This window comes from Manihot esculenta, chromosome 5, assembly GCF_001659605.2.
Source record: "Manihot esculenta cultivar AM560-2 chromosome 5, M.esculenta_v8, whole genome shotgun sequence".
Classification (NCBI taxonomy): domain Eukaryota; kingdom Viridiplantae; phylum Streptophyta; class Magnoliopsida; order Malpighiales; family Euphorbiaceae; genus Manihot; species Manihot esculenta.
Genome location: NC_035165.2, coordinates 29447733 through 29500655, shown reverse-complemented (window position 1 = coordinate 29500655; position 52923 = coordinate 29447733). Strand labels below are relative to the sequence as shown.

General features: G+C 35.7%; 3 protein-coding genes and 1 long non-coding RNA gene across 4 annotated transcripts in view; 3 read left to right on the top strand and 1 right to left on the bottom strand.

Moving 5' to 3' along the window:
* Positions 1–2597, top strand: part of LOC110615432 — a 3600-nt gene extending 1003 nt beyond the window's left edge. Inside the window, 1 exon segment of the mRNA XM_021757271.1 lies at positions 1874–2597. Coding sequence (XP_021612963.1) covers positions 1874–2412 — 539 coding nt within the window. The 3' untranslated portion in view covers positions 2413–2597.
* Positions 2598–25197: 22600 nt separating this feature from the next.
* LOC110615579 (protein MRG2) lies at positions 25198–30467 on the top strand. The gene is made up of 10 exons (XM_021757529.2): positions 25198–25499; positions 25940–25993; positions 26137–26150; positions 26939–27078; positions 27778–27818; positions 27997–28101; positions 28507–28586; positions 28947–29116; positions 29656–29740; positions 30120–30467. Exons 1-10 carry the CDS (start codon positions 25341–25343, stop codon positions 30208–30210), a joined length of 939 nt encoding a protein of 312 aa, XP_021613221.1. The 5' UTR covers positions 25198–25340; the 3' UTR covers positions 30211–30467.
* A 2466-nt stretch (positions 30468–32933) lies between these two features.
* LOC122723622 lies at positions 32934–49076 on the top strand. Its single transcript, XR_006350608.1, has 3 exons — positions 32934–33101; positions 33230–33541; positions 48551–49076. It is a non-coding gene; the product is annotated as an uncharacterized LOC122723622 (long non-coding RNA).
* Positions 49077–49853: 777 nt separating this feature from the next.
* On the bottom strand, positions 49854–51149 carry LOC110615580 (transcription factor MYB44). The gene has a single exon (XM_021757530.2). The coding sequence runs from the start codon at positions 50981–50983 to the stop codon at positions 50114–50116; it is 870 nt and encodes a 289-aa protein (XP_021613222.1). The 5' UTR covers positions 50984–51149; the 3' UTR covers positions 49854–50113.
* Between the last annotated feature and the right edge of the window lie 1774 nt (positions 51150–52923).

Genomic DNA, 52923 nt, shown 5'->3' with positions numbered 1-52923 from the left:
ATGGGAGACTATAAAGCTAGTTAAACAAAAAGGGAATTTAGATAATATTACTTGGGAGGGAGTTGTTGAGCAATTTTTTAAATCATGTATAAATTAAAAAATAATATTTTCGAATTATGTGTGTCAACGCAGCGTATTCGACGGAAATTGACACCTATAGTGTCGAATTTCATATTGTTCGACACCATGGGTGGCAAACACTACGTATGAGTGTCGAACAAGCTGATCCGTGCCACGGGAGCAGTGTAATCTGCTCCCGTGGCTGCCAGCAAAACTCTTCGGCATTATAAGTGCCGAAGAGTTGATTAAAACCGTGCATGCATACAGGTTGAACTTTTCTGCACTATAAGTGCCGAAAAGTTGATTAAAGTTTGCATGCGCAAAAATTTGTTAGATATTAAAAAATATTAAATTTTATTTTCTTAATTATATTTATTTTAAAAATATTAAATTTTATTAGATATTAAAAAATATTTATAAAAACTTAAATATAAAATAAAATTAATACTAATCAATTTATATATTTTGATAATATACAAAAAATAAATAAATAAATTTAAAATAATAAAAAAATACAACGGATGAAATAATTTAAAAAATTAAATTACTATATTTTAAAAAAATTATTACATTTTATTTTCTTAATTATATTTATTTTAAAAATATTAAATTTTATTACATATTAATAAATATTTATAAAAACTTAAACATAAAATAAAATTAATACTAATCAATTTATATATTATTATAATATACAAAAAAATTAAATAATAATTTTAAAATAATCAACAAAATTGGACGGATGAAATATTTTCAAAAATTAAATTATTATATTAATAAAAAAATTATTTCATTTTATTTTCTTAATTACTATTTATTTTAAAAATATTAAATTTTATTATATATTAAAAAATATTTACAAAAACTTAAACATAAAATAAAATTAATACTAAATAATTTGATTTTTTAAAATTTTATTATATATTAATTTTAAATTAATTTTTTAAAATTAATACTAAATTATTTTAAATAATTTTTTAAAATAATTTAATTGATTAGTATTAATTTTATTTTATGTTTAAGTTTTTATAAATATTTTTTAATATCTAATAAAATTTAATATTTTTAGAATAAATATAATTAAAAAAATAAAATTTAATATTTTTTAATATTGGAGGAATCAACTATTCGGCACTATAAGTGCCGAAAAATTCAATCTGCATGCAAGGCCGTACTTTAATCAACAAGCTCAACAACACAGTATTTACCACTTATAATGTCGAACAATATGAAATTTGACATTATGGATTCGAATTTCCTTATTCGATAGTATGATTGTCGAACATGCTGTATTGATACACAGAATTCAAAAATATTTTAAGATCTTGTATGAATTTATAATTATTTTTTAATTTATGCTTTGAAAAATTACTCGAATTCGTCAGCCATGCTTCATATTTGGAATTTTGTATGTTATACTTTACAACAATTAGTGGTCTATGACTATGATGTTGCTATTGTTAAACTTCACAGAAATAGCATTATATATAATAGGTTATCTTTTGAATTAGATATTACGCTTGCAATTACGCAGGCAGAAAAGCCGAAAGCCACAAACCATGGGCGATGGAGAGACGAATTCTAAGAAGTCTCTGTCACAACTTTTTGGTCTTTTGTTCATAGATTGCGTTCTTCCCACACCCATGGACTCACGTCGTCCTACCCTTCAAAAGGGCAACTGGCGGCGGCACCCTACAGGCCCTTTCCTTCAATTTGCCTCACGTGCTTTATTTATGGCAACAAATCATGTATTACTAGTCAATTCTCAAAAACACCACCTTGCTGTTGCATGCAAATTCCTATATATAAATAGATTGCTACCCCATCACAAAATATAACAAAATCTCTCCCTACAAGCTCTTATATAATTTTCAACCAATGGCTCTTAGTTCTGTTTCTCTCTTTCTTCTCCTACTCCTGATCTCTTCGTTTTTAATCTCTGAAGCTCGTCCTCTGAATGTTGCCGAGTCACACGCCTTTGGCGACAAAGAGACTGAGGTTTTATTTGATGGGTTCTACATTAAAAGTGGAGGTCCTAGCTCTGGAGGAAAAGGGCACCAGTTTCCTAGTGCTCAAAGTCTTGGAGGGATCAAGAACTCTGGTCCATCAACTCCTGGTCAGGGACACTTCTACACCACTGGTTCTTCTCGAACTCTTGGTGGGATTAAGCACTCTGGTCCATCCACTCCTGGTCAGGGTCACTATTACGCCTCTAGTGCTCCTCGAACCCTCGGAGGGATCAAGCACTCAGGTCCAAGTCCTGGCCAGGGGAACTAATACACAGCTAGTGCTTCTCGAACGTACGGAGGGATCCACCACTCTGGTCCGAGCCCTCATGGTCCAGGAAACTGAGTGCTATTATTGTCGCCAGACGTACGAGATGATTCTTGAAATACATCATGATCTTCCTGCTAGTCATTCATTATAATTTTTTACTTTTATATTTTTTGAAAAATAAGGGAAGAATTTTATTTGTTTATTTGATTTATTGATTTGTATGATCAGGAGCAAAATAATTATAGAGATAGATGGTTATTAATGTCGTGGCTCAATCTAGTTAGATTTGGAATTTAATTAAGTAATTAAGTTTATTGTCCAAATATTTTTATATTAATAAAATTAATTAATATGTTGTGTTATCCTTACGGTTTGTTCTTTTTTTTATTGAAATTTATGTTATAAAATATATCTATATATATATAATTAAAAATATTTTTAAATTATAAAATTTAAATTAAACTCTGTTCGTGCTGTATCAATTCATTTAAAAGTTAAATACTTTCAATACATATTTATTTCATTTATAAGAATTAAACATGAGAATTAAACTTTGCGTGCGGTATCAATTCATTTAAAAATTAAATATTTTTAATATGTATTTATGCTATTTATAAAAATTAAACTTTTCGTATTACTTATAAAAGAGTATAATATTTTATCACTCATTCAAACACAATTTTTTATATATATATTTTTAATCTACCTAATTAAATAAGTTTAACTACAATTTTGACCAAAGAATACGCAACAAGACACATGAGTAAGCATCGGGCGAGAAGTGCCAATTGGCAAAGGTTGTATTGAGTTGCATAAAAAGACGCAATTGAGATTCCGCGAGGCAGGAATGAATGATGTAAGGTCTCAAGCTTAGAAATTGAAGCTTGGGTGTCTTTATATGTTGGCTGGCTTGTCAAAATCTACCTATCATTGGCTTTTTCTGTTTGACATATGTGGTACGTGGAATGTGGTTTACCAAATTATACTTTGAGAATCCCACTCATGTGATGTACGTAAGGTTTGGTTTTTATCTTTCTTTTTTTTTTAAAAAAAATTTCAGTTTGAATTCAAAAGTTTGTGCAATTGTAATATACAGTATAATATTATATCAATTTCGAAATTTCGAGTTTGATTTCTCTTTTTATAGTTTATTTTAAAATTTTAAATATTGTAAATATAGTAAAAAAAGTACTATATCACTATATTATCAAAATTTATTGATATGTAGTTTGATTTAAATAATAATATGTACTATAATTGAACATTTTTCCTTTGAAATTTATTAAAAAATTGAAAATTTATTTGTTGTTCTTGAAAAATTAAATTATTTTTTAGAACATTGTGATAATTTTGATTTAAATGGGATAAATCAAATTGGCTCCACTAATTTGAAAATTAAATATAAAATTTATAGATGGTCAAAAAGAAACCTCAAGCATAAATTAATTAGTGCAACATCTCCACTATCACTAAAACTTGACCATCCTATTATAAAATTCATAATTTGGAACGCACCCCATGCGCCTGCCAGCTCCACAGGACTTATTATTCTACACTATTTTCAATATTATATTGTGAGCCAAAAATTAAACGATTTAACCTTTAAAAATAATTTATTTAAAAAATTAATTAATTGAAAATATTTTTCTAATAAAAAATTAAATCAATTTCAAAACTTTAAAGGTTTTATTTACTCTTCTGCATATAAATTTATTAATATAATTTTACTGAAAAATTCGTATGTACAATTCTTTTAAAAAAAAAAAGAAGACTTTTCTTATGTTTTTCTATTACGCAAGCGATTACAGAGATGCATTGAAAAAGCGATAAAGTTACTAAGCGAAAATCGTTCCGACAAACAATAGAGATTATAAAAAATTTGATACTTAAGCCTTTTTCAGTTGTATAGTTTGTAAAAATGGATCCTTTCCCTCGCCTGACGTGAGCTGCTCGCTTCTTTCGGCGGCCAAATGGGTGACGGCTGACAGGAGGTTTCCTTCTATTTGCTTCCCAGTCAAATCTAGGTCTGCAATTCGTAATCCTTGTAAATAGGACATCAATTAGGGCTAATTGCTCTGAACAAGTAACTAACAACCGGAAATAACTGTACTGTTTCCATAAAATAAAGGCTAGTTAACCCAAACGCGGATTGATTAAATAATACTCGATATTTATGTATTTTTATTTTAATTTAATTTTTTTTAATTTTAATTTAATGGACACAATTTTTATATTTGATGCAATTTCAATTAATCTATAAATTTTTAATTTTGATAGTTTAATGGATATATCATATATATTATTATTATTATTATTATTTAATTAGTAATTAATAGAAAAAAACTCAATATTATTTTACATTTAATTTAAATATTTAAATTTTAAATAAATTAATTTAATTTTTTATTAAATCTGCTATTTACATTTTATTTTATATTAATAATTATAAATATTTTATAACAAATATATAATTTAATTTTAAATAATAATATATATAAAATAATTAAAAATAATATAACTATTATAAATTTTTAATAATTATTAATATAAAACAAAATATCTACCAGCCAAATTATCAACGATATAATTAATGGTTAAATTATTATTATCTTTAAAATTAATATATTATTTAATTATATTTAATTATAATTAAATATGAATTGATATTATTTTTATATATGAAATTAATTTATATTTATTATATTTAGCATTTTAATTTTTAAAAATTTATTAAAATATAAATATTAAATCAACTCATTCAAAATTCAGACATAAATCTTTAACGTGATTTGGTTATTAGTTAATAATAATAATAATAATAATAATAATAAAGTTTTTCGAATAAAAAAATTTCAAACATCTGCTTTTTAAAATTTTGCACAATAAAAACCGTCCTTTCATATTTCCTTCGATTTTAGCAATTTATCTTATCAGTTTTGATTAAAATATTTTTAATTCACGTGAATATCACGTAAAATTATTTTTTTTTAATTTATTAGATAAAAAAAAATCAAAAAATTTATATTAATTTATATTTATATTCAAAACTTTAAATTTTGAATAATAAAATTAAAATTTTTTTCATTTTATCTTAATTATAACTAACAAGAATAAATTAAATTTAAAAAAATTAGTGGCAAATTATAATATAATCTCTAAAGTTTTATATTAATAAACATATAATCCTTTAATTTAAATTTTATGTTGAAAATATATTTATTTTATATTTATCATATGGAATATTAAATAATATTTATTACAAATAAAATTTTCACTATATAAAATATTACATGCAAATACTATAAATTAAAATATTTTATTAAAAATTTATACTCACCGTTATAAATTATTATATAATTTTTTTAATATATAAAAAAATTATATTTTATATTAATAATAAAAAATAAAATATTATATTATATGTTTTAGTATGTAGTGTTATAATGTTGTGATTTTTATAAAATCTTAAATATGTTAATCAAGTCTCTTGTATATTATTTGAAATATTTAATATTTTTATTTTGTTCACTTGATGTATATTAATTTATTGGCTGATCCGATAAAAATTTATATTTCATATTAATAATATTAAATAAAATAAAATATTATATATTTTATACTATAATTTTTTATATTTTAAATTTTTATTAATCTACAATATATATATAAATGAGAATGAAAAATAAATAATGAGATTAATAAAAAAATGCATTGTTGAAAAAAAAATATGTATTTTGAGGACTATTTTATTAACCAAATAAAATTTTAGGTATTATATTATAATTTTTTAATAACTTTTCAGATTTAATTTAGTTATCTTAAAAAAAATTTAATTTTATTATCTAAAATTTAAAGTTTTAAATATAAATAGAAACTAATATAAATTTTTTAATTTTTTTATCTAATAAATTTTTTAAAAAATAATTTTACTTGGCATGTTACTTGAATTAAAAATATTTTAATCAAAATTAATCAAAATATAAATACGCACATACGTTAGAATTTTTTAAATCATTTGACTTAACCAAAAAAAAGTTTATTTTACTTATAATTTTAATTCAAGTATTAAAATTTTAAATAAATTGATTTAATATTTATTTTTAATATAATTTTGATAATTTTTAAAAATTAAAATATGAGAGGTTATGCAGTTTAAACCTTTAATGTAGATGGATTTTTGTTGTGTAATAATAATTATAAAATTTTATAAGAGGTATATTACTTTTTATTATTTTACATCAAATAATATATATTTTATACAATCTTATTATTTTATATATATTATTATTTTTCATTAAATAATATATATTTTATAAAATTTATATAATTATTCTTACAAAATAAAATCTATAATTATCTAATATATAAATTACATATTTAATAATTAAATTTTTTATCTTTATTTTTAATTTAATTTTAAAAATTTATCAAAATTACATAAAAGGCAAGTTGAATCAATTCATTTAAAAATTAAATATTCGAATTAAAATATAAAACATATTTTTCAAGTCTACCTTCTCACACCCATGCACTGATCAAGAAGTCTGGTCCAAGCCATGGTGACTGAGAGATACTAAACCAGGTGGTTTTAGAGTGCCTCAACAATTTTCTTTTTTTTTTTTAATAAATATTTCTAGCTAGCTTCAGCTCCACGTACAAATATTTCTTTTATGAATAGACACTTGTGATTGTAGCTTAACTAGAGCCACATTAGGATTCACGGGCATCTCCCGGCGGTAATTGTATTTAATTAAAGGGAAAATTATTGTTTAATTCATAAAATATAATATAATGTAATTAATAGATTTATCTATTTATTTTTAGAATTCAATACTTTTATCTTTAAAGTTTAATTCTATTAAAATTAAAGATCTCTTTATAAAAAATGCTGTTATTGACTGAAAAAAATGACCGAACTACTCTTTCTAAAACTCAACACTTTAGTTCCTGAAATTTAATTTCTATAAATTTATAGTTTCCCCATAAGAATTGTAGAAAAAAAAATGTTTTCATCTTTAAAATATTACATGATTAACAGATTTGTCTTTCTATATTTTGAATTCAACACTTTAGTCTCTAAAATTTAATTTTATTAAAATTTAAGAAAGAAAATCTCAAATTCAATTTTCATAAACAAATAAAAATTTCAATAAATTTAAGACTTAAATTCAGACAAGATAATAAAAATTAAAATATATAAAATTTAAATTATTAAAAGTAAAATGTTAAAATTCAATAGAAATTATATTTATGATGCCGCTCGCTGTCGATCATTTTTCTTTATTTAAAAAATTTATTAAAATATTTATGATATTTTAAAAAGTCTACTAATTAATTTTTCTGTTAATTTTAGTCGTTAAGTATTATAAAAAAGATCTAAAATAATCTTAATATGAAGAGACTAATTAGTAAATTTTTAATAATTTGATGGACTAATTAAATTTTTTTTTTAAATTATAGGAACGAAATAATAAAATATTTAGTGATAAAATTAATAGAAAACTTAATTAGTAAACGTTTTAAAATGTAAGGGATATTTTAATATATTTTTTAAAATTAAAAAATTAAATAGTAAATTTTTTCATATTATACAAATTAAATAGTAATTTTTTATTTTATTATTATAAGGATATTTTTAAAATTATATTTATTTTCTTACTTTAATTTAAAAATAAAAGTATTGAAGTATAAAAATAAAAAAATAAATTGGTAAATCAAAAATTAATTAGACATTAGTTTGAATTCAAAAATAAATTAATTTACCTGTCAGTTCTCTCTCTAGGGTTTGATGTTTTAAATTTTAATATTTTTAGATTTTTTCACTTACCATCTCAAGTTGTAGGTTCAATGTAATAGAATAGTTTAATGGCCCAAATTAGAATTAGATGAATCTAATTCGATTAAATTTTGTTATGAATTCTTTATTTTAATAAAAATTATTTTAAAAAAGTAACATTTTTTTATTGTTTTATTTATTAACTAACTTAACATAAATATAATAAATTAATTTATTAAATAACACAATGATTCAAGATTTTAATACAGAGACATTAGCAGTCTGTTAGAGTGAAATAAATATCAAACTAATAATTATTTTTACTATTTTAATTACATAATGTAAATAATTTTTTTAAGATTGATTTTCAAGACTGATTGTTGCAAATATAAAAATAACGTGTGCGTATATATACAGTTTATTCCTTTAGCAATCTCATGAAAATGTGTAAAAAAAAATTTATTAAATGTTTTTTATATAAATATAATAATTAATACTCTATCTATTTCGTAACTTTTATTCATTAAATATTTTTGCATACATTAAAAAGATAATAATTATTTTATAGTTTATTAACATAAAAAAATTTAAATTTTTTAACTGCTTCGTAATTTAATTCAAATGTTTAAAAATTGATAAAATTTTTAAAATTATAAACTTTATTGTAAATTTAAATTAAAGAAAGTGTGTTGATAATGTAACCGTGTAAGTGGATTATTTTATTATATTTATATGATATATAAATAAAAAATTATTATAAAAATAATAAAATATTTTATAATTTAATTTAAATATTTAAAATTGATACAATTTAATAAAAAAAATTTATTTTTTTTTCATCATCATTTAATTTAATTTTGTAACGACCCGAAAATCGGATCGCTACCGGAACTAGAATCCAGGTCGGCTTAAGGCCGCCGGGACCCGTAGCAAGCCTGACATGCAACCTGAAAACCTGTTTAATCCCATACATGATCAACAACATATATAAAAATTAAAACTTTTCTTTCATTCATACACCAAACTCAACCTGTGCATGCACTGAACATCATCATAAATCATAAACATTGGTCCCTCAGTGGGACCTCATCAATGCCCCCAAAGGGTGGCATAACATGAGTTGAGTTGGTTTACATAAACATTACAAAACCTCTAAGATCATGTATTAAAAGGGATATCATACACATAGGGTCAAACACAATCTCTAATCCTTAATATCATTACATTACATAACTATTTATAACTTTACAATTTCATCATGTCCACATTCTATCTATTACATATAACGACTTCAATACTCTTGCGGACCTCCTGGTCTACCCTGTACCTGCATACCTGGGGTTAAGGGGAAAGGGGTGAGCTACAAGAGCCCAGTGAGCAGAATAATAAAACATTTAAAACACATGCTATCATGAAATGCATCACATCACAACTAATCATATCAAGGATGAACTTGTCACCATTTAGCCCTCTACATATTCCAATCATGCCAGGAGCGTAGTGTAGGCCACACCTGGTCTTTCTCTTATGCATAACATAACATACATAATCCATGGTGCCGGGGGCGTAGTGCAGGCCACGTCCGGTCTTTCTCTTACATAGTGCCAGGGGCGTAGTGCAGGCCACACCTGGACTTCCATACTATATCATCATGTCATAACATATGAGGGCTAATGAATCATTCAACATTCATCCACATCAACAACATATTATGCAATGCAGCATATTCGTGATTTCTAATGCAAACAACCTAAAATATCACATGGCATCCGTGATGCATGAACATGCTCAAAACTGATTTATTTTACTTGAAACATAAGGAGTTAGTCTACTCACCTCTGGCTAGCTCTGACACTGACAGAAGCAGCTGACTCACTGCTGAGGTCCTCGGTTCCTCGGGTCCGAACCTACACAGGTGGACTCAAATGAGGGACCAAACGACTAGAACATAGCTCTAAAAACATTCCCCAAAAAACCCCCTAAAACACCTTAAAACAACCATGCAAAAAGATGCAAAGGAAGGCTGGACAGGGCACTTTCGGCGGCAGGTTCGGCGGCCGAAAGTCCCTCCAGAGCCGAAAGTCAGGCAGGTTCGGCGGCACCTTCGGCGGCCGAAACTCCCAGACAGAGGCGAAACTCATGCATGTTCGGCGGCACTTTCGGCGGTCGAAACTCCCAGACAGAGACGAAAGTCTCCTTTCGGGGGCAAGCTTCGGCAGCCGAAGGCTGCTTCCACAAGAGGGTTTGGCGGCCGAAAGTCCTTTCGGCTGCCGAACCTGGTTTCTCCCAAAGGGCAGAAACTTGGTTCAAACATGTACAATGCCTCCAAACTCATACCATCATGCATTTAGCTCAACCAAAACATGCATACAAGCTCCTAGGGGTCTCAAACTACCTTAAACCCCAACTACAACACATCAAACATACATTTACAAGTCACATTGCTCAAAAACTCATCAAAAACCCATAAACTCAACATAAGCTTACTCATGCATTTTCTACCCCATGAACTTGCATAAAACTTGTTTAAAACATAATGTAAGCTAGAGATCGACCCTTACCTCTTGAAGATCGAGAGTAGAGGCGATCTAACTTGGAGTTGAGAGAGATTTAGCTCCTTGGGTCTCCAAGTTCAAAACTTGCTCAAAACTTGAAAATCTTCAAAAGAAGGTAAAAACTTGTGAAAATCTTGAAAGATCTGAAGGAAAAGCTCAAAGATTGGTGAGGAACGGCGGAGAACTCACCTTGGCCGACAATGGGGAGAAAAGCTCGCCCGTTTTCGGCTAAGGGACCCTTTTATAGTGGCCGGCCAGGCCACGTTCGGGGGCCGAACGTCCCTCCGCATGCATGCCATGTTCGGCGGCCGAACTTGAGGTTCGGCGGTCGAACCTGGACTTCCCTCACTTATGCCTTCGGGGGCCTAAGGCACACCCGAAATGCCTGCATGTTCGACGGCCGAACTTTGAGTTTCGGCGGCCGAACCTGAGTTTTTCTCCAAGGTTGTTTTCATGCAAAAACTCATTTCCTTTTCACTTAAAACCATGAAAAACATTAAAACATTTTATGAAAACATGTTTCTACCCTACTAGGGCTTCCGACATCCGAGATTCCACCGAACGGTAGGAATTCCGATACCGGAGTCTAGCCGGGTATTACATTCTCCCCCCTTAAGAACATTCGTCCCCGAATGTTCCTCAACTAGCACATGCAAGGCATACAACATAACATACACATAACACATGAAACATATAAGAAACTAACCTTAGAAAAGATAAGGGTATTGCTGGAGCATGGACTCCCGTGTCTCCCAAGTGCACTCTTCCATATTGTGGTGGTTCCACAGGACTTTCACCATCGGGATTTCCTTGTTTCTTAGCTTTCTGATCTGGGTGTCTAGGATCCGCACTGGCTGCTCAACATAGGTGAGATCTTCTTGGATCTCCATATCAGGCTCACTAAGAACCTTGCCCGGATCTGACACGAACTTCCTCAATATTGAAACATGGAAAACCGGATGGATTCTTGCCATTGAAGCAGGTAAATCTAGCTTGTACGACACATTCCCAATCTTTTGCAAGACTTCAAAGGGTCCAATGTATCGTGGGGCTAGTTTACCTTTCTTTCCGAACCGAACCACTCCTTTCATAGGGGACACTTTGAGCAATACCAGATCCCCCTCCTGAAACTCTATCTGCCTTCTGCGGATGTCTGCATAACTCTTCTGTCTGCTTGCAGCAGTCTTGATTCTTTCTCTGATTATGGGTCCTACCCTGCTGGTAATCTCTACTAGCTCAGGCCCTGCCAAGGCCTTCTCTCCAACTTCCTCCCAGCAAACAGGTGATCTGCACCTCCTTCCATATAAAGCTTCGTATGGAGCCATCCCGATGCTAGCATGATGGCTGTTATTGTAGGCAAACTCCACCAAGGGTAGATGCTGCCTCCAAGAACCGCCAAAATCCAGCACACACATTCTAAGCATATCCTCTATCGTCTGGATGGTCCTTTCAGATTGTCCGTCTGTCTGTGGATGGAAGGCAGTACTAAAATCCAACCTGGTACCCATGGCGTTCTGCAGACTTCGCCAAAATCTGGAGGTGAACTGGGGTCCTCTATCCGACACTATTGAAACAAGAACCCCATGCAGCCTGACGATCTCATCAACATATACCTGCGCCAACTTGTCCACAGAATAGCCACTCCTGACAGGGATGAAGTGAGCAGATTTGGTGAGTCTGTCCACAATCACCCATATGGAGTCCAATCTGTTGGACGCTGCTGGTAACCCCACTACGAAGTCCATAGCTATATTCTCCCATTTCCACTCTGGAATAGGTAGCGGGTTAAGCATTCCAGCCGGCTTCTGATGTTCCAGCTTCACCCTCTGACACACTTCGCAGGCTGACACAAACTGTGCCACTTCTTTCTTCATCGCTGACCACCAATAAACCTTCCTTATATCTTGATACATCTTGGTGGCTCCGGGGTGAATGCTGTATCTTGCATTATGAGCCTCCCTCATAATGTCTCCTTTTAGCCCTATGTCATCTGGTACACATAGTCGACTCCCATAGCGGAGGATCCCCTTACTGTCGAATCTAAACTCATTATCTTTGCCTGACTGAACAGTCCTGGCAATCTTCACTAACTCTGGGTCCTCATGCTGTTTCTAAGCCACCTGCTCCAGAAACACGGGTGCCACTCTCATCTGGGCCACTAAAGCACCTGTACCAGACAACTCTAACTGTAGACCTTCATCAATAAGCTTGTAAAACTCCTTCACCACTGGTCTCCTCTCTGCTAATATGTGGGATAAACTGCCTAGTGACTTCCGGCTTAGGGCGTCTGCCACAACATTCGCCTTACCCGGATGATACTGAATCTTGCAATCGTAGTCACTCAGCAGCTCTACCCATCTCCTCTGTCTCAAGTTCAAATCTCTTTGACTCATGATGTACTGCAGGCTCTTATGATCTGTAAATGTAACAGCCCGGAAACTGAACTGCCACCGGCACTAGGATCCAGATCGACTTAAGGTCGCCGGGACCCGTAGTAAGCCTGCTATCCTGTCTGTATACCTGTGACATCCCATACATGATCATACATTTTCGGTAAAAACATAAAACTTTTCTTCGTTCCAAGGCTTAACCTGTGCATGCACTCTCTCTGTTCTCTACTCATCCCTACTAGAGCTCCTCATGGCTCTAGGCGGATCACACTCATCATGTTAAGCCTGGTTTTGCTCATAAACATACAATAATATATGTAAACATAAACTGATCATGTGAAAAGAACAAGGGATTACAACTCTTTTAGTCAAGCACCATTCTATACTTTACATAAACTTTATCTCTTTACATTTACATGTCCACACTAGCTATTACACCACTCTGTACTCTTCCTGTACTCTGCTGAGTTCTCTCTGACCTCTGAACCTGCACAACTGGAGTTAGGGGAGAGGGATGAGCTACTATAGCCCAGTGAGTAGAATAGGAATAAACTAACAGGTGATAAAACATGCTCTCATGGAATGCATCACATAATCACATCACCTCGGCCGGACGGATCAAAACTCCCTCTATCTCATCTGGGGTACCGGAGTACCATGTGCCTGGTCCCCGTAGGGCTGTTCCAGGTCTTTGTGCCTGGTCCCCGTAGGGCTGTTCCAGGTCTTTCCTCTGAGGGCTAATGAATCCTCACGAAGTCCGTGCCGTCTCACATAAGCAATGTACAAGGAGCCATGCCAAGTACAAGGATACATGCAATGCGTCATATTCGTGTACTCTAATGCACTCACCCTATTGCATAGTCATGATGCATGAAGCATGATAAAATATTCAGTTCTCATATTAAAACATTAAGTTAAGTTCCACTCACCTTTAGTTCTCTCTGAACTGACTCTGCAGGTTCTGACACTGGACTCACTGCTGACCTCCCTGATTCCTCTGGTCCGTACCTACACAGGTGGACTCAAATGAGGGACCAAACTCACTCAAGAACATCTCTAAGAAACTCCCCAAAACCCCTCTAAACAATCCTAAAACCATCACATAAAACATGCAAAAGAAAGCTGGACATGACACTTTCGGCGGCAGGTTCGGCGGCCGAAACCCCACTCCAGAGACGAAACTCATGCATGTTCGGCGGCACCTTCGGCGGCCAAAGGTCTTGTCCAGAGACGAAACTCACACACTTTCGGCGGCCGAACTCCCTCTTTCGGCGACCGAAAGTCCCTTTCTAAACAGAAAGCCTAGCTTTCGGGGGCAACCTTTGGCAGCCGAACCTGGTTTTGCCCGAAGGACAGAACCCTGCTTTGTTTCATGCAAACTTTGCCCAAAAACCTACAAACATGCATATCAACTACTCCCAACTAGCATAGACACATATATATGCACAAGGGGTCTAAAACTACCCTAAAACCCCAAACAAACATAGCACATAACACTTAAACATGTTGGAACACCACAAATCATCAAAACCCTCACCTAAACCTAAACATGCAGACTACCCATACAAACTTCATAAAACCTTTCAAAATCATCAAAGAAGCTCAGGATCTTCACTTACCTCGTACACCACTTGAGGATGAAGGATCCTAACGTGGAGATATGAAGAAAAGCTCTTCCAAAGCTCCAAGCTTCAAACCTTGGTTCTTTTGCTCAAAACCTTCAGAAGTCACCAAAACTCTTAAAACTCTTGAAAGCTTTGATGAAAATCATGGAAAACATGAAAGTCAACGTGGGAGAGGCTGAAACTCACCTCTGGCTGCAAGTGGAGGAGAAATAACCTCCTTCCACCGACCCTTAGCCCTTTTATAGATGGCTGGCCAGACCACCTTCGGCAGCCGAACGTGAAGCCGCAACCATGCAATGTTCGGCGGCCGAAAGTGACCTTCGGCGGCCGAACCTTTGCATTTCTCCCTTGTTGCCTTTCTTTCTTTTTAACACTTCAAAACATGAAAACAAGTGAAAATACCTTGGAAAACATATGCATTACCCTTCTCGAGGGTTCCGACACCCGAGATTCCACCGGACTACAGGAATTCCGATGCCGGACTCGAGCCGGGTATTACAGTAAAGATCTCACATTTTACCCCATAGAGGTAGTGCCTCCACATCTTGAGCGCAAAGATTACTGTTGCCATATCTAGGTCATGTGTGGGGTAATTCAACTCATGCTTCTTCAGCTGCCTGGAAGCATAAGCAATCACCCTCTCATTCTGCATTAGTACACAACCCAGTCCCACACGGGACGCATCACAATAGACTGTAAAGTCCTCATCACTAGATGGCAGAGCTAACACTGGTGCTGAAGTCAACCTCTTCTTAAGCTCTTCAAAACTCTCTTCGCATTGGTCGGTCCACACAAACTTCTGATTCTTCCTGGTTAACCTGGTCAGAGGAGCTGCAATCTTTGAGAAGTCCTGAACGAACCTCCTGTAGTAACCTGACAAACCCAAGAAACTTCTAATCTCTGTCACTGAAGTGGGTCTAGGCCAGTTAGCCACAGTTTCTATTTTCTTGGGGTCCACCTCTATTCCATTTTCTGACACTACATGCCCCAAGAATGAATTGCTTCTCAGCCAGAACTCACACTTAGAGAACTTGGCATACAAGCCATGTTCCCTCAAGGTCTGCAGAACCAATCTCAGATGATGGGCATGCTCCTCTGCATTCCTGGAATACACTAAGATATCATCTATGAAGACAATAACAAAGCGATCCAGGTACTGGCTAAACACTCTGTTCATGAGATCCATGAATGCTGCAGGGGCGTTGGTTAACCCGAACGGCATTACAAGGAACTCAAAATGCCCATATCTGGTCCTGAATGATGTCTTTGGCACATCATCTTCTCTGATTCTCAACTGATGGTACCCCGATCTCAGATCTATTTTGGAGAAACAACCTGCTCCGGCTAGCTGGTCAAATAGATCGTCGATCCTTGGCAATGGGTACCTATTCTTGGTAGTGACTTTGTTCAACTGCCTGTAGTCGATACAAAGTCTAAGGGATCCATCCTTCTTTCTCACAAACAAAACTGGTGCACCCCAAGGTGAGGTACTCGGTCGGATGAAGCCCTTTTCTACCAGCTCTTGCAACTGTTCTTTTAACTCTTTCAACTCAGCTGGAGCCATCCTGTAGGAAGGGATAGAGATCGGTCGGGTTCCAGGCATCAATTCTATCTCGAACTCTATCTCCCTAGCAGGCGGTAAACCTGGTAGCTCGTCTGGGAAGATGTCTAGAAATTCTCTAACCACTGGCACTGAGGCGGGTTCTCTAACCTGACTGCTAAGCTCTCTCACATGAGCCAAATACCCCTGACATCCCTTCCTAAGCAACCTACGAGCCTGAAGAGCTGATATCAGACCTCTAGGTGTACCCCTCCTGTCTCCCCTGAAGACAACCTCTGACCCATCCTGACCTCTGAACCTGACTACCTTGTCCCTGCAGTCCAAGGTAGCACTATGGGTAGATAACCAGTCCATCCCTAGAATGACGTCAAAATCTGTCAAATCCAGAACCACAAGGTCGGCGGACAAGCATCTTCCCTCAACAAACACAGGACTGCACTGGCAGACTGACTCTGCCACTGATGGATCACTCTTGGGTCCACTGACCCAGAGATGACACTCTAACCCAGAGATTATCAACCCCAACCTCTCAACGGCTCTCGGCGCAATAAAAGAATGAGATGCACCAGGGTCCATCAAGGCATACACATCTGAACAACCAATGACTAAGTTACCTACCACCACGGTGTTAGATGCATCTGCCTCCTGCTGTGTCATTGTGAAGATCCGTGCTGGAGCTAATGGACCTTCACCTCTGAAACCCGCTGAAGAAGAGGCTGCCCCTCTCCCTCTACCTCTGCCACTGGCCTGAGTCGTGGCTGGAGCTGCTGGCTGAGCCACACTGCCAGAAGCTGTCTGCTGAGACTGTGCTCCAAAAGCTGCCCTAGGACACTCCCGAGCCATGTGTCCCTCTTGCCCGCATTTGAAGCAGGCTGCTGTCCTAGCCCGGCAAACTCCCCTGTGTGGCCTACCACACTTTGCACAAACTGCATTATTTGCACCAGAGCTCGAGTCACTCCCTAGTCCCAGACTGGACTTAACCTTGTTCCAGAACTTGTTCTTCTTAGACTTCCTGGGACCTCTGTCCCACTTCTTGCTACCTGAAGCTGCTGCACTCATTGAAGAAGAGCCTGGGGTCTTAGAACCAGAAGGCTGTGCCACTGACTGTTTAACTGTCCCCTGAACGATGGCACTGGCCTCCATTTTTCGGGCCATATCCACTATGGCATGGAAGCTCTCCCTATCTGCTGACTGGATCAAGGAGGAATATCTGGAGTGGAGTTTCATGATATACCTCCTTGACCTTTTCTGGTCTGAGTCAAGGTTTTGCCCTGCAAATGGCAACAACTCCAAGAATCTGTCTGTGAACTCCTCTACACCCATCTCATCAGTCTGCCTCAACTGCTCAAACTCTATCATCTTCAGCTCCCTTGAACTATCTGGGAAGGCCCATCCTGCAAACTCGTTTGCAAATTCCTCCCAAGACATGCTATCCACTTTCGGGTTCACATAATTCTTGAACCACTCTCGTGCCTTCTTGCACTTGAGTGTGAACCCAGCCATCTGAATGGCTCTACTATCATCAGCCCCAATCTCATCTGTGATCACTCTGACCCTCTCAAGATACACAAACGGGTCATCCCCTTTTTCATACTGGGGAGCACCCAACTTCATGTAGTCGGTCATCTTGACCTTGCTCCCACTGGCTGAGCTAGGTCTAGAAGGTTGAGCAACTGGGGCTGCTGGTTCTGTAGGTGGTGGAGGTGGTGCAACATTTTCTGAGGTAGGGTTTGCTGGATTTGGATAGTAAGGTGGGGGTGGATACATTGGATACTGTGGGTATGGTGGATAATAAGGTGGGTATGGCATCTGTGTGGGATAAGGGCTAAAGCTATGGTAATCCGAGGTGCCTCCCATCGAATACCCAGGGTTTTGTGAGAAGGGTGGGTAGTAAGGTGGCTGAATAAATCCCGAGGCCTGAGTGCCTCCTTGGGATTCTCCCATTCCTTCTTCTGACATGCTAACTCCCAGACTGCCATCCCTCCTCTGCTCTACATCCATATCATCCCCCATGTCCTCTGACATACCTCCCTGAACTGTTCCTCTCACTGATCTGCTCCTACCCAGATCCAAAGACCTTCTAGGGTCTCTTACTGCTCTTTCTCTGTTAGACCTACTAGACATTGCCCTAGGCAATGCTGGAGGACGGGCGCTCGTGCCCTCATCCTCAGGTGGTACTCCAGTCAATCTTGTTGATCGACGAGTCCCTCTCATCCTGTTTTCTGAAAAAAAACAGTACACATCACAAGCAAACATTAGCATCATATGGTTCATATGGGCACACATGAACCCGCATCACACATCATAGCATATCATTCACATCATAGCATTAATGCACATGTATATAATCATGGCATTTCACATCATCATACAAGACAGGACTCCACATCCTATCCTAGTGGACATGATCTTCCTATTGTGCTTGACCTTCTATAACATATATGAGCCCGACACTCTAGGTCCGACCATATGAACCTAGGGCTCTGATACCATTCTGTAACGACCTGAAAATCGGACCGCTACCTGCGCTAGGATCCAGGTCGGCTTAAGGCCGCCGGGACCCGTAGCAAGCCTGACATGCAACCTGAAAACCTGTTTAATCCCATACATGATCAATAATATACATAAAAATTAAAACTTTTCTTTCATTCATACACCAAACTCAACCTGTGCATGCACTGAACATCATCATAAATCATAAACATTGGTCCCTCAGTGGGACCTCATCAATGCCCCCAAAGGGTGGCATAACATGAGTTGAGTTGGTTTATATAAGCATTACAAAACCTCTAAGATCATGTATTAAAAGGGATACCATACACATAGGGTCAAGCACAATCTCTAATCCTTAATATCATTACATTACATAACTATTTATAACTTTACAATTTCATCATGTCCACATTCTATCTATTACATATAACGACTTCAATACTCTTGCGGACCTCCTGGTCTACCCTGTGCCTGCATACCTGGGGTTAAGGGGAAAGGGGTGAGCTACAAGAGCCCAGTGAGCAGAATAATAAAACATTTAAAACACATGCTATCATGAAATGCATCACATCACAACTAATTATATCAAGGATGAACTTGTCACCATTTAGCCCTCTACATATTCCAATCATGCCAGGGGCGTAGTGCAGGCCACACCTGGTCTTTCTCTTATGCATAACATAACATACATAATCCATGGTGCCCGGGGGCGTAGTGCAGGCCACGTCCGATCTTTCTCTTACATAGTGCCAGGGGCGTAGTGCAGGCCACACCTGGACTTCCATACTATATCATCATGTCATAACATATGAGGGCTAATGGATCATTCAACATTCATCCACATCAACAACATATTATGCAATGCAGCATATTTGTGATTTCTAATGCAAACAACCTAAAATATCACATGGCATTAGTGATTCATGAACATGCTCAAAACTGATTTATTTTACTTGAAACATAAGGAGTTATTCTACTCACCTCTGGCTAGCTCTGACACTGACAGAAGCAGCTGACTCACTGCTGAGGTCCTCGGTTCCTCGGGTCCGAACCTACACAGGTGGACTCAAATGAGGGACCAAACGACTAGAACATAGCTCTAAAAACATCCCCCAAAAAACCCCCTAAAACACCTTAAAACAACCATGCAAAAACATGCAAAGGAAGGCTGGACAGGGCACTTTCGACGGCAGGTTCGGTGGCCGAAAGTCCCTCCAGAGCCGAAAGTCAGGCAGGTTCGGCGGCACCTTCGGCGGCCGAAACTCCCAGACAGAGGCGAAACTCATGCATGTTCGGCGGCACTTTCGGCGGCCGAAACTCCCAGACAGAGACGAAAGTCTCCTTTCGGGGGCAAGCTTCGGCAGCCGAAGGCTGCTTCCATAAGAGGGTTCGGTAGCCGAAAGTCCTTTCGGCTGCCGAACCTGGTTTCTCCCAAAGGGCAGAAACTTGGTTCAAACATGCACAATGCCTCCAAACTCATACCATCATGCATTTAGCTCAACCAAAACATGCATACAAGCTCCTAGGGGTCTCAAACTACCTTAAACCCCAACTACAACACATCAAACATACATTTACAAGTCACATTGCTCAAAAACTCATCAAAAACCCATACACTCAACATAAGCTTACTCATGCATTTTCTACCCCATGAACTTGCATAAAACTTGTTTAAAACACAATGTAAGCTAGAGATCGACCCTTACCTCTTGAAGATCGAGAGTAGAGGCGATCTAACTTGGAGTTGGGAGAGATTTAGCTCCTTGGGTCTCCAAGTTCAAAACTTGCTCAAAACTTGAAAATCTTCAAAAGAAGGTAAAAACTTGTGAAAATCTTGAAAGATCTGAAGGAAAAACTCAAAGATTGGTGAGGAACGGCGGAAAACTCACCTTGGCCGACAATGGGGAGAAAAGCTCGCCCGTTTTCGGCTAAGGGACCTTTTTATAGTGGCTGGCCAGGCCACGTTCGGGGGCCGAACGTCCCTCCGCATGCGTGCCATGTTCGGCGGCCGAACCTGAACTTCCCTCACTTATGCCTTCGGGGGCCTAAGGCACACCCGAAATGCCTGCATGTTCGGCGGCCGAACTTTGAGTTTCGATGGCCGAACCTGAGTTTTCCTCCAAGGTTGTTTTCATGCAAAAACTCATTTCCTTTTCACTTAAAACCATGAAAAACATTAAAACATTTTATGAAAACATGTTTCTACCCTACTAGGGCTTCCGACATCCGAGATTTCACCGGACGGTAGGAATTCCGATACCGGAGTCTAGCCGGGTATTACAAATTTAATGTAAAATTTCACGCTATTTACTATTAATTCAAACATAAATTATAATAAATTTCATATTTATTAATTTTTACTTTTTAAATACTCTGTTAGATACATATCATAAAATTAAAATTAGTTTCATAAAAATAAAATTAGTTTCATCATTTGTAATTGTGTTATTAATATCGTGGTATTGTCTAATTGTACACGTCAACGCTCAAGAGACGAGCACAAACACTCTACATTTGAGAGCAGCCATGATTTTAGTTTTCCATACGAAGCATGTAGAGATGAAATATAAAAATAGAGTTTTAAAAATTTAGCCATGAAGGAAAATATTTTAGATTTTAATTGAGTTAAATTATATAAAATTTTAAAATTTTAAATTAAATTATAAAATAATAAAAATTTTAAATTTTTTTATTAACAATATTTTCTCTATATATTATATAAATATAATAAAATAATTTACGTAGTGTTGCCATATCAATGAAATATACATTTTTTAATTTAAATTTTAAAATTAAATATAAGTGTAAACAAAATTTATAATTTTAGATAATTTTATTAATTTTAAAATTTAAATTAAATTAAAAAATAATGAAAAGTTTTGAATATTTAAAATTAATTGTCTTTATTTTATTTAAATAAAATTTTTTTATATTAACTTTCCAATTATACCATTTTTATTTTAAAAATAAAATTCTTCTATTCTAATTATACTATCTTTATTTTAAAATGAGGGCAATCAAATTATTACTGATAACATACTGTTTGAACAAAATACTGATTTGAATTCTCATATAAAAATAAATAGACAATTAATAGGAATTATATTAAAAATATGAAAAAAAACTAGAGCCATAATATTTATATATAAAATATTAAATTAAAAAATAAAATTAAAACTTAATTAATCAATTAAAAAACTTAAACAATAATTAAGATAATTAATTTAATAATGAAGAAAATTCTAATGAAAATTATTTGTTATTTAAATTTAAAATAACATAGTAATCAATTTTAAAAAAATCAAGGCATGCAAAAACGTTTATTATTACTATAATAACTCAAGTTTTAAATAATTATTATTATAAATAAACGTTAATTATTACACTAGAATGTTAATAAATCTGTAACGACTCGGAGATCAGACCGCTACCGGCGCTAGAATTTAGATCGACTTAAGGTCGCCGGAACTCGTAGCAAGCCTACTATATACTCTGTATATCTGATAAAATCCCATACATGATCATACATTTCCATAAAAATTTTAAACTTTACATCTACTAAACTTGACATGTGCATGCACTATAGCTGTAAACATAAAACGCCATGCTAGAGCCCTCATCAAATGCTCTAGATGGGTCAACATTACATACATCAAGCTTGGTTCTTATCATAACATTATAAAACATAATACTGATCATGTACAAAGGGAAACAATCATACTCTAGGGACAAGCACAATACTATCCTCAATATACATTACATTACATCACTCTTTCTATAATACATGTCCACTATGATACTATTATATACTCTTTGCCCTTGCTGCTATCCTGTCTTATCTCTGGCCCTGCAAACCTGGGGGTTAGGGAGAGGAGTGAGCTAATAGAACCCAGTGAGCAGAACAATAAAAACATTTAAATATCATATGTCATCATGAAATGCGTCACATCACAAGTAAATCACATCACGGATGGACTGACCCAAAAATCCCTCTACTCTGTGCCCAGCCCTCGAAGGAGCTCCTCAGGACTTCTGTTACATACATAAGCTCTATGCCCGACCCTCGGTGGGGCTCCTTAGGACTTCTTTACATAAAAACATAATAACTAGAGGGCTAAAGGGTCGTCCTGTTGTCCATCCACACCCACAATAAATAATGCAATGCGTCATATTCGTGAATACTAATGCAACACAACCTATTATATACATGGCATTCATGATGCATGAGTTATGCTGAAGTCTTTCATTATTTTAAAACATAGTTCAGTTCAACTCACCTCTAGCAGATGCTGGACTAACTCTGAACCAGCTAACTCTGTGGGCCTCCTCGGTTCCTCGGGTCCGATCCTACAAAGGTGGACTCAAATGAGGGACCAAACATTCTCTAACATAACTCTAAACATCTCCCCAAAAATTCCCCTAAAACACCTTAAAACAATCATAAAAAACATGCAAAAGAAGGCTGAACAGGGCACTTTCGGCGGCAGATTCGGCGGCTGAAAGTCCCTCCAGAGCCAAAACTCGCCAACCTTCGGGGGCAGGTTCGGAGGCCGAAACTCCCCTCCAGAGCCGAAAGTTCAAACTTTTGGAGGCGAGTTTAGGCGGCCAAAACAGCCTCCTCAAGGGGTTCGGCGGCCGAACCTTGCTTCGGCAGCCGAACCTGGGTTCTTTAAGAAGGCATAACCTGATTCAACCTCAAGTTTCCAGCCTCCAAAACCTCTCCAAACACTCACAACAAGCATCCAACCTCTCAAAAACATGCATATACCCTTAACCATGCAAAAAGGGGCTTAAACCTAGCCTAAACCCCAACAAACATCATCATGGCAACACAAATAGCACATGATCAACATAAACCTTAACCTCTAGATCTACTCTCTTAAAACTCTCAAAACATACTTAAAACATAAGGGGAGGTGAGGATCCATGCTTACCTCTTGAAGATCTAGAGGATTGATGGTCCAAACTCGGAGATGTAAAGGAAAATCAATCCGAAGTCTCTAAGCCTCAAAACTTTGCTTCTTTGCTCAAAATCTTCAAAACCAAACTAAAAACTTATTAAAACTTGTAAGATTTGAAGAAAAACATGAAATCAACTAGAGGAAAGTAAAAACTCACCTGTGATCGAAAAGAGAGAGAAAACTCATCCCTTTTCCGGTCAAAGAACCTTTTATAGGTGGCCGGCCTAACCACCTTCGGTGGCCAAAGCTTGCTTCCACACCTCCACCACGTTCGGCAGCCGAACATGGGGTTCGGTCCTTCGGCGGCCGAACCTGACTTTCGGCGGCCGAACTTGGCAATTTCCTCATTGGTCTTTTCTTTTCAAAACTCAAATTTTCTTAATCAAACCAATAAAAATATGTAAAAACATTTTGAAAAACCTTTATTCTACCTTTCTAGAAAACTCCAACATCCTAGAATTCCGGATTCCGACGGAGATTCCGCTGGAAAGTAGGAATTCCAATACCGGAGTCTAGCCGGGTATTATAAAATCTGTTTTAAATAAAAATTTTTTCTATTAAACTTTTAATTATACCATTTTATTTTAAAAATGAGAGCAATTAAATCATTATTAAAAAATTAATTAAAAAAAATTCTAATGAAAATTATTTATTATTTAAATTTAAAAGGATAAAGAAAGAAGTAACATTAATTATAGTAAACGTTAACTTACTATTAATAATAAAGAGTTTTAAATAATTATTTTTATAAATAAATGTTAATTATTTAATTTAAATGTTAATAAATGTGTTTTAAATAATTATTATTGTAAATAAAAGTTAATTATTATATATGAATGTTAATTAGAAACATGGTGGCTTTGCAACTATTATAATTACACGTGTAAAATAATTGGGAGAGTAAGAAAATTAAATATAAAAAAATGAAAATTGGAATTAAAATAATTAATTACAATAATTATTATTTCGCAAATTATTAGAAATTATTATTAAAATAGGTGTAAAACTATTTAAAAAATTAATAAAGAAAATTAGAATAAAAATTTTAACAATGATAATCTTATTGTTTAAAATTTAAATTAATAAAATAATTGAAATTATAATTAAAATACTAAATTAAAAATAAATAAAAATTACGTCTTATTATGATATATAGCACGAGTATTCTGCTAGTTAATGATAATAAAGAGATGCAGAAAATAATATGAGACTTAATAAATATTAATTTATAATTTTAAAATATTTTTATAAATTATTTAATTTTATAAAAATTATCAGATTAATATCTTAACTTGTTTAATTTATATATTTTAATTAATAATATATATAACATTTTTCATTAAGAATTTTCATTTAAAAATTAATAATTTTACAAAATATTTAAATTCTAATTTTTAAATGAAAAAATATAAAAAAAACTGTGGCATGATTATGGTTAAAAAAAAAACAAAAATTGTGAATGGTGGTTGACTTATAAACCCCAAAAATTTATAGTTATCGGTCCTCTTCTTCATTAGAATCTTTTATTCGCAGTTCCGCATGTCTATTGAAGTAAATGGAAATGAAGCTCAACCGCCAATAACAACTATTGCATATGATCTCAAATACCCAAATAGTCTGATCTTCACCAGATCATACCAAAATGGAAAGCTCCCAAAACGACTCTGCCACCATCTCCGACGATTCCACCATCAAGGCTGACGCCGACTTCAAAACCGAAACAGCTAAGGAATTTCCTTGCTCTTACGAAGAAAGTGAAAAGGTCCTCGCTTACCACAATCAACAAATTTATATAGCCAAGGTACTTTATATATTGAAGCTGCATAAGTGATGCATTTAGTTTGATTAATTTGTTTCCTAGAGGATTTCAATCTAAAATTTGGTTATTTTTTATCACTAATTCAAAGATTGTGGCATTTCTATGATTGTGCTTGCAAAATTTTGGTTTCATTCTGTGCAATTTGAAGTAATTAATCTATGTCTTCAATCCCTTCTAAATTTTCCTTATCATCAATGTTTTAGAGTATCCTCTTTCAAATATTATCATCGCATAATTGATGCAGCTCAAAAAACAATTATTTGATCACGATTTCTCTACGTTTCTCCAAAAATGAACATAAACATTTTATGGGCAGTTGCTAAATTGCCAAGTAACCTTATGCTTGTCTGTGGTTCATGTATTTAGCAAATTTTTTGTTGCTCAGTGTATCTTACATACTTCTCTTATCATTTTTATGCAAGGTGGTGAAAGCTAAATACGAATTCAATAGATGGAAGTATTATGTTCATTACCCTGTAAGTGAATGATACTGTTTTGATTTCTTCCTTTTGCTTATTGGAAATTTTACCCTGTCTGTGTTTTCACTTAACAATGCTTTAAAGACATTGTTTTACCTTCTGTAATAGCATTTTGATTGCATAATCTCATATTTTTGCAGGGTTGGAATAAAAAGTGAGTAGCATGTATCATGTAATTGAAACTTATTTTTGTTTGAGAAAGGCAGGAGGATGTTGGAGCTATAGAAGTCTTGATCAATTTATTTACTGTGTTCTCCTTCTCACTTCATATTTGGTGCTCAAAGTACTTTATGGATTTTACAGTTTGGATTTGAGGCCCCCCTCCCCCTTTTAAAGTTTGAGTTTGTAACTCTTGCTATTTCTTTTTACCCATTTATTTGTGTTACATTATATTTATAATTTAGTCAATGAATGGATTTGGTGGAGAAAAACATTTTTTCATCAGGTTTTAATTTAATTACATAAGCTCCTAGTGAAGATAATACCATTATGCATTCTATTGGAAGATGACATTCATTTTATGTTGTTCATTTTTGTTTTCTCAAATAAGCTTACTAATGAGTATATATGAATATAAAATTATCAGTGTGCTTTGCTTTTTACCCTCTATTACAGCTCACTGGTCTTATTTTATGATTTTATGCTTTCTGAAATTCACTTTTTTAAAATGACTTGCCCTTGAAGTGCATTTGGATCTTTGTATTTCAGTTAATTTTCGTCACAAAATTGTGTCTTGCTTGATTTGCATATATCTAATACTTATGCACCCATGTTAGGTAATATTAGTACCATCCCACCTGAATTTGGAGACATGTAGACTTGTAATTGAAAGGTTCAGCTGGGAAAGGAATATAACTAAGCTTCTCTAATTTGGTGGCTTATTCTGCTAGTTGCAAACTCTGATAATTTTTTTTTATTTCTGGTTCTCTATTTCTCCAATAGTTGGGATGAATGGGTTGGAGTGGAACGTCTGATGAAATATACTGAAGCGAATATACAGAAATACCTCAACAAAAAGAAAGACTTGGAAAAAATCACAAAGGCAGCGCGCGCATCACAGATTAAATCAAAAAGTTCCAATGGTTAGAATGATTCATCTGAATAATTTAGTATATGTAGAATCTTAGATATCCACTCATTATATTTTCATTGAAATATCCTTCTATAATTTTTTTTCTTGAATGTAGTTTTTTGTTTGACTGAGAAATGAAAAGGTATAAAGTAATATTGAAGCATTGAAGCAGAAATTCTAATCCGTTTCTGAATTCAGAATGAGATTAGACTTGAAATGATCTGGTGAAGAGACTATAGATTTTTCCTTTTCATAAATGTTGAGGAAATAGGTAGAGAAGGGCTCAACTACAGCTATAAACTCCCTTTGATATTGAACTGGAAGCGAATAAATAGGCTATGATATTTATCCTTATGATTGTCGTGCGATTGATGGAGGAATTTGAGGTGATCTCAAGTGTTTTCTTTGATTGTCTGTGTAAGACTAATTGATTAGAGCATGTTTGAAATCTTAATTAAAATTTAAAATTTAACATCTTACTATGCATACACTGATGATCATGCATACATCCACAAAAGTGGTCTTACTGAAGCCTGACCCTACAAAGAAGGGGGAATCACTTTAATTTGATTCCTTACTGAATCCTTCTACTATAGAATTTTCATTATGGCTATCTTACATTTCAAACTTTTTTTTTTTTAACAAATATGCCCAATCCCTTTTCTACATTCTTGAGTTGGTATTAAAGTTATCTGGGGCATATATACAGTTCCGAGGAGCAAGAAGAGGAAATTTGACCCTTTCAACAAGGTATATGAAAGCTTATCTCCACCTAATACATAGTTAGCATGTCAATGTTAATCGATACACATCGCATGAATGCAAAACGCAAATAATTAGATATTTGTCTTTAATCTTGGCTTTTTAAATTTGATTTGTACTCATAATTTGTCATCTCTTTGTTTGGTTTGTTGTTTTCAACTATTAGGAAAAAGATGTTATGCCGTGGGAAAAGTTGGTATCTCTCCAAATTCCACCAATGCTTAAGAAGCAACTTGTTGATGATTGTGAATTTATCACTCATCTGGGCAAGGTAATTATGTATGTGCTGTTTCCTATTTTGATGGTACATTGAATCTTTTGTTGGTTCAACCGTGCAAATGGGCAATATTACAATGTTGTCTTTTCGCTGTTTAGTTTTACCTTCTTTTAATATCTCCATGCATGTACCTGTATATGGGAATGAGTACCAAATCAAGTAACGCGATTGTATATTATTTTAACTAGTTCAATGTGCTATTTGTAGTCCAATTGACTACAAAGCTGGTGTAATTATTTATATTCTAAATGAATACAAGGACGAATGGTTCAAATTGGTTAATTTCCATTTCAATAGTTAGAGTGCTTCTGATCGATTTTTTGTGTCTTCAATTAAACAATTAGATTCATATACCGTGCATAACAGATTTCATTGTTTGATGTGTTCCTTCTCTGTCAGCTTGTTAAACTTCCTCGTTGCCCTAATGTGGATAACATCATGAAGAAATATCTTGACTATAGATTAAAGAAAGATGGCTCGTAAGTTCTTATCATGCTCTTTTTTCACTTCCAATATTTTTATCCTTGTTGCTATTGTTTGAGATAGAATTTGGCAGACTCCAACTTTAGGATTGCTCATATACAAATTTAACCCCCTTCTCCATCACCATTATTGCTCTTTTTTTTTTCTTTTCTAAGAAAAAAGGTTTCCTTATATTATAAATTTCAAATTAACTTTATGTAACTAGCATAAAAAGTTGGCCCAGCATTGAGCTAAAATGACTAAAATTTCTTTTATTGGATTTCTTATCTAGAAGAAGAAAATTATCTTTGAATTCATGTACTTGATAATATTATTAATTACTGATGTTCTAATGTTTGATGATTTGGTGGATTTAGGATATCTGAAGCAGTTGGGGAAATTACAAAAGGTTTATGTTCTTATTTCAACAAGGCATTGCCGGTGATGCTTCTCTATAAAAATGAGCGCAAACAATACACCAATGCAATTAAAGAAAATGTTTCTCCCTCGACAATATATGGTGCTGAGCATCTGTTACGCCTGTTTGGTACGTTTATTCTCTGGTGACATAAAAAAAATAGTTTTCATTGTAAAAACATATCATGTTTCCTTTATACATATTTAACAAGCAGTCAGCTGCTTATTATTATTTTTTTCTCAGATGGAAGTTTAACGTCCAGTTGTAAGCAACATTAACGTCACTAGATGATAAGCACTAATTTATCCATAGAAGTACTTGATATTTTGTGTGTGCCAGATTTTCTTGTTTCCCAACTGCAATTTGGATATTTTTGGCGGATTTATCCCTTATTTGACAATAAATACCTTGCATATAAGTTATATTATAGGTCAGTCATAACATATTGTCTATCTATTTTAAATTAGAAAATGGACTAATTCAGGACAACTGGTGCTTGTTTAATCTGTGATGCTGACTTTCATTTGATTCCAGCTATTGCCTCAACTAGATTAGATATTGAGTAGCATGCTATTGAAGATGACTTAGTTTAGTAGTTATAAACATGTGCATATTATTGAAGATCTATAGCAACTTCCTTGCTAAATACATTTTTCTGATGCTTGCAGTTAAGTTGCCGGAGTTATTAGCATATGCAAACATTGAAGAGGATACACTGATAGAGTTGCAGCAAAAATTAGTCGACTTTCTCAAGTACGACTTAAGACTCTTGAGTATGAATAATATTTTTGTCAGATAGGCATTTTGATCTGAATAAATATAAGTAGTTAAAGATTCACTTGGAATAATGGCTATTTGACAAGCAAATGATCGTTGGATTTGAAATCTAACCTTTATATGCCCTTGTTTGCCATGGCAAAGAACTGTAATTGAGAACAACACATCTAGGGGAACAAAATGTTTTTGAGATTGTTAAGTGACTTGTATCCGGTTTCTAGTGATAGCATAACTCAGGCTATTGGGAAATTAGGTTGAAAGTTGCCAGAACTCAGAAGAATAGTACTTTTTATCATGTCTCCAGTATGTTAAAACAACATTATGTTTGGGTAATTTCATTGTATTGGTTATGCAGGTTTCTGCAGAAAAATCAGAGTGCATTTTTCCTGTCTACTTATCATGTAGCGGAAAATACTGAAACAAGTACGACTAGAGAAGATGATTAGGTTGGGATTTTAAAGGCTGGAGTTTGTACATACTACACCATAGAATTACATCTGTAAGCATATTTCTTCTAGTCATTTCGATCTATCTCCTTTGAGACTCTCTATGATTTGCCATGCACCTTGAAACCCTTTGAAGAACTGTAACCAAGAACCAAATAGTTGGTGGTTGAAATCTGCCTAAAATAGGAACATAAATTACTTTAGGAATTGAAAAGGGGGACTTGAATTGCCATGATATGTCTCTTAATATGCTATTATGTTGCTCACCTCTTTTTAGGGTAAATGTTCACTAGCTATCATTCGAGTTTTGATATTTGTTCTATTTACATCATTCAATTTTAATTTTTATAAATAAAATCACTATAGGTTTTGAGGTTATTAAAATAAAATATTTTCTTTTTACTTGAATAAAAGATGTTATTTTATTTTCAATAAGAAAAAAAATATATATCATTTTTAAACATCTCTTTCCATTATTTTTTGCTTATTGTATTTTTCTTTTTTTTTTTCTTCATTTTTTAAAGTTATATTAATTGATTATTGTTTATTAGTATAATTATTGGATTTGAAATAAAAAATTTTATTTTGTAAATTAGTATTAAGTTTTTTTATAGTTTTTATTATTTACTATTTATCAAATTAGTCAATTCAAATTGTTTAACAAAATTAATTTAAGGTTTCAATTTTTTATTGATAAAAAATTTGAATATCTTAATAATAAAAAAATATGAAAAGTTTTCCATCAAACTGGTGCAGATTGAGCTTAATACACCTATGTTATGCTTAATAATTAATATTGAAAACCCAATCACAAAATTAGTACCAAGATTTTATTTTTTTTTAAAAAAATTTATTTTTAATTAATAATAAAATAAAAAAATTATTCACATTAAATCAATTGGGAAGAAAGTAAACAAATTAGCATTATCCATACAATTCAATAATTAGTATTGAAAATTTTTTGTTCCTTTTATTTCTATGAAACGTTTGCATTCTAATATGCAGATTAATAATTAACTTTTAATTTTGGCTTTTTTTCAAATTTTGTTTTATTTTGGAAAGAAGGGGATTGCTTTCTAAAATTTGAAATGGTATAAATGTATCATATAATTTAATTGAATTTTTCAATAATTAAAAATTTGTTAAAATAAAATCATTTTATTAATGAATAATTATAATTAATTTTAAAAAAATTAGTTACAGGTTAGATTGACTTTTCTATTTTGTTCATCTCTTGCTTAGCGAGACATAGAGAGTCGGAATCAAAATCAAAATATTAAAAATTTAAAACAAAAAAAATCCGATTTTAACCTTATTTATTTATATAAAATAATTTGTATTTAAAAATATTTTTTATAAAAAATATTTATGTGAAATATATGTTTCACCAAAATAATTTATTTTTTATTATTTAATTTTTATTTTAAAAATAAAAAATATTAACAAATTTATATAGTGATTGATAAAATTTTCAAGGAGATAATCAATTTTTTAAAAATACTTTAAAATTTTTATTCAAAAAATTTTCTATTAACTAGTTTTTCAAAATATTTTAAGTATCACCATTAAAAAATATGAAAAAATATTTTCACAAAAATATTTTCCGTGTAATAAATTCAACCCAATTTCAGTTCCATTTACTGAACACGGCAAACTTCTAATAATTATTCTGTTTTGATTTTTTTTTTTTCTGGGACACGGACTCCAACATTTTTTAATATTTCATTTAAACATTCCAAATAAATAAATATTTTGATATGATATCTATCAAGAAATTAACATGATAAATTAAAATTATATTATATAAATAATTTTTGAATAAAAAAATTTCAGACACATATTTACATATATTCCTTTCTTAATGAATATAATTTTTAAAAACTACTTTTTATGAAGAGTATGCCTTCCAAAAAGCAACGAATAAATAAAAATTAGAATATACACTCAAATTTACTCAAATACTTTTATTAAAATGTAATTATTATATTATTTATTATAATTATAATATATTATGACTATTCCATCCATGGTAATATTGTACTTTTTCCTTAATTATGAAACTCTTTATTGTTTTTTAATGTAAATAATAAATATAATTATACATTCTTTAATCTATTTAAAAATTTACCTTTTTAAAGTCACTTTCATAGATAATATAAATTATAGGTTATATTTATTTCGTTATTTCATTATTAAATATCAGTTAAATTTAATAATATTTAATAATAAAGTAAAGTTATGATAAAAACTCCCACACATATGTATAGAGGAGCACTGGAGCTTAATGGATGGGCTGGGCTGGGCTGGGCTGGGCTGAGCTGCATAGTTGTGGCCCAACTTGTTAGAGTTTCATAGTCTTCCTAGTGATTAATATTCTTGCACAATAAAACAGTAATTAATGTTATATAAATAAGGCACTCGTGGGTTTAATCCAGAGCTACTTATTTTAACTTATAAATTACTCAAAACAGTTTAGGATAATTTATTTATTTATATAATATATATATATATATATATTTTTTTTTAATTTATAAGTGCTGGTTATAAGCTGAAAATAACATGGAAAAAATCAACTTATAAACTGATTTGATTAAAAACTCTAATTTAATCTTAAAACTTCATCATGTAGCTCATTTAATATTCTTTTTTAGTAATGTTAATAATAAATTTGCTTATAATTTATTTAATACTAAACAATTCAATTATTTATAAGTCACTTATAAATATTTAATCAATTTTTTTTAATCTTCTCTCTAACGTTTTCAAAGAGAATTTTTCTCTCTTTTTTAGATTGTCATTGGTGAGACACTCGGCCTCTTGGTCTGCTGTGTAGCGGTTTCCCCTGCTCCTTCTTCCCTTGTCCTAGATGTGGGTCTCCTCTCCTCTTGTGGGTGAGGTGGCTTGTGTATAAGTAATTTCTTTCTCTGTTTTTGGCGTAGATTTGAGGTTCATTGGGGAGGGCTTCGTTCGATCTACCATTCCTGTGTTGTATTTTTTATGGTTTCCTTCTTTTTTGCAGGATCGAAGGGTCGTTTACGTTCTTCTTTTGAAGGAGTTGGATGAACTATGGATGGTTTTGCTTTGGTTATACCAGTCCCAAAAGAAGTGAACCCCTTTTTGGTTCAGATCTATGGTTGCATGTGCATGTGGCTGTTGTTTCATGGAGCTATGGGTTGTCTTCTCTTCTGAGCTTCAGTTTGCCTTCATATGGTCTTATTGCTACTACCGGAGATCCTTTTCAAAACCTCAGTATAGGTTATTTTCTTAGGCAACCGGTGATTCCAAAGGAGCAAGACATTGGTAGAGTCTTTGCAATTAGGTCTTGACTCAGGTTTGATTTTTTAAATCACTAGGTCTAACTTTTATTTATAATTTTAACTTAATTTTAAATATTTATATCAATTATAGTATGTGGTCAAATTTAAATTAAAAAACTAGCATAAACATTATCATTTTAACTATTGTTGTTGATATAACGTAAATTCTTATAATAAAAAAAGCATTTTCTTTTTTTTTTTTTTTTAGTTATAATCAAAATCTAAATGTTTTATTTAATTTTAAAATAATTAATTTTATTCTAAATTAATAAAAAATTATATTTTATTTTTTAGCAGAATAAAAAATTTAATATTTATTATACTTCGTATAGTAAAAAAATAAAAATTTTATTCTCTCCCTAAATACTTTTTTATAATATTTTTATGAAAAATTTTATGAAAATAGATAGAATTTTAATTCTCAAATAAGAAATTAATGTAAAATATCAATAATAACATGTTAATATTGATAGTTAACAAACAAGCAAACGTATATATTGTTCGGTGATGTTGGGTAAAGAGAAAAAACAAAAGAGAAAATAGACAGTGATAGCAGAAACAGAAAGCGGCATGGGCAGGGTGAGCAGTTTTTTTTTTTTAAATTAAAATAATTGATAATTGAATAAATTTAAAATTTTCATTAAATTTTATTTTTTTGATTTAATTTAATTTTAATTTTAAAAATTTTCAATTACTTTATTTGAGTAAAGTTTTAACTAAAAATTTTTTAATAAAATTGAGCCAAAGATAATTTTGTATAAATGAATATATTAACTTAAACGTTTTTTTTTTAAATATAAATTTTAGTTTAAAAATTATTATTTTTTTATTTATATTATTTAATAATTATTATTAGTAAAAGATTAATAGTGAAACACCTCAATTCAATTTTAAAATACTAAAATAAAATTTAAAATTTAGGTTTTATTTAATCGAAAATAATTCAGTTAGTGAATTCAGAATTTCAATAAGTATGAAAATTATTTCTTCTTTATTGATATTTTTTCTGAACTTTTCAAAAAGTCTAAAGTTTTTTTTTTTAATGGAGGAGAAATAATTACCTTAACTTAATTAAGTTATTTTTTTATGAGTGAATTCTTAGAAAGTAACGCATCTAAATTAAATAAAACATTAAAATCTATTAAAACTCTAATCAATTAAATAAAATAAAATAAATTTAATTTGCTGTTTATAAATTTTTAAAATTTTATTTTTAATCTATTTAATTTAATTTTAAACTAAATTAACTCCACAATAAACATGGTATAAAAAAACATTTGATTAAAAAGAGAAAAGGTGTATACGCGATTCTCTTCATTGACCTATCTCTCTTTCTATCTCTTTCTCTCTCTCTTTGCTCGTTCTCCATCCACCCTTCTCTCACTTCTCTTTTTCATTTTTATTTATTATTTCACTGTTTAATTTTTATTTTTTACTATAAACTATAATTAATTTAAATATTTAAAAGTGGATTTAAAAATTTAAAGAAAAACTACTTATTAAACAATATTAATGTTTTATTTATTTTCATACTTTTTAATATTTGACCTAAAAATAATAAGAAATTTTCAGCGAACCATTTTATAGAGTTCATTTGATTAAATAGATAAACACTGATATTCTGAGATCCAATAGAGAGTAGATTCAAGGTATATATTTATAAATTTGGTCTGGATGACTCATACCTTCTTTCCTTTATTCTTCTTCCTTTTATTCTCTATTGACGTGTAATCGCCGTTCTGCTATAGTACAATCTGTCATTATCACGCAAGGTCATACGTACGGATGTACTGCGTCATTTTCCATCGTTAGACGGCCATTTAATTTCTCCGGTGCTATGCGGTCATGATCCCGGATATATAGGGTCTATAGCCCTACTCCATCAAGTCAATTGAGCTGGATCTTCTGCTGACGGGCTCGAGTCCTACTCTATCTTGCTTATTTGCATAAAGTCAAGGCTACGTGCTAACGGATGGACCCGCGTATCGGGCCTTGATGGGGCTAGGGTCCAGCCTTTCTACATGGACTTAGCTGAGACTAGGATATTCGAGACCCAATAGTTATCAAGTGCCATTTTACCCACTCGTTAATTATTTCATTATTAATGAGAGGTAAATCTCAAAACTCCAATTATAACTGCGCGGCTCTAGGAGTGCTTTTGTCAAAACATCTTCTCTCTGCCTTTACCCGTTTCAAATTCACCTTTTGCTTTCACTCACGATTCTTCCTCTTGCATTGCCTCTGCTATCTTGCTCTCTTTCTTCTCTGTAATCTCTGCTTTCTCAGTTTGAGGTACGTCTTACTCTTCTCATGACTTTAGTTAGAATTCTCGATGTCGTGGGTCTAGTGTCCTTCATTACCCCCTTCTTCCCTTTTCGATTTCTTCTCCAGCAACTATGCTAATACCATGATTTATAGGATTAGGGCTCCCTTTTCTAATGAAAGGATTTTTCTCAATCCACCTTCTGCGGGCTTAGTAAACGCTCTGTAACGACCCGAAATTGAACCGCTACCAGCGCTAGGATCCAGATCGATTTAAGGTCGCCGGGATCCGTAGCAAGCCTAACATACAACCTGTCATACATGATAATCCCATACATGATCATACATTTACATAAAAATTTTAAACTTTTTCATTCACCAAACTTAACCTGTGCATGCATCATAACCATAACATAAACCCCACACAAGAGCCCTCATCAAATGCTCTAGTGGGACATCATATCATACATCAAGCTTGGTTTAACATTTCTTAACATTAAAACATTTTACAACGATCATGTACAAAAGGGGATTAACATAACATTAGGGCCAAACACAATACTAAACCTCATAACATTTTTATACAATACTTTACATTACAATAATTTTCATTATTTTCTCATGTCCACATCTAACTATTACATCCATAGAACCTTTACTCTTGCTGACATCCTGGTCTATCCCGGACCTGCAAACTTGGGGGTTAAGGGAAAGGGGTGAGCTACTAGAACCCAGTGAGCAGAATAGTAAAACAATATATTAAAATCCATACTTTCATGAAATGCATCACATCACAAACAAATCACATTAAGGATGAAATTGTCACCAATAGCCCTCTACACATTCCAATGATGCCAGGGGCGTAGAATGGGCCTCGACCTGAACTTTCTCTTAACATAACATAACATACATAACATAACCAATGTGCCAGGGGAGTAGAATGGGCCTTGACCTGGACTTTCTCTTACTCTGTGCTAGGGGCGTAGAATGGGCCTCGACCTGGACTTCCATATCATATCAAGGGCTAATGGGTCATCCAATATCCATCCACATCAACATCATATCATATCATATCATATCATATCATATCATATCATATCATATCATATCATATCATATCATATCAAGGGCTAATGGGTCATCCAATATCCATCCACATCAACATCATAGTATGCAATGCAATATATTCGTGAATTCTAATGCAAACAACCTAATATACTCAAAATTTATTTACTTTGAAACATAAAGATCCATTCTACTCACCTCAGGCTGACTCTGAACAGACTCTGAAGCAACTATCTCACTGCTGGGGTCCTCGGTTCCTCGGGTCCGAACCTACACAGGTGGACTCAAATGAGGGATCAAACATACACTAACATGACTCTAAACATCTCCCCAAAAACTCCCTAAAACACCATAAAACATTCATAGAAAGCATGCAAAGGAAGGCTGAATAGGGCACTTTCGGCGGCACCTTTGGTGGCCGAACCCCCTTCCAGATTCGAAAGCCATGCACCTTCGGCGGCACCTTCGGCGGCCGAAAGTCTCTTTCAGATCTGAAACTCATGCACCTTCGGCGGCATTTTCGACGGCCGAAACTCCCCTCCAGAGCCGAAAGTCCAACTTTCGGGGCGAGTTTAGGCGGTCAAGACATGCCACCACAGGCAGGTTCGGCGGCCGAACATGGCTTCGGCTGCCGAACCTGAGTTCTTCCAGAATGGCAGAACTCAGCCTCTCATGCACAATTTGCCTCCCAAATCCTCCAAACCATGCAAAAACATGCATAAACACACTCTTAAGCATTTAGGGGCTTAGAACTAGCCTATACCCCAACAACATCACATTTTAACAAACAATAACATACATTTCATCATTTAACTCACATAAACCCTAACATTTTATAACTAGCCTAATCATGCATTAAAACTCTCTAAAACCCCTCAAAACTTACACAAAGCATAAAAGAAGGGTAGGATCTCCACTTACCTCTTAAAAAACGAGAGGAGAGGCGATCCAAACTCGGAGATGGGAGAAATCGAGCTCCGGGTTCTCCAAACTTTAAAACTCTATTCTTAGCTCAAAAGTCTTCAAAACCAAGTTAAAACTTGTCAAAACTTGAAGGATTTGAGGAGAAAACACAAGATCGACCAAGGGATGGCAGAGACTCACCTTGCCCGAAAATAGAGAGAGAAAACTCGTCCATTTTCGGACAGGGGGCTTTTTATAGGTGGCTGGCCAGACCACCTTCGGAAGCCAAAAGTGCCTCCGCAACTCCACCATGTTCGGCGGCCGAACCTGGGTTTCTCCTCCAAAATATTTTCTTCCAAAACTCAATTTCTTTCTTCATTAAAACCATAAAACACATGAAAACATTTTAGAAAAATATATTTTACCCTTCTAGAGATTTCTGACATCCGAGATTCTACCGGAAAATAGGAATTCCGATGTCGGGGTCTAGCCGGGTATTACACGCTCAACAAGGGTGCATCTTAGTCTTCTTTGTCAAGTAATGCGATTGCGGGCTAACCTTTCCTTTTACCCCTTTCTTTATTGAGGTCTTCCGTAACTTTAAAGTGACTTCCAATATATTGTCTCTCAATTTCATTCTATTTATGTGCTGCTTTGAGTCCGTTTGTCTGTATTTGGGTTTTGCCCCCTTTGTCACTTTGTTCTCCACCTTCTTCTGCCTCGTCCAGTCTAACCATGGGTTTTACTACTTTGGTCCTCGGGTAGGATTATCCTTCTTTGCCAGATATAAGGACTCAATAAAAAGGCTGGACTGAGGCCTTTGTGATTGTCGAGCTGAAAGAGAGCTCGAAGATCAACTGGGATGTTGATCTCTCTTAGGGGGATGTCCCTCAAGACTGCAATGACTTCCCCAGGTTGACCCTATTGGACCAAGTTTTCCTTCTTCGACTGAACTCTGTAAGAAAAAAGTATGGCGTCGAGAAGTGCATGTTCATGTCCAACCTTTGGGACTGCCGAAAAGCTGGTATTATTATTTTTCTGTTTTTCTTCCTTGTTGCATTTTCTTTTCATTATTTTGAGTTCTAACTGGATTGACATCTCTTTTTCAGCCTCTGCTGTTCCTATGGATGACATCAAGCTTCTGAAAAACTTTTCCCTTCTCAGAAAACATGAAGGTGACCCTAGCAGCCTTTAAGGCTAACAAGATGGTGGCCGACGTGACCTGAGAGGTCTTTCATGTTGTGGCCCCCATGACTTCAAACCGGTCTACTGCCCCTGCCTCTATTTTGGGGTTGGTTTCTGCCACGAGGGGCTCTCGATCTGCAGCTTCAAGGGCTTCTATTCCTACCAAAGCATCGGCTCCTGCCAATACTCCAGTAGCTCCTAAACAAGCCTCCAAGGAGCCCATTGCACTCAGCGAGTCTACCGGGAGCAGTTCAGAGGAGGGCATTGGAATTGCCCCTTTAGACGTTCCATCTCTCCAAGCTGTGGGGGCCATAGTGATTGCAGGGGCAGCTATCAAGTGGGCCCAGTCCTCAGAGCCTGCTACGAAAGGCAGGGCTGCCAAGCGGGCTCGTACTATAGAGCCTACTAAGAAACCCCTCCCCCTCCCTCTGCTGACAAGGGGAAGAAGGTAGTGGAGTAGTTGTCATCAGCTCCTGATAACGAGCTCTTGAATGCCGCCGAAGTGACTCCTGAATCCATGCTAGATTCGATAGCCAAGATGCTCTACAAGAAAATATTTAGGGGACTTTGGTTGCCTCAGATCCCTGTTTCCTGGTTCTCATTAGCCACTTTGCCTGCTCCACAAAACAACAAACAATGTTCAACACTCATTCTTTGGATGAGCTCAGAGACAACTTGAGGGAGATGTTCCTTATGGTAAGCCATCTACTTTTCTCAAGGGTATTTCTAAGTTCTTTGGCTTTTTTAACTTTGTTTTTCTTTTCTTGTGGTAGGCCTTCAGGGTATTCCTTGAGATTGGTGCCCAGAATCGGTCTTTTCAGAGCTCGGTGGAGCAGTGCATCACTGAGGAGCGCCGGGATGGAAACATCGTTGCCACTGGTGAGGCCCACAGACATATCATTGAGTTCAAAGGGGTTATTGAGAACCTCACCAAGCAACTAGGGGAGATGACGGACAAGGTTGCCTAGGCCCCCCAACGAGTTTTTGCAGTTGAGTCTCAGCGAGATGAGACCTTAACACAACTGTCCTCTTTAGAGGAATCCTGCCATTAATGTGATGAGGCTAGGGCCCAGTGTGATATGACCTTAGCTCGCACTGCTGTCCTTCAGCAAGAGCTCAACAGCACATCGAGGACCTGAAAAGTATGGCTTCGGCAGTGGGGGAGTCTCGTCTCCAGCAACAACTCCGTCAAGAGATCACTGCTCTAGAGGAGAGGTATTCTGCATTATTAAGGGATGCTTGGGCTACAGCGGATAGGGTCCAGTAGGCTTGTAAAGAGCGTTTGCGAGAGTACAAAGACTCTACAGAGCTAAAAAGCAAAATCTAGAAGGCTTGTGAAGTGCGACTCGAAGAGTATAAGGCCTCTACGGAGATGAAAGAGACAATATATAGGGAGGCCTTCTGCATGTTCACTTCGGGCTATAATCAAGACCTTAAGTCGGCTAGGGATGCCCTCTTCACTCCGTTGGCAGATCTATGAGCCCCTAAAGTGGACTCTGATAGCAAGGAGGTGTGCTACGGAGAGGATGACAATCCTTAGCCCAAGAATGCTCCTCGCTTGCCTTCTAGGCCTCAGGGGGAAGATACTGTAAATAAACCTTTAAATGATTTAGTTAGTTTTATGGTGCTAGTAGTTTTGTACCTACCTCATTGAGGGCTTCGTCTCCCTAACTGGTTTTGTGGTGCCGACATTCATGTTCCAAGACTGGTCACCCACCTCATTGGGGCCTTCATCTTCTCTACTGGTTTTGTGGTGTCGGCGACCATGTTCCGAGACCGGTCACCTTCCTCATTGAGGGCTTTGTCTCCCCAGCCGGTTTTGTGGTTCCGATAGTCATGTTTCGAGATCGATCACCCACCTCACTTGTGTCTTCATCTCCTCAACCAACTTTGTGGTGCCGGTAGTCATGTTCCGAGACCGGTCACCTACCTCATTGAGGGTTTTGATACCTACTCAGAAATACTAGTAGGAGGGGAAACATGACAATTTTATTCATGTCTTCTAAAAAATAACAGTTATATTGTATACTTTTATGGGAAATACCTCTTTAAATGTTGAATATTCCAGGCGTGAGGCTCCGGATTTCCTTGTAGGTCTTCAATTCGGTATACCCCCAAGTTTGACTACCTTGGTGATTTTGAATGGGCCTTTCCAGGTTGGCGCTAGCTTTCCCACAACTGCTCTCTTTCCCATTGCTTTCAATCTCCTTAAGGCCAGGTCCCTAACCTTCAAGTTCCTTTCAAGAACTTTTTGGTTGTAATATCAGGCTGCCTTTTATTGATAAGCACCTATTCTTATTTGTGCTTCATTTCTGATCTCTTCGAAGGCATCCAGATTGCTTCTTAATTTCTCGCTGTTGGTGCTCTCATCACCAAATTGGACTTAGTGAGTAGGCATTTGCAGCTCTATAGGGACTACAGCTTCTGTCTCAAACACTAGCGTGAATGGTGTCTCCTCTGTGGATGTCTAAGGTGTAGTCCAAAATGCCCACAGGATACTATGTAGCTTGGTTGCCCAGTTCTTCTTAGCACCATCTAACCGCTTCTTTAGCCCTTGGAGGATAGCCCAGTTTGTCACTTCAGTTTGGCCATTTGTTTGTGGGTGAGCCACTAAGGAGAACTTGTGTCACATGCCCATGTTCCTTGTGAAGTCCCTGAAAGAGTTGCAGTCGAACTGCTTTCCATTATCCAATATGAGCGTCTTAGATATCCCGAATCGGCATATAATATTGCCCCAGATGAAGTCTATCACATTTTGAGCTGTGATAGTGGGTACAACTTCTGCCTCAGGTCACTTGGAGAAATACTCCACAACCACTATCACAAATCTCTTCTGCCCTACAGTCTTAGGGAATAGGACCGGGATGTCTATCCCTCATTGTGAGAATAGAGAGGGGTTGGATATGCTTGATTGTGGCATAGCCGGGCTATTGATAACATTTGTAAACTTTTGGCAGATATCACATCTCTTAACAAATTCTCCAACTTCTTTCTTGACTGTGGGCCAGTAATATCCCAGTCGAAAGATCTTATTCGCCAACATGGTTGCCCCCTTATGAACTCCGCAGACCTCCTGATGTACCTCTCGAATCATTCTGGTTGCTTCTTCTGGGCCTATACATGTCAACCACGGGCTGGATTTCCCCCTTCAGTACAAGGTTCCCTTCACTGCTTGGTAATTGGCAGCTTTAACTATGATTTTTCGAGCTTCCACTTTATACTCGGGCAATTTCCCTGCTTCAAGGTATTCCAGATAAGGGGTCATCCAGCTTTGTTCTTCATTGATATGCATGACGAGGGCTGGCCTTTCAAAGGTAGAGGTGTTAATTAGCTGTAAATACACTTCGATTGGAAGCTGCTCTAATTCCTCTACAAACAACTTATTGAGCAGGTCCTCCTCTTCATTCTCTTCCCGGGGTATTCTTTAATATTAGACAATGATCCTTTGCTCACTGAGTTCGGCCTCTAGAGTTTGCATCTTGGCTAGGTACTTCTGCATAATGGGATCCTTTTCCTGGTACACTCATGTTATTTGATTTACAATAAGCTGAGAATCACTGTTTATTCTGAGGTCAGTTGCCCCTACTCCCAAGGCTATCTGCATCCCATTTATAAGAACTTCGTATTCTGCCATGTTGTTAGATGCTAGGAACCCGAAGCATAGAGCATAACACACTCTGAATTCATCTAGCCCATTTAATAGAATTCCTGCTCCGCTGCCTGCGGAACTTGATGCCCTATCTACGAATAGGTTTCATTTGAATTCATGCGGTTGTTGATCACCCTCCTTCTCTTCTACCAAGCTCGGGGATGCTTCACTTCGTTCTTCTTTATCTAAGCTGAAAGAGCATTCAGCTATAAAGTCAGTTAAGGCTTGGGCTTTGATGGCCGTCTGAAGTCGGTAAATAAGGCAGTATAGGCTAATTTCAACGGACCAGGCTAGCATTCGTTCTGAAGTCTCTAGCTTGTGTAAGATTTCCTTCGGGGGTTGGCTAGTCATTACCACCCCTTGGTGGCTTTCTAATTGCATTATGAATTTCCTCACTACTAGCAACAAAGCAAATGCTAGCTTCTCAATATTCATGTATCTAATCTCGACGTCTCTGAGCACCTTGCTAACGTAAAAGATAGGCTTCTAGTTCCCTGCTTCTTCTCTCACCAATACGGCACTCACTGCTTGCTCGGATGCTGCCAAATAAATTAACAGTTCCTCTCCCACCAAGGGGCTACTAAGCACAAGCGAGGAGCTAAGGTACTCTTTGAGGTTTTTGAAGGCTTCCTTGCAATCCTCTGTCCATTCAAAGTTTGGGACCTTCCTCAGCTTCTTGAAGAAAGGTAGGCAACTTTCTGTTGATTTGGACATGAACCTGTTGAGTGCTACCACCCTTCCTGTAAGCCTCTACACATCTCTTACATAAGTTGGCTCAGGCATTGCCAATATAGCCTCTACTTTTTTCGGGTTCGACTCTATGCCCCTTCCACTGACCATATAGCCTAGAAATTTTTCCTCTGTGATGAAGAAAGCACACTCTGCCGAGTTCAACCTCATTCGATATCATTGTAATACCTCGAAGACCTTTTTCAAGTCGGCCAAATGTTGCTGAAAGGTCTAACTTTTAACTGCCATGTTGTCAACATAGACTTCCATGTTTCTCCCAATCTGATCCTTAAAAATCTTATTCATCAACCTCTGATACTTTGCCCCGACATTTTTCAACCCAAAAGGCATAGCCCTGTAGCAGTATGTCCCATCTTCAGTTATGAATGAGGTCTTTTCTTCGTCCGACCTATCTATAGGGATCTAGTGATACCCTGACATAGCATCTAGGGACGATAAGTAATCAAAACCGGCCATAGAGTCGACCATTTTATTAATATATGGGAGGGAATAACAATATTTAGGGCAGACCTGATTTAAATCGGTGAAGTCTATACATATTCTATATTTCCCATTAGCCTTTTTTGTTAACACAGGGTTGGCTAACCACTATAGGTACATTACTTTCCTAATAAACCTAACCTCCTCCAGCTTTTGCACCTCTTCCCTTGTGGCTTGTTGCTTCTCATTCCCAAGCACTCTCTTCTTCTGCTTCACCGGCTTGGTCCTAGGGAGAATGTTCAATTTGTGGGTCATCACCTCAGGATCAATCCCTGATATGTCTAAGGGCTTTCAGCCGAAGCTTGAGGCATGTCTTCTGATTAGAGCCATCACAACCTCCTTTTGGTCCTTTTTAAGATCTGAGTTGACGCTGAAGACCTTGTCGCTTTCTTCCTAGAACAATGGGAAGGTCTTCAGTTTATCTACCGGTTCAGTCCTGGCCTCTTTCTTCTCATCTCGGACCTCCATGACTTCAGGATTTACTTCTTCTGGCTGGGTGCTTGGTTCCTCCACCGTGGCCAGGTACATGGCTCTAGCCTCCTCCTGTCTTCCCCGGACTACCCTTACCCCTGCTTCCATCGGAAACTTCATAGTCAGATATCGGATACTAGTCACTGCTTCAAAGTTGTACAGCATCAGCCTTCCTGAGATGGCATTATAGTTTAGGGGTAGCTTCACCACGAGGAATACTGTGTAGTGAGTTCGAGATAGAGGTGGCTCCCCTAGGGTGAGAGCCACCTTTACTTTCCCTTCTACTGCCACTGGAGTTCCCCCTTATCCCTCTGATTGGAGCCTAGTCCCTGACCTGCTGTTCCTCGGGTATGTTCATCTACTGGAAAATTCGGTAGGGCAGCAAGTTCACCTTGTTGCCATTGTCTACTAAAACCTTTCAGACCTTGAAATTGTGGATGGCGACTTATATAACCAAAGCATCATCATGAGACATCTGCACCCCTTAGGCATCCTCCGGAGAAAAAGAGATGGCCATTAAGGAATGCTCCACAATTTGCATTACTTCGGTACTGCTTCCCTCCCTATTCCTACTTCTCTTCTTCCCTCTTCTACTCATATGGCCTCCAGTCCACAATCATGTTGATTGTCCCATTGGAGCCATCATTCACTGGTCCCCCCTGTCTGTATCCGGGGCCTAACCCTTGTTGCATTCTGCTGTGGTCTCTGACCTTCTGATTTTTTCATGAAGTGCTTGAGGTGTCCTTTCTTAATGAGCATATTTATCTTATTTATTAGCTTGTAGCAATCATTGGTATCATGGCCATAAGTCCGGTGGTACTGGCAGTACTTATTCAGGTCCCTCTCGTTTGCTTCTGCCTTCATCGGCTTGAGCCACTATATGAAGTCCTTATCTTAGACTACTATGAGCACTTTAGCTCTGGACGCATTCAGGGGAATGATTACCTCGGGAATCTGGGGTTGATAGGATCTCTGCTCCTTCCTCTCCTACTAATGTCTGTTCAATGCTTTAGGCCCCGCAGTCTTGCCTCCTTCCCTGCCTATCTAGCCACTTATCCTCCCCCTTCTTTCCTCTGTCTCCTGCTTCCTTAGCAAATCTGCTAGTGTTCAAGGCATCGTCTTGCCTTATGTATTTTTTCGCTCTCTTCATCAGCTCTGCTAAGGTGTTGGGTGGCTTTCTGCACAGTGATCCAAAAAACTCTAGGGAGGTAGCATCCTTCTGCATGGCTTCTACTACTCTGGCTTCATCGAGCTTTGAAATTTATAAAGCCTCAATTTGAACCTAGCCATATATTCCCTCAGAGATTCGTTCCTCCTCTGCCGAACTGTTTCTAGGTATCTCATTTTCCTTTCGGCTGGGACCGCAGCAATGCACCTACTAATAAACATGTTGGCTAGGTCCATAAAGCTTTTAATGCTCCCTGCCTCTAGGCTGTTGAACCACGCTTAAGCTAGCCTAGTAAGGGTGATGGGAAAAACTTTGCACATCAAAGTATCTGAATGGGTCTGCAGCTCCATGAACGTCTTATAATTCAAGATGTGCTCTCAGAGGTTCCCCATGCCATCATACACAGCCATTGTCGGCATCATGAATTTTTTGGAGATGGTTTCTTACTGTACCCATCTCACGAATGGGAATGAGATTGGTAGCAGGGGGTTGCTATTGTCTCGTTCCCCCAGCTCTACTAGCAATTACTCCTTGAGTCTCTCTAGCTTCTGATCTACATCTACCTCTTTTCTCCTCGGTCTTTTCTCCAGGTAGTAGTTTCTCTCCAACTCTTCACTTTCTGACCCTTTTGCTGGTTCAAAAGAATAATTTTCAGTCCCATCTTTCTCGATAAGCTCCCTTACTACTTGGCCTCTCACTTTGGCTACAGGCTCGTTCCTTCTGTTAGCTTCTCCGTCTCCATCGTCCGTCCTCCTGCTGCTTTGCTGAGGGGCTTGGTGGTTTAATGTGGGTTGTGGCTCATTAACGTTGAACCTTCGGTTACTGGTGGTATGCTCCATAGGATACTGAGTCCCTTTTGTTGCAATATCTGCCTTAGCCAATGAGCAGTGTTTTGAAGTTGGAGAGCTGTGTTTTGTAGCTCATAGTCAGATAGGGTGGTTCAAGGCATAGTCCCTGCTAAGCCTGACGAAGGGTTAAACAACATAGGTTGTTGATTTAGTGGGACGGTAGGGCTGAAAAATGGGAATTGTGGTCCTTCCTAAGCAGCGCTCAGATCATGTATGGTGTTTCCAGTATGGTTTTCGCTATGATTGGCCATGTGGATCTGAGTGGGTATGGTGAGGATGAGAATTTCAGTGACGAAAAAATCTCTTTCGTTTCTACAGACGGTGCCAATTGATATTCTGAGATCCAATAGAGTGTAGACTCAAGGTATGTATTTATGAACTTGGTGCGGATGGCTCATGCCTTCCTTCCTTTATTCTTTTCCCTTTTGTTCTCTAGTAATGTGTAACCGCCGTCCTGTTACAGTACAACCTGTCATTATCACGCAAAACTGTACGTATGGATGTACGGCGTCATTTCCCATCGTCAGGCAGCCATTTAATTTTCCCTGACGCCTTGCAGTCATGATCTCGGATATATGGGTCTATAGCCCTATTAACTCATCAAATCAATTGAGCTGGATCTCCCGTCGATGGGTCCGAGTCCTGCTTTGTCTAGCCTATTTGTACAAAATTAGGGTTACGTGTTAATGGATGAACCAGCGTAGCGAATTTTGGTGGGCTAGGGTCCAACCTTCCTACATGAGCTTAGTTGAGAATACCTTTCCACGAATATAAGCTTTATTTTTCATAAAAATTACTATCATTATTATGTTTTTGTCAAAGCTCATAGTAATATTACATTAAAAATAAAAGGCATCCAGGCCCAAATACAACTCAACTACGTATAGGTATTTTTTAACCCAGGTCTAAACATATAAAAAACCCAAGGCACAAGAAAAAGAAAATTCTAATTTGCTGGAAGGCTTCTATGATTATTCGCTTTCACTGCAATCTATGAGCAGGATATCGAAAATAGTCATCGATTGCTGTTGAATAAAGAGGATTTGCAGCACATGCAACCAAGCACGTAAAAACACCTTGAAAACCAAGGCTATAGAAAAAATCTAGAATCGAGAAAGTGTAATTGAGCCTTTGTCTAAACCAGGGAGGAGGATGCCGAGAGACCTTATCCGACATATATCTGTGCCTTGAGGATCTCTCACTTATGACAAGAGAAAAACAGTTCAACGATCAAATCTTGGCATTGAAAGACAATTCAGTCACCTCCATAGTTAAAAACGATAGAGCACATACTGTAGTTCACAAATGAAAAAGAAAGGGAAGGCTGAGAGAAGGAGCTCTCCTCTCGACGTCACAAGAACCGCCTCTCTTAGGCATGCAACAACACCATGATTAGAGCGAGGAGCCTCTGAGAATACTTGCATGCAAGTACAAAATAACCACAACCAAACACAACACATCTAGAAAACCATATTCAAAGGAGTCCTTCACAATAAAGCGTTGATCTAAAGAGAAGAAACAAATAAACAAGACAAAACTTTTATTTATCCATAAGCCTATCAGAGAAGAGAAGGGCCAACCCACCATTGGGCAGGGGAGGAACCGGTCATCCCCGCCCGGCAGCTACACTAAGAGCAGCAAAAGAAAGTTGACGAGATCCACAAAAAACCTGAGCTGTCGAGAGTCGAGATTCTCTCTAGTTTAAAAACAAGAAAGAGAGTATCAAGAACACATAATAAATTATTAAATTAAAAAAATATAATGTACACGAACTAAGTTAAAAGTATATTATCAAGCTTATTCTCATGTTAACTCTTCCCTCGAATGGGAAATGAATGCTTTATAGGCCTAGAAAACTCAGTTAAAGTTCTATACACTTTCTACTGTCAAAATTTTCAATATGCTTTTTTTTTACAGTACCTTAGTGGTAATTACATTAATATTGGCCTCTCTCTAGAAATTCTGGAGAGAGAATTTTCTCTCGAGTCTTATTTTTCTCTAGGAGCATTAGTCTTCTCTAGTCTGCCGCTCGTCAGTTCCCCATCTCCTGTTTGGACAAGAGGAATGCCCTTGTTCCTGCCACCCGGAGAATGGGTCTCTCTCCCTACCTCTGGGTGATTTTTTTAAAAATTTTGTTTCTTTTTTTTTTTGTTCCTTCTTGTTTTCTAGCATATCTATGGTTATTTGAGAGTGATTATTTGATCTGTTTCATCTCCTTGTTTTGTCTTTGTTGTGGATGCAGGTGAGAAGGCTCGTAGATCAATTTCCTACACTTGCTTTCCTCTGCTCTAGCGAAGAAAGGCATGAAGATGACTAGCGGAGCAGAGCTCGAAGAAAGGCGCAATTGGATTACCGAAGAGTGCATCCCCATCACTTTTTTGCTAGAGCCACTTGATCTGTGGAGTTGTAGTTGATCTGGATGGTTAAGATTTATGTGGTTACATCGTTCTATTATCTGGTTCTGGTGGTTATTTGTGTTTTTCAAGCTAAGTTTCTCCTCTTTGGTGGTTTTGGTTTGCTAAGTGTGGTATCATTTCCTTTGACTTCAGTTGGTCTGTTATGGTTGTTTCGGCTACGATAAGAGATCTTCCAAGCTCTATGGTTTCATTTTCTAGCAGCCAGTGCAACCAGGATGAGGAACAACGCAGCAAACATTTCTTCCACTGAATATGAGTTTCAGGTCGTCTGAATTGGGTATCTAGGTTCTCTGTTCTTGGGCCTAAAGGCCTATATTTTTATTACATTAGGGCCTTGACCTTTTATCATATTTACTGTTGTCAATGGAATCTATTATCTTTGTGATTAAAAAAAAAAACTACGTTAATGTTAAATTGAATCACGGAAATATTATGTTCAACTCTTTCGTTTTCCGCGTAATTATTGTTTTAACTAAAACACTTGTCACAATTCTTGTCTTTTAATTTTACAATTTTCTTTTGTTTTTTTCTTTTTTATTTGTGGCCTTTTTCTTATGGATGATGTTAACTTTGTTTTTTTTATCCAACAATTACCATACCAATTCGGCAATTCTTATCATCTTCATCTTGTACCATGCCATGATTTAGATGCACAATAGTCCAAAAGGGAACTCCAACTTCTATGTTCAGTGCACATTATCACTCTCTTAGTTACCCAATAACTAACAAATTTATTCATTCAACACTCTTCTCTCTGTACCAGTTGGACAGCAAAATTGGCATTTCATTTCGAAAATTTTATTATTTAGAAAAATTCCAAAAATAAAACAATTTATTTTACTGAAATATATAAATTAAATTAAATAGTCAATTCTCTTTTTATTTTTTATTTTCCTTTTTCGTTCAGTCGTCCTCTATATGCAAACAAAAACGGTTAGTGTCCTTTCTGTTTTATCTATCTACTGTAACCAACTCCAGCTTGGCCTTCAATTGAATTGAAGGCCTTCTCAATTTCCTTTTTTCTCTCCCCTCAAACTTCTGGGTCAAAAATTAAAAGAAAAAAAAAAGGAACAAATTTATTAGAAAAAAAAAACTGGGATTTTTTTTCTTCTTTTTTAAAAGTTCAAATTCAAAAAGGATTTTCCTTTGTCCATTCTCCTCCTCACATGAACAGAGCCCTTTACATATCAATTTGTTCCTCTGTACACTACCAAAATTATTATTTCTGTATAAAGCAACTATTAACCATTAAAGCAACTTAAATAAAGAAAATATCATTTTCTTTTTCCCGTTCATTTCCCTTAACAGTCTCTCCTCCGATTCCTCCCGAGTCGACTCACCAGCAAACTACTCTGTTTCTCTACTCGATTCCACTAATCCCATTTCAGCTAAATACCAGACATGTATCTTCCCACTTCCTTCCTTATCATCTCTTGCACCATTGCCAAAAACTCAGGCCTGAAGAATTGCTTCTCAAACCCAACTCCGTTCTGCTGTGTAGTTGCAGCTTGCTCCACTGGCACGGCAGTTGGCAGCACCAATTGTGTCTGTACAACATGTATCGGGGTCACCCCATGATTGAATCCGGATCCTGACCCGATTATAGATACCTGATTTGATGCTTCGAAAGAATCCGACCCAGGAAGAGATAGGCTCAAGGATGTCGGCGGATCGGTGGTGGAAGATGCAGCATCGATTGAAAGACCCGCTTGGAGGGAACCCGTTCTCGCAAGGGGCCTGTAAACAGGAGAAGAAGCCATACCGGGTAAGCTGGAATCGCTGACATCGGATCCGGATGGACTACTCGGGTTAAGTTGAAGACCCGAAACCGTAGCCGCACCAACGCTAGCGGATCTTTTGAGAGGCTGTTGGACTTGGGCATGTGCATCGTCGCTCAAGTCTTCAAAGAGGGAGGAGCATTTTCGCTTGAGAGTGGAGTTCCAATGGTTTTTTATGGCGTTATCTGTCCGGCCATTGAGAAGGCGAGCGATGGTCGCCCACTTGTTGCCGAAGCGAGCATGTGCCTGAATAATGGCCTCATCTTCTTCAGGTGAAAATGGTCTGTGTTCGACCTCAGGGGAGAGCTGGTTGCACCACCGCAACCGGCAAGATTTTCCCGATCGACCAGGAATCGATTTGCTTATCAAAGACCAGTTTCTCGCGCCATGGTTTTGGACCAATCTCTTTAACGCCTGGTCTTCTTCGGGGCTCCATGGACCTTTGATCCGGCCAATTTCTTCTCTATCAGTAGAAGCCATGGATTGAGAAAATCCCAACAACTTCCTAATCAACCCGAATTGCAAATTAAATAACGAAAAGGTTTAAATAAATTAACGGTGCGACGGAGGTCCGTATCTCGTTGGTGACGGTGGGAGAAGTGGCGTAGCCTGACCTTCGGTTTTTATGAGAGAACAGAGAGAGGGGGAGAATATAGGGGGTATATATATGGAAGGGATAAGGATGACTGGTTAAGCCGGTTACAGTGACCGGTGATAGCCGTTGAAGGTGGGGATTCTTCCAGGCGAAGGCAGTTACTAGTAAACAGCTGTCAAATTGACACGCGCCGACTCACAGTACCTCAAGCTTACACGTATGATCACTTGCACCCGTCTCAATAAAAAGATAGTTTTTATCTGCAGTTTTTCTCCAATACGACTCGTCAGGTTCGCACCAAATCACGGAACCCAGAAGCAATGATGAACGGTAGTGATTGCATGACATGGCACACAACTAATTGATTAACTGAGGTGAAGCGGTTAAAAAGGCAAGCCAGCTCATCTCGATATTTGACAGTACACGGCCGTTTTGGAAGTTATAAAAGAATTGGGGTTAAATTTATTTTGTTTAAAAGGAAAACGTGGAGATTAATGAATAAAAAAATAATTTAAATAAGATTCGAAAATGAAGATAAGAAAATATTGAGAAAAGAAGTGTACTATGGAAGTGGATGGGAGCCGGAGATGACTTTGACCGAGACAGGCTGGAGAGCATTTACGTTAATTTTTATTTTTTTTAAATAAAAAATTTATAATAATAAGAAAGGAGGAAAGAACCGAGAAGGATATGAGAGAGAGGAGGAGAGGAGGAGAGGAGAAAAGGACGCACGGAAAGTGATGAGGTGGCGCAGAAAACGACAAAAGTTGAGGAGCAGAATCGGGGGAAGAAGGGTACTACAGTTCTGTCAGTCCAGGCTGTCAACTGAGGCCCACTGAATTACCCACCCTCTTAACGGCCTACTCCCTCTCTGTACCTCCACGTGCCGGTCACCTTCCTTCCCTCTTCCTCAACTGCCCTCCACTCCCACCGTCTTACTCGCATCATTTTTATTTTGCTCTAACTAAAATTTTTTCATAGCATTTGGAACATCCACAAGGCACCTTACGACATGAAATACTCGATTATCTATATTATAATTTTACGTATTAAAAATTAATTTACCCTTATCATCAATAAATGAGATAAAATAATATTAATTTATTTTCCTTTATAAAAATTTTAAATTTAATTTAAATATGAAACATCTTTAAAATTGAAAAGTTATAATTTTAATTTTTTATAGAGTTATTAAAGATGAATTTATATTAATTAAATTAGTAAATTTAAAAATTCTATGATAATAACTAAAAAAAATAACAGTTTTTAGAGAGAAAAAAATAAAAAGTAAAAAAAAAACATTTTAACAATTTTTTATTTATTATTTGCACTTTTATAATTTGAATAAGAATAAAATTGAAATAATGTTATTTTCTCCTATTTAAAAAAGAAAGAGTGAATTTATAATTTATTGTGAAAAGTAACTTTTCTTTTTTTATTTATTTAGAGTGAAAATAACTAAAGGAATCCTTCTTTCTTTTTTTTTTTTTCAAAATAAGAAATAGTTACTTTCTCTTTATATTTTTCACAACTTATTTTTTTCTTTCCTTGTATTTTTTACCTATAATTTGAATTGTATTATAAGGCTGTTACAAGGAGCAAAGTTTTTGCATCATAACAAGGCACGCAATTCTTTCCTTATTTCTTACTCACCACTACGTGTCAGCATTTGGTTGGCCTTAAAATTAAATTAAATTAAATAAATTAAAAATTAAAATTTTAATATTTATAAAAATTAAATTAAATTAGTTTTAAATTAAAATTAATTTAAATTTATTTGATATGTTTTAATCATTTCAGTTTAATTTAATCGGTTGAATTTTTT

Coding starts and splice junctions, on each gene's coding strand:
- LOC110615580 (XM_021757530.2), bottom strand. CDS start 50,983: ATGGCTTCTACTGATAGAGAAGAAATTGGCCGGATCAAAGGTCCATGG.
- LOC110615579 (XM_021757529.2), top strand. CDS start 25,341: ATGGAAAGCTCCCAAAACGACTCTGCCACCATCTCCGACGATTCCACC. Junction 27,079..27,777: donor TAAATCAAAAAGTTCCAATG/GTTAGAATGATT, acceptor GCATATATACAG/TTCCGAGGAGCAAGAAGAGG. Junction 29,117..29,655: donor GCATCTGTTACGCCTGTTTG/GTACGTTTATTC, acceptor TGATGCTTGCAG/TTAAGTTGCCGGAGTTATTA.